Raw genomic sequence first — 69,463 nt, 5'->3', positions numbered from 1 at the left:
CGAAACGGGGACCCAGACTGGGCAGTTCCTGAACAAGTAGTTGAATTTGGGCAGTATTATCATCTTAAGTAGGCTAATGTGACCCAAGAGATTTAGAGGCAGGTTATCCCAGGCAGCACATTTTGTACGTAGGGTGTTTAGAACAGGGGCCAGGTTTTTTTCAATGAAATCAGACGGATTTCGTGTGATTACAACTCCCAGATATTTAAACTCCCTAACCCATTGTAATGGGGAGGAGAGGGGTCCAGAGTTAGCTCCGTCATCTATAGGGAATAAGACAGACTTGGTCCAATTTATTTTGATCCCCGAAAGTCCCCCAAAATAATCAAAAATTAGTAGGGCAGCCTGAAGAGAGGGCCCAGCATCATTTAAATACAGTAGCGCGTCGTCGGCATAGAGGGAAAGGCGCTCTTCCAACATACCCACCCGCAAGCCCAGGACGTCCGGTGCACTCCTAATGGCAATTGCCAGGGGCTCCAGCGCCAGGGCAAACAGGCTGGGGGAGAGCGGGCAACCCTGCCTCGTACCGCGAAACAGGTCGAAGGGGTCTGAGACCCAGTTGTTAGTGCGAACCCGAGCTTGGGATGAACGGTACAGCAATCGTACTCCGTGAATAAATTTGGGACCAAATCCGATTCTACGTAAAGCCTCCCATAAAAATTTCCATTCCACGGAGTCGAAAGCCTTCTCCGCGTCTAAAGAGGCAATAACTCTGGACCCCGTGTTGTCGTGTGATATAGCTAAATTAAGGAATAGACGTCTAATATTTATATCTGTGCCCTTGCCTGGCATAAATCCCGTCTGATCTATGCCCACCAGGTCTTCTATTACATGAGATAATCGGGTGGCCAAGACCTTAAAGTAAAGAGATGGGCCTGTACGATGCACAGTCAAGGGGGTCCTTACCGGGCTTAGGAACCAGTACAATAATTGCCTCGTTCATTGAGTCAGGTAGGGCCTGCAGTGTTGCAAATTTAGAGAGTAGTGAAGTCAACTTAGGAGCTAGGAGTTCAGAAAAATTGGAGTAGAATTCGGATGGTAACCCGTCTGCACCTGGGGCCTTCCCCCCCTTAAGGTGTCCCATGGCGACCTGTATCTCCTCAAGGGTAATATCAGCCTCCAGGCCCTCCCTCGCTTCCTCAGACAAAACAGGAATAGACAGGGAATCAAAAAAAGAAAGCATGGAGGAGTCTGATGCGGCGTCTCTAGAGGAGTAAACCTCTCAAAAGTATTCCCGAAAACGGTCATTGATATTACCAGGGGTAGTAAGGACCTGGCCAGTAGTGTCTCTAATGGAGCCTATGGGGGTTGAAGGTATGTTCCCTTTTGCCAGCCATGCAAGGAGCCTCCCATTCTTCCCACCATGTTCAAATACCCGTTGAGCGGAATACAGCAGGGCCTTGTTCGTCTGGGTCATCCTAGTGGTGGATAGGTCTTGTAGAGCCCTCTTCCACGCCCTATATCGGTCCTCCCCAGGAGCGGAAACATATTCAGCTTCTAGTCTGCCCGCCTGTGCCTCCAGTTCCTCTATGGAGCGGGGTTGAGTCACGCTTAAGTCGAGCGATACTATACCCATATTCCCCTCGCACCCAAGCTTTAAATGTATCCCATACAACAGTAGGGGCAGCCGACTCGGCATTATCCGTCCAGAAATTGCAGATGGAAGTTGTTAGGGGGTTCCAACAACCTCTCATCATTAGCCCAGAATCTGGATAGGCGCCACAGGCGAGTCCCTGGTGGAACAGACAGCGTCAGTGTCAGGCACAATGGTGCGTGGTCTGAAATTCCCCTGGGAAGCACAGATAGGTCATGTAGGGCCTGAGGCATAGACAAGATCTATTCTAGACAGCGTTTTGTGTGAGGCTGAATGGCAAGTGAAAACTTTCAATGTCGGGTACAGGTGCCTCCAGACGTCAGTGAGGGCAAAAGTTTCCGCCCACTGCCTGAGGTCCGGAGTGCCGAGGATTGCAACCGATCAAGTTCCACCAGTGGAACCATGTTAAAGTCCCCCAAGAGATATATCAAAGCGGTATCAAATTGCAGCACTATTTGGATAATTTCATGAAGAACCATGCCAGATGCTGGCGGGGGAACATAAAGTCCAACTAGTACCACTTTTTTATCATATATATCAGCATGTATAACAACAAATCTCCCTTCTTTGTCGGTTCTAACCTCAATAAGCCTAAACGGTAGTGTCTTGTGGACCAGGACGCTGACCCCCCGGGCATAATTGGAAAAGGTGGAGTGATAATTGAGGCCCACCCAGGCCTTCCTAAGGCATATCGTTTTGTTTTGCTGCAGATGTGTCTCCTGGAGGATACAGATCTGCGGGTTGTGGGAGCGAAGGAAGCGAAATACCAGGGAGCGCTTAACAGCGGTATTGAGCCCCCGGACATTCCATGAAATTACCTTTAACTCAGCCATTAGAAGTGAGGTATAGGGGGATTGCAGTTAAATACCATGCCAAGCAGGTAGCGTCCCAGTCCAGCCACAACCACAGTATTCTGTACAGCACTATGCCGAGGGGTCTGCTCACAAATGTGTCAACTCTAAAGCACCTGAAACAACAGAAAAAGGTTAACAAAAACAATCCCAACATTGCACCCCCCCACCCCAACCTAGGAATGCATTGTTCCCCAACCATCAAAAGGAAAAAAAAAAAAGTTTAAAACCCCAAGTTCAGGGAGCGTGCACCAGTGGGTGTAGACACTTAGTGGAGGTAGTTGTCCACCTAAGGTGACGAGTGACTCCGCAGCCAGTAGGAGTTAGGAGAGAGAAAAAAACAAGATTTTCAATCAAAAAGATTTGCTTTCGGACTGTCTCATGTCCGGGCTTAACGTGGGTAAGCAGAGGCTTAAATAAAACCAGCAACAAAAGAAAGGAGAAAATAAAGTAAATGTTTTCTATCTGGTAGAAATGAGGAAGTTCATCCTTTGTCTCAGGATAAGCAGGATACATCAGCATACAGGCACACATTCTGGCAAAGTGCTATCTTCATCAAGTATAAGAGGCAGTTGCTTGTCTTCAGGTGGAAGAAGAATTGAAAAATTGGTCCTGTAATACGTACTAGAGTCCGCCAGTGACCATCTTTCAGAAATTAGATACATCACTGAAAAATGTGCTTCTATAAAAGCCTATAGAATATTGCTGCAGTGAGTCAGTGTGGCATGAAATATCCTTCCATCTCTTAAATTCCATCCTCTCAGGAACCTTTTGCAGCAGGCAAAGGTTTATCCCACGGTAGATTCAAGAAGTGGCAGGCTTGGAAGTAGACTTCACCTGGCATAGCCAGGGGCACATTCCTTTTATTGTAATCCAACAGGGATTTACAGAGGGCACAACAGGTGCAAAGTTATTCATTTGTCAAGATTAATCAGCCAGCGGTCAATACTCAGAGCAGGTCTGTATTAGATCATTCTGCAGCGTTCAGCGGTTGGGGGGCAGTGATTCCAGCCATGCGTTAGCATCCCTGGGGGATGTAAAGAATCTGACAGCTTCCCCGTCCTGAACCCTTAACCGTGCTGGGAATAGGACACTGTATCGAATGCCCTTAAGACGCATGGCTGCCTTCACCCGGTCAAACGATCGTCTGAGCTTTTGAGTCTCAACAGAGTAGTCAGGGAAGATAAGTAGCTTGTTATTTTGATGATGCAGCTCTCCCTAAGCACTTCATCCCTGTCACGGAAGTTCAGGAACTTTAGGATAAAAGTGCGCGGCGGCGCTCCAGGGGGACCCGGCTTAGGGGGGATCCGGTGAGCCCGCTCCACCGCATAGAATGGTGAAAATTGAGCCCCAGGAAGGAGGGAACGTAGTAGGCCCTCAATAAATTCTGTAGGGCGTTTCCCCTCAGCTCCCTCCCCCAAACCTACAATGCGAAGGTTGTTTCTCCTATTACGGTTTTCCGCATCTTCGGATTTGTATTCAAGTGCTCTAATTTTGGTTTCCAGGGACCGGAGATCAGCACCATGAGACTCTACAGTGTCCTCCATGTGCCCCAGACGCTGTTCAGCAGAAGTCAGTCTGCCACGTATTTTGTCCATGTCCAGCCTTATTAGACCAACATCCAATTGTACAGCATCTACCTTGGATGTAAGGGTGGTAAGGGAGGCTTGGCAGTTTCCTATAGCAGCCAGTACATCAGCTAGGCCTGACTGTGCAGTGGAGGGCTGCTCAGGCTGCTCTGTCTGGGACGCTATGTTACTAAGAGCGCGCCTCCCGGGCCCCCACGCGGCCTGCACAGGCCTTCTCTGTCTCCACCGGCTCGGGGGGGAATTTAAGCTTCTTACCCCTTCCACTTGTAGGCCGGGATGACCGGCGGTGCATGTGGATGAGTTTCGCCGGCTCAGGGATCTGCTGATGCTGCTTTAAAGGCTGAGATGGTCCCGGATTGCAGCGGAGCTCTCAGACATGCGTCCGCTCACAGCGCCATCTTGGCCACGCCCCCCCTCATCGTCCCACTCTACTTCTCATCGTCCCACTCTACTTCTCATCGTCCTACTCTACTTCTCATCGCCCCACTCTACTTCTCATCGTCCCACTCTACTTCTCATCGCCCCACTCTACTTCTCATCGCCCCACTCTACTTCTCATCGTCCCACTCTACTTCTCATCGTCCCACTCTACTTCTCATCGCCCCACTCTACTTCTCATCGTCCCACTCTACTTCTCATCGCCCCACTCTACTTCTCATCGTCCCACTCTACTTCTCATCGTCCCACTCTACTTCTCATCGTCCCATTCTCATCGTCCCACTCTACTTCTCATCGTCCCACTCTACTTCTCATCGTCCCACTCTACTTCTCATCATCCCACTCTACTTCTCATCGTCCCACTCTACTTCTCATCGTCCCACTCTACTTCTCATCGCCCCACTCTACTTCTCATCATCCCACTCTACTTCTCATCGCCCCACTCTACTTCTCATCGTCCCACTCTACTTCTCATCGCCCCACTCTACTTCTCATCGTCCCACTCTACTTCTCATCGCCCCACTCTACTTCTCATCGTCCCACTCTACTTCTCATCGTCCCATTCTCATCGTCCCACTCTACTTCTCATCGTCCCACTCTACTTCTCATCGTCCCACTCTACTTCTCATCGTCCCACTCTACTTCTCATCGCCCCACTCTACTTCTCATCGTCCCACTCTACTTCTCATCGCCCCACTCTACTTCTCATCGTCCCACTCTACTTCTCATCATCCCATTCTCATCGTCCCACTCTACTTCTCATCGTCCCACTCTACTTCTCATCGCCCCACTCTACTTCTCATCGCCCCACTCTACTTCTCATCGCCCCACTCTACTTCTCATAGTCCCACTCTACTTCTCATAGTCCCACTCTACTTCTCATCGCCCCACTCTACTTCTCATCGACCCACTCTACTTCTCATCGACCCACTCTACTTCTCATCGCCCCACTCTACTTCTCATCGCCCCACTCTACTTCTCATCGTCCCACTCTACTTCTCATCGCCCCACTCTACTTCTCATCGCCCCACTCTACTTCTCATCGTCCCACTCTACTTCTCATCGTCCCACTCTACTTCTCATCGTCCCATTCTCATCGTCCCACTCTACTTCTCATCGTCCCACTCTACTTCTCATCGTCCCACTCTACTTCTCATCGTCCCACTCTACTTCTCATCGCCCCACTCTACTTCTCATCGCCCCACTCTACTTCTCATCGGCCCACTCTACTTCTCATCGCCCCACTCTACTTCTCATCGTCCCACTCTACTTCTCATCGCCCCACTCTACTTCTCATGGCCCCACTCTACTTCTCATCGTCCCACTCTACTTCTCATCGTCCCATTCTCATCGTCCCACTCTACTTCTCATCGTCCCACTCTACTTCTCATCGCCCCACTCTACTTCTCATCGTCCCACTCTACTTCTCATCGTCCCATTCTCATCGTCCCATTCTCATCGTCCCACTCTACTTCTCATCGTCCCACTCTACTTCTCATCGCCCCACTCTACTTCTCATCGTCCCACTCTACTTCTCATCGCCCCACTCTACTTCTCATCGTCCCACTCTACTTCTCATCGCCCCACTCTACTTCTCATCGCCCCACTCTACTTCTCATCGTCCCACTCTACTTCTCATCGTCCCACTCTACTTCTCATCGCCCCACTCTACTTCTCATCGCCCCACTCTACTTCTCATCGTCCCACTCTACTTCTCATCATCCCACTCTACTTCTCATCGCCCCACTCTACTTCTCATCGCCCCACTCTACTTCTCATTGTCCCACTCTACTTCTCATCACCCCACTCTACTTCTCATCGTCCCACTCTACTTCTCATTGTCCCACTCTACTTCTCACCGTCTCATTCTACTTCTGATCGTTCCACCCCACTTCTCATCATTTGTTCTACTTCTCAACCTTCTGCTCTGCTTCTCCTAGTCCACTCTGCATTTTATCGCCCCACTCTACTTCTCATCATTTGTTCAACTTCTCATTACCCTGCTCTGCTCCTTGTTGTCTGCTCCACTCCTCAATGTCCTGCTTGGACAGCCAGACTTCTGGCATCTGTTGCAATCCAAATAAATATAAAAGTAATGTTTGGTCTGTATCTGGTTAGGCACTGAATAAAGCAGCAAAACCAGCCTTTTCTATTTCCCTCTCCTTTGGATCTTTTCCACTTTTGTGTATAAAACATTTTCATTACTGTGATATACCTTTAGCTCTAGGAAATTGCATTCAAGGCCTCTGAACAGTCACCTCAGCTCCTGTGCAGTGCCATTCTCTTAATGGATCCTCAGCCTAAATTGGTTCAGAAAGGGCAATGGTTATCCTGCGGGTATTTTTTCTTTACTCATAACTTGAAATATTACACTGTCCACCTCAACCGCCTAGACTGGCTGGCCCAAAGCCTATTCCTTTTACTACAAATTACCCTTCTAGCTCAATACTCAGGACTGCATCAGCTGTGACCATCCAGGCTGATCGCTGGCCATAACACTACATACCAACCAGCTCAGCCCTCTGTAACACATGAGCAGAAGCTGGATGGAACCCAGTTATATCAAAACCTAGGGAAGCTTACAGGGAACACAATGACAGTCATGGGCCCCTAAACTGATTACAGCTTTACAGATTTACACAAAAGTACCTACCTACAATGCTACTGCCTGGGGTACATTCCCTACAACTGTTTATGTGCATCAATGTACTTATTTTTTATGTCTTTAAAAGATAAGTATACTTAGCTTTTTTGCCCCTTCCCCTGACCTAACCGATTCCATTCTCCCCCTCCAGTGCTGCAAGTCTTCACTGCCCTGGCCATTCTTGCGTATTACAGCCCCCTAGACTTTTTTGGGACCGTCTCAGATTTTCACCGGCTTTGGGACACAACACCATAGAACACGTGTCATTCCATGTGGTCCTTGTCCCCAGGGGGATGGGTGGAGGTGAGATATAGACAGTCTGTGAAAGAGCTGAACACTGCACACTGCATAGCACACCCCTAAACCCTACAGGGTTTAGCTCACTCATCAACACTGCACTCTGTACACAGCGCACCCCTGAACTCTGCCCCTCTGTACATAGGCAACCCTGATCTCTGCACTCAGGACGTAGCCTAATCCTGAATTCTGCATTCTGTACATAGCACACCCCTGAACTCTGTACACAACGAACCCCTGAGTTCTGCACACAGCGCACTCCTGAACTCTGCACTCTGTACATAGCGTATTCCTGAACTCTGCACTTTGTACACAGCGCACCCCTGAATGCTGCCCTCTGTACATAAGCACTCCTGAACGCTGCACTCTGTACATAGGCACCCCTGAACTCTGTACATAGGACACCCCTGAACACTCGGTACGTAGCCTAACTCTGCACTCTGTACACAGCTCATCTCTGAACTCTACACTCTGTACACAGGGCACCCCTGAACGCTGCACTCTGTACATAGGCAACCCTGAACTCTGCACTTGGTACATAGTCTAATCCTGAATTCTGAACTCTGCACACAGCACATCCCTGAACTCTGCACACAGCGCACCCCTGAACTCTGCACACAGTGCACCTCTGGACTCTATACATAGGCACCCCTGAATTCTGCACACAGCGCAACCCTGAACTCTGCACACAGCACACTCCTGAACTCTGCACACAGCGCACCCCTGAACTCTGCACACAGCGCACCCACTGAACTCTGCACACAGCGCATCCCCTGAACTCTGCACACAGCGCACCCCCTGAACTCTGCACTCTCTACACAGTGCACCCCTGAACTCTGTACACAACACACCCCTGAACTCTGTACACAATGGACCCCTGAACTTTGCACTCTGTACATAGCGCACCCCTGAACGCTGCACTTGGTACGTAGCCTAATCCTGAACTCTGCACTCGGTAGGTAGCATACCTAGAACTATATATAGTCTTACAAATACAAATGGCCCTTTGAGGACAACCATAATGCCGTAGCTGTACGGCAGTCCATGCATGGGAGATAGCGGGCAACCTGTGATCTCGGTGTACAGAGTAGGGTTGCCACCTGTTCGGGATTCACCCGGACAGTTCAGGTTTGGAATCATGTGTCCGGGTTTCAGACTGTCTGAGACCCGGACACATTATTCAGACCAGACTATGGCTTCCCAGCAGGGTTGCTGGCTGCAGTTGTCTAAGCTGAGAGTGTCTGTTACATTCTCTTTCACACTGCCCAAAGTGCACTAACAGCCCCCCCCACACACACACACACACAGACGGGAGAGGAGAGAGGGTTCAATCTGCACCTCTTTCTCCCGCCCCTACCCTTCTTTGTCTGACCACACTCCAATCCCTGGGGCTGTACCTCAGAAAAGGAAAGTGGGGATGGGAAGTTTGAAGCCCAGCAGCCTCAGTTACATCTGCTTGAGAGGTGCTGACTGCCAAGGGGTGAGTGAGCTCACCATCCATCCCTGTCTGTGACTGAAGTCTCCCCCCCCTTCTCTCTCCTGCCTCTGAGTGAGTATGTTAAGGCAAATCAGGGTTCTCAGAGCACCCCTTACATCAGAGTTTCCCTTTACACCAGAGGCCACAGTGTTCCCCCTTACACCAGAGTCCTATCCGTACACCAAAGCATCCCTTATGTTTGATTCCCCAGATTTCTCCCTTACATCAGAGTCTGCAGAGTCCTCCCTTACAGTGAAAGGGAACTCTGCGACTTCAGATGCAAAAGGGTAACTCTGCAATTTCTGATGTAAAGGGGGAACTCTGTGGACTCTGATGTAAAGGAGGACTCTTGTGATTAACTTCATATGATTAGAAATGTTATTTAATAGTAAAATCTATGTATAGTTTATCTATGCATACTATGAAAAAAAATTGCTGTGCGACTCTCAAGTGTTCGGGTTTGACTTGAAGAAAAGGTGGCAACCCTAGTATAGAGAGAGGATGGGGATCTGCCAGTGTAAACAAGGCGGATCCCCGTTCTGCCAGATGACATGTGAGAGATCTTCTGTTCCCAGTGATCGGGAACAGCGATCTCTGTCATGTCCCTGGCAGCCCATCCCCCTCCTACAGTTAGAACACACCCAGGGAACACACTTAACCCCTTGATTGCCCCCTAGTGTTAACCCCTTCCCTACCAGTGTCATTTATACATTGATCAGTGCATTTTCATAGCACTGGTCACTGGTCCCCAAAAAATGTCATTTGGGGTCAAATTTGTCTGCCACAATGTCGCAGTCCTACTAAAAATCACAGATCGCCGCCGTTACCAGTAAAAGCAATTTTAAAAAATCTATCCCGTAGATTCTAGACGTGATAACTTTTGCGCAAACCATTCAATATACGCCTATTGCGAATTTTTTTTACCAAAAATATGTAAAAGAATATATATCGGCCTAAACTGATGAATACATTTTTTTTTGGGGGGGGGGGGGGGGGGGAATATTTATTATAGCAGAAAGTAAAAAAAAAAATGATTTATTTTTTTTTTTCAAAATTGTTGTTTTTTTTTTTTGTTTATAGCACAAAAAAAATAAAAGCCGCAGAGGTGATCACATACCACCGAAAGAAAAGCTCTATTTGCGGGGAAAAAAAGGACGTTGATTTTGTTTGGGTACAACGTTGCAGGACCGCGCAAATTTAAAGTGACAGTGCCGTATCGCAGAAAAAATGGCCTGGTCATTAAGGGGGTAAATCCTTTCCGGGGCTGAAGTGGTTAACGTGAAAAAACATGAGATTTTACAACCCCTTTAAGCATCGTCGGGCAGTGCTTCCTCTTTTGCTAAACCTTTGTTACTTTCTGTACCATGGTCAACCTCCATCATCTTGTACAAATTAGGAGGGTTTTATTTTGCCATGGAGCCCGTTCTCTTGTGAAAAATGATGATGCATCTTCTAATGCTCCTGTCCTGTTGGGGATTCAGCGCTCACGTAGCACCCATGAGACGCACTCTGCTGGCTGATCTCCAGAAAAAAATGGACGACTTTCTATCTACGGGTCTCAAACTGACGGCCCTCCAGCTGTTGCGGAACTCCAAGTCCCATCATGCCTCTGCCTGTGGGGAGTCGTGCTTGTAACTGCGAGCCTTGCAATGCCTCATGGGACTTGTAGTTTTGCAACAGCTGGAGGGCCACCAGTTTGAGACCCTCGGCTGCATTGAGTGTACAAAGAGCTGCAGTACCTCCACCCGCCACAAGGTGGAGATCTCATGTATAAAAGGTGGAACGCACATAGAGGAAGTGGTGTGGAACAAAGACCTAAAGCTCGTGATGGAGCAGACAGGAAGTTCCGGGTGAGAGGTGAGTCGGGAGGAAGTAGAGAGGAGACATTGCTGAAACTGGCAGCAGAGGAGGTAATAAGATATTATTTTATATTTACACCCAGTAATCCTCCCGTCATGTCCGTCCTCTTCCTCCACAGTCACTGTGATGTCTTTTATCTCCAGCAGATGATGATACACACATATATAGTACAAAAAATATATAGATTTATTATATAATTCTTTATATAGCTCTGACATATACCGCAGTGCTGTACAGAGATCAGTGAGCCAGTCACATCAGTCTCTGTACCAGAGGAGCTTACACTCTAATGTCCCCTCCCCCCCACAGTCACATCAGTCTCTGTACCAGAAGAGCTTACACTCTAATGTCCCCTCCCCCACAGTCACATCAGTCTCTGTACCAGAGGAGCTTACACTCTAATGTCCCCTCCCCCACAGTCACATCAGTCTCTGTACTAGAGGAGCTTACACTCTAATGTCTCCCCACAGTCACATCAGTCTCTGTACCAGAGGAGCTTACACTCTAATGTCCCCTCCCCCCACAGTCACATCAGTCTCTGTACCAGAAGAGCTTACACTCTAATGTCCCCTCCCCCACAGTCACATCAGTCTCTGTACTAGAGGAGCTTACACTCTAATGTCTCCCCACAGTCACATCAGTCTCTGTACCAGAGGAGCTTACACTCTAATGTCCCCTCCCCCACAGTCACATCAATCTCTGTACCAGAGGAGCTTACACTCTAATGTCCCCTCCCCCCACAGTCACTATAGTCTCTATACCAGAGGAGCTTACACTCTAATGTCCCCTCCCCCCACAGTCACTATAGTCTCTATACCAGAGGAGCTTACACTCTAATGTCCCCTCCCCCCCACAGTCACATCAGTCTCTGTACAGAGGAGCTTACACTCTAATGTCCCCTCCCCCACAGTCACATCAGTCTCTGTACCAGAGGAGCTTACACTCTAATGTCCCCTCCCCCCCACAGTCACATCAGTCTCTGTACAGAGGAGCTTACACTCTAATGTCCCCTCCCCCACAGTCACATCAGTCTCTGTACAGAGGAGCTTACGCTCTAATGTCACCCCACAGTCACATCAGTCTCTGTACCAGAGGAGCTTACATTCTAATGTCCCCTCCCCCACAGTCACATCAGTCTCTGTACAGAGGAGCTTACACTCTAATGTCCCCTCCCTCACAGTCACATCAGTCTCTGTACCAGAGGAGCTTACACTCTAATGTCCCCTCCCCCACAGTCACATCAGTCTCTGTACAGAGGAGCTTACACTCTAATGTCCCCTCCCCCACAGTCACATCAGTCTCTGTACCAGAGGAGCTTACACTCTAATGTCCCCTCCCCCACATCACATCAGTCTCTGTACCAGAGGAGCTTACACTCTAATGTCCCCTCCCCCACAGTCACATCAGTCTCTGTACAGAGGAGCTTACACTCTAATGTCCCCTCCCCCCACAGTCACATCAGTCTCTGTACCAGAGGAGCTTACACTCTAATGTCCCCTCCCCCACAGTCACATCAGTCTCTGTACCAGAGGAGCTTACACTCTAATGTCCCCTCCCCCCACAGTCACATCAGTCTCTGTACCAGAGGAGCTTACACTCTAATGTCCCCTCCCCCCACAGTCACATCAGTCTCTGTACCAGAGGAGCTTACACTCTAATGTCCCCTCCCCCCACAGTCACATCAGTCTCTGTACCAGAGGAGCTTACACTCTAATGTCCCCCCCCCCCACAGTCACATCAGTCTCTGTACCAGAGGAGCTTACACTCTAATGTCCCCTCCCCCACAGTCACACACTATTATTATTATTATACATTGATCTGCGCAATACTCAAAGGTGTATTTATAAAGCAGTGAAAAGGATTTTCACCAAACATTCTCTGGCGGTCCATGTGTTTTAAAATGACAACGATTGGTTCTCCACCTGATAAAAATGTTGGTGAAAGTCCCATTAGAGAGCTCAACACACCAAGTCCCGAAAGTTATCGATTTTTATTACCTTGTATGCACAGAGGTGACGCAATGAGGATGAAGAAGGGCCGAAGTCACATGACCAAGAGGATTCTGGATCTCACCCTGGAGATCATCTACCTGCTGACCGGAGAGGTGAGGAGGATTCTGAGAGGTCACATGACATCACTCTTATCTCTATTAATAAAACACAGACCTGACCGGAGAGGTGAGGAGGATTCTGGGAGGTCACATGACATCACTCTTATCTCTATTAATAAAACCCAGACCTGACCGGAGAGGTGAGGAGGATTCTGGGAGGTCACGTGACATCACTCTTATCTCTATTAATAAAACACAGACCTGACCGGAGAGGTGAGGAGGATTCTGGGAGGTCACATGACATCACTCTTATCTCTATTAATAAAACACAGACCTGACCGGAGAGGTGAGGAGGATTCTGGGAGGTCACGTGACATCACTCTTATCTCTATTAATAAAACACAGACCTGACCGGAGAGGTGAGGAGGATTCTGGGAGGTCACATGACATCACTCTTATCTCTATTAATAAAACACAGACCTGACCGGAGAGGTGAAGGGGATTCTGGGAGGTCACATGACATCACTCTTATCTCTATTAATAAAACACAGACCTGACCGGAGAGGTGAGGAGGATTCTGGGAGGTCACATGACATCACTCTTATCTCTATTAATAAAACACAGACCTGACCGGAGAGGTGAGGAGGATTTGGGTAACATGTTAAATCTTAGTACCTATTTTAATAGGACTATGAAATAGTGAAGAAGACATCTAATATGGTCTTGGCACCGAGCAGCCGTCCCCATATACCAACCCTACCTGACTCCTTGGTACCTGAAACATATAACAAGAAGATTCTAGAAGTCACCAAGAAGATGATGGAGCTGCTGACAGGAGAGGTGAGCGGTGCCGGGAATTCTGGGACATTATCCAGTAACAGACAAGGGATGTGTCTGGATGGTGACTGTATCATTGTGTGTGTCAGGTTCCTATAAGGTGTCAGGATGTCACTGTCTATTTCTCCATGGAGGAGTGGGAGTATTTAGAAGGACACAAGGATCTCTACAAGGACGTCATGATGGAGAATCAGCCGCCCCTCACATCACCGGGTAAGAGGAGACTTTATTGTAAAGGAGAGAGCAGTACGGAGGGTCCACCTAGATCCCCCATCATCTGATAAACACATAGAAACAATGTATTCAGTCAGTGTGTGTGTTTCCTACAGATGGATCCAGTAATGGGAACCCACCAGAGAGATGTCCCCGTCCTCTGTATTCCCGGGATTCCACACAGGAAGATCACACCATCCCCCACCATCATCAGGTAGGTGGGGCTGAGGGACTAGAACTATAGGAAGACACCCTTCTATGTAATCTCTTGCTACCTTTTACCTGTGTATGCTACTGTTTTTGGGGTTTAGGCTACAGAACTGAAAGACCTCAAAATTGAGATTAAAGAGGAGGAAGAAGAAGAGACGTTTGTGTGTGGAGAACAACAGTCTATGGAGGAGGGAGGTCCTCTGTATTCCCGGGATTCCACACAGGAAGATCACACCATCCCTCACCATCATCAGGTAGGTGGGACTGAGGGTCAAGAACCCAAAATACTGTAAATAAAAACTGTGAGATTATAGGCTGTTAATCAGGGCTCACCGTTTTAAATATATTTTTCTGCCATTTGTTGGCTTAGGATGAAGGACTGATTGATAGGAATGTTGAAATTAAAAGAGGAGAAGAAGAAGAGACAAATGTGATGGGTAATCGGCATTCTATTGAGGAGGTTGGGATGACTGACAGAATTAATATGGAATGTTCTATAGAAATTAGCACAGGTAAGTAATAAACACTACATGCAAAAATGGTCCACATTTTCATCTCATGTTTAAAGTTATGCAAAATTTTCCAAGATTGATGGAAATTCAGACAATCGTTTATATCATCTTTTCAACAAATGAGAATACCATATGAAAGGTCCATCTCCATTCCTCAATATAACGTCATGTTCCCAACAAATGAGGAGGAGATACTGTACACCATATGAAAGGTTCATCTCCATTCCTCAATATAATGTCATGTTCCCAACAAATGAGGAGGAGATACTGTACACCATATGAAAGGTCCATCTCCATTCCTCAATATAACGTCATGTTCCCAACAAATGAGGAGGAGATACTGTACACCATATGAAAGGTCCATCTCCATTCCTCAATATAACGTCATGTTCCCAATAAATGAGGTGGAGATACTGTACACCATATGAAAGGTCCATCTCCATTCCTCAATATAACGTCATGTTCCTAACAAATGAGGAGGAGATACTGTACACCATATGAAAGGTCCATCTCCATTCCTCAATATAACGTCATGTTCCCAATAAATGAGGAGGAGATACTGTACACCATATGAAAGGTCCATCTCCATTCCTCAATATAATGTCATGTTCTCAACAAATGAGGAGGAGATACTGTACACCATATGAAAGGTCCATCTCCATTCCTCAATATAACGTCATGTTTCCAACAAATGAGGAGGAGATACTGTACACCATATAAAAGATCCATCTCCATTCCTCAATATAACATCATGTTCCCAACAAATGAGGAGGAGATACAGTACACCATATGAAAGGTCCATCTCCATTCCTCAATATAACGTCATGTTTCCAACAAATGAGGAGGAGATACTGTACACCATATGAAAGGTCCATCTCCATTCCTCAATATAACGTCATGTTCCTAACAAATGAGGAGGAGATACTGTACACCATATGAAAGGTCCATCTCCATTCCTCAATATAACGTCATGTTCCCAATAAATGAGGTGGAGATACTGTACACCATATGAAAGGTCCATCTCCATTCCTCAATATAACGTCGTGTTCCCAATAAATGAGGTGGAGATACTGTACACCATATGAAAGGTCCATCTCCATTCCTCAATATAATGTCATGTTCCCAACAAATGAGGAGGAGATACTGTACACCATATGAAAGGTCCATCTCCATTCCTCTATATAACGTCATGTTCCCAACAAATGACGTGGAGATACTGTACACCATATGAAAGGTCCATCTCCATTCCTCAATATAACGTCATGTTCCCAACAAATGAGGAGGAGATACTGTACACCATATGAAAGGTCCATCTCCATTCCTCAATATAACGTCATGTTTCCAACAAATGAGGAGGAGATACTGTACACCATATGAAAGGTCCATCTCCATTCCTCAATATAACGTCATGTTTCCAACAAATGAGGAGGAGATACTGTACACCATGTGAATCACACCAAGATCCTGGGTTCCACTATTGTTTTGATTGTATTATGTGCTTTTATTTCTATTGGTATATTGGTGTTTAAATACTATCTAACATTTATGCCTGTGCTATGTGTAATTGCTGACTATTATTCTAGCATACATGACTCCTGAGTGGAAACATGTTAAAAAAATACTCATGTCCTTTAATTCTATCCAATAGGTGGGACTAAGGTCCGGAACACATTTGAAGAGTGTCCTACAATACCTCAGAATTATTATCCCGCACACAAGGACATCACACAATCCTCTAAGATGCCTACTCCCCAGAGATCCTCTTTTGTTAATCTGGGTTTTGAATTAAAAAAATGCTTTTCATCAAAATTATCCGTTCACGCCGATCAAAGGACTCACACGCAGCTTCCATTTCAATGCGCAGAGTGCGGGAAACGTTTCGCTCAGAAAGGCGATCTCCTTGCACACCACAGGATCCACACAGACGTGCGGCGATTTGCATGCACCGAGTGCGGAAAGAGCTTCGTGCGGATGGGCCACCTTCTAGCACACCAGAGGATTCACACCGGCGAGCGTCCTTATTCGTGTTCGGAGTGCGGGAAATGTTTCATACAGAAACCGCACCTTCTTACGCACCTGAGAAGCCACACGGGCGAGCGTCCCTACTCGTGCGCAGAATGCAGGAAGAGCTTCACTCGTAAAAGACTGCTTACTGCTCACCAGAAAAGCCACACGCACCACTATTCCTATTCTTGTTCGGAGTGCGGCAAACGCTTTGCTCAAAAGCTACATCTTGTTGAACACTACAGGAGCCACGCGGGCGAGCTACCATTGCCCTCGACGTAGTGCGGGAATTGTTTTCACCCAGTAAGAGCGCCTTATGACACGCCGGAGGATTCACACCGGCAAGAGTCCCTTTTTCTTGCTTAGAGTGTGGGAAATGTTTCTTGCAGAAGGGTCACCAGGAAAAGCACTACGGAGAGTGCGTTTGTCATGTTTAGAGTGCAGGAAATCTTTTAGGCTACATTCACACCTGAGTGGAGCAATTTTCCTGCGGGTTTTTCTTTTGAGAGTTGTTGCGTGTTTTCAGACGTGCATTACAGGGGTTTTACAGCATTAGGTGGTGTTGTTTAGCCAATAGAGAGCACTCGTGGGGGGAGAGGTGTAGGGGTTTGACCCCTTGGCGCCGGCCGTGCGCTTAGTCCTTAGCACCGAGGGGCCGCATCATTGCGTGAATTGCTGCCAATACACCTGTGCTGAGAGCGCGTGCGCCGCGCACTCCTGGCACAGTTATCGTCGCCGATCGCTCCTTGCGTTCGGGATTCTTCAGAGCATGTGACCGCCGTGATTGGCTGTCAAGTGCTCAGAAGACTCCCTAGAGCAGTGGTTTTCAACCTGGGGGTCGGGACCCCCCCCCCCCGGGGGTCAAATGATGATTTGCCAGGGGTCACCAAATCCTGGGCTGTCCCTGGAGCCTGTGGCCGCCCAGCGGGGCTGTTCCCGGAGCCCGCGGCCACCCACTCGGCTTCTTCGCAGCCGCCCATTCAGTTCACGGCATGGCTGGGGGGGCGGAGACTAGAGGTCAGCTGACTGGTGAGGAATGTGAAGTGGGAGGGGCTGGAGGAGACCATATCTCCTGATTTCGGCATAGGTGTCACTGCTACGAGACACCACAAAGTCAGAGACACAGTGAAGCCGGAGACACAGTGAGTAACGCTAACTGTGATTAGAGTTGCCATTAAAAGTCCCCACTACAGTTCTCAGATCAGCAGATGACCTTGATCAAGAGCACCTAAGTTGGCTGATCAGAACTCCCCCCAGCACTGCCACTCATCCCATTCCCCCCACCCCCCAACCAAGGAGGAAGGAATGAAAATAGAAAATACATGGAAGGGAGAGGAAAAGAGGGGGGAGGAACAAAGAAAAAGGGAGAGAAAGAACAAGAAAGGCGGCTAGAGAGAGGGATGGGGAAAAAAAACCCAAGAAATTAGGATAGAGAGAGATAAGAGGGAATGAAAGGAGAACAAAGATAAAGAGTGGTACATCCTAAAATGTACCATAAGGGGTTTAATACTATATGTGTGGAAGGGACTCAGGGAGCGCTTAATGTCCGCGGGTTAGGGGCGCAAACTACTTGTCTTGCCTTGGGTGCAAGACCCACGCTACGAAAATAATTTTATCAAGGGGTCACGACACTAGGGTGGTTGAGAACCACTGCCCTAGAGGAAGGAGCGGTCGAGAGCTTTTAGTTAGGTGATGGTTACTGTGCCGGGAGCGCGCAGCGCACACGTTCTCAGCACAGGTCTATTGGCAGCGTTGTCATGTGATCTTAAGTCGGGCCCCCCGCCTCCCGGCGTCATAAACCTCTTAAAGGGCCGGCAGGCGCTAAGAGGTTAAAGGGGTTGTTAAGGTCAATTTATTATTTGTGACAGCCCCTCTGCAATAAGAAGATAAGCTATACATTTTTTTTTTTCAGCAGCTAAATACCTTTTTTCATATCGCCGATGTGCAATCACGTGACCATCCGCCGCTCTGCCTCCACCGATGTACGAACTACAGTGGGAGGGGCTGAGTTTGCCCTGTAACATCAGCTAAGCGGTCATGTGACCGCACATTGGCGATGTGAACAAAGGCATGAGGGGAGGGGCAGGGAGGAGAAGAGAGGGGCTGGGAGTGGAGGAGATTGTGTTCTCACTGCTGACTATGAAACTGATAGGGAGGGGGAGATGCAGACACACACAGGGAAGAGTTGTTATTACAGAGGCACATAAGCTGACCACGCTTTCATGGCTCAGCAGCCATGATAAACGTGGTCAGCTCACAGAGGGGAGGGGAAGTCAGGATCAACCCGGTGCTGTAGAAGATAGAAGGGGACAATTGGAAAGGCAAAAGCACTATGCTACAGCTTGTATTTTAAAGGGACAGGATCATAATTATTATTTTTTTTTTTGGGGGGGGGGGGGGAGTTGCGTTAATCACTTTCAGGCCTGAGCGACACTGCTGCGCGCTTTTGGAGCGACACCATTCATTGTGAATGGGCCTCCCTCCGTTCCAAAAATACGCCCATGTACCAAATTTTGACACTGAGCCAGGCGCATTTGGCGTTGCGTGTTTTGCCGCGATTTTAATGTGTTTTGTACGACAAATGGCGGCAAAATCGCACCACATTTCGGGTGCCATTAAGAAGTAATTGCACAGCATGCGCGTCGCATGTTTTGCTGCGTTTCTGAAATCGCAGGCAGAATCTGCCCGCGATTCCAATGTGCGAAAGTGTGAACGGGTACCCAAGGGTGGAGAGCTGCTGTTCTGAGCAGAAAACGCACTACGAAACGCTTGTAAAATGCTCATGTTGCGTGTTTTAAGGTGTTTCCAATGAAATGTATGAGGCTTAATCTGACAAAAAAAAGAAGCTTGTGTGCTTTTTTGAGCGACAGGCGTTTTGCTCCAGGCGACAGAATGCTCAGGCGTGAACAGGGGCCATTGAAATGTATGGGATTTTCCTTGTAGAGCGTTTTAGAGCTTCAAGCAGAAAATTTTATGGGGATTTTATGTGGAAGGGACGCCATCTTGTACACCATAGAAGTTACTCAGGGAAATATCCTTTTTTTTTTTCCAGCGTGCAAAAATATTAGGATTTTAGAAACGTGCATGTTAGGGTATGATAAACTTCCTAGATCATCCATGTGGAACACACCAACAGAAGCTGGTTGAAGCCCATCCACTGCGACCTTGTAAACTGGTGATGTGAGGTTTAAGCCGATGGGTGATTGTTTCCCCCAAATCCACTGACAGGTGGGGAGACGGCGTGTCCAAATACCACTCTACAAGGCCAATTCATGTCTTTAGAAAGGATCGGCACTCTCCCAATCAGCCGTGTAAACAAGACTGAAAGGTGGCCTCAGCCTGTGTGTCTCTGCCAAAATGAGGCCCTCCTCAACTCATTTCGTCACCCTGGACTGGGCGAAACGCATCGGGGTGGTTTTTGTCAGAGACACGCAGGCTGAGGCCGCCTTTCACTCTTGTTTACGCGGCTGATTGGGAGAGCGGTGGTCCTTTCTAAAGACATGAAGCTTATCAAGGTTCCTCCTGAGTGAGGTTTGCACGACATCTACAAGGACGTTATGGACAACCGGACTGACTACAGTTTTAAGTTTTACCCAAAAGTACAAAACCCTCACGTACTGTAATACATCTGCGTAGGACATGGTATCTACAGCTGTCAAACATGGTTTATGTTTCAAACAATAACCACCGTTCTTCACCACTCTGTCTTCATTACCATGAAAGTTGTCATTAAAGTCTATTATATATTGTATCGTATTGCATGTTTATTGTAGTGGCTGTTGAGGACCCTTCTTAAAGAAATAAGTTATGTAAGTAGCCTAGGACAGAAATTTTACGATATTTGTTTGAGCGATACAAGACAGCTGTTCAGCAAACCTTAGCAATATCATGGAAGTTGGCTATTCCAACGGTACAAACGCGTCAAGTGGAAGATGTCTTGGTACTTGATTAGTGGGGATATTACAGAACTCTATGTCTAAATTTCGAAACGTCTGGACACCATGGAGAACACTTCCAAACGTTTGACCAAACATCTGACAGGCTCTTGAGTGTATACTTTGGCTATTCCAACGGTACAACGAGTCAACTGGAAGATGTCTTGGTACTTGATTAGAGGGGATATTATACAACTGTGTCTAAATTTCGAAATGTCTGGACACCATGGAGAAGACTTCCAAACTTTGACCAAACATCTGGCAGGCTCTGGAGTGTATACTTTGCACGACTACACCACCCCTGGCTATTCCAAAGGTACAACGAGTCAACTTGAAGATGTCTTGGTACTTGATTAGAGGGGATATTACAGAACTCTATGTCTAAATTTCGAAAACGCCTGGACACCATGGAGAACACTTCCAAACTTTGACCAAACATCTGACAGGTTCTGGAGCGTATACTTTGGCTATTCCAACAGTACAACGAGTCAACTTGAAGATGTCTTGGTACTTGATTAGAGGGGATATTACACAACTCTATGTCTAAATTTCGAAAACGCCTGGACACAATGGAGAACACTTCCAAACTTTGACCAAACATCTCACAGGCTCTGGAGCGTATACTTTTCAAGACTACATCACCAGGGTCTCCCCTCCCTTACCCCTTCCCTCACCCCCCCCCCCCTTCTTTCCTTTATCCACTCCTTCCCCCTCTATTCCAACTCCGTTCTTTCTCTTATTCCCCTACTTGTCTTTACTTTCGCCCTTTCCTCTCCTTGATCTTCCTTCCGCTCTCTCCTTTTTTCCATAACTCATCTTCTTCCGCTTCTATGTTGGCACCTACTGCATCTAATAGGCCAACAAGTCCTTCACCCCCAGGTTCATCACTCCGAGTAAACAAGGCATTGACTAAATGTTAGTGTACATTCATTACCGGTCCAGGATGGTATTTTCAGAGGTGTATTCTGTATATCCGGGTATCATTGTCTGCCGTGCGCACCATGGAAGGAAAAATGTAACCTGTAGACTGCAGTGCCTTGTTTAATTCTTGTGAAACTCAATAACATTTTATTGTCATAGACATATACCGGAAAGATCTTTTTTTTTTTTTTTTTCTTCGTACCAAGTGGCAATATTTAGTAACACGTCTATACTTCTCCTGATCCCATCTTCATAGTCACTGAGGGAATCCTCTGCAGCCCTGGGGCCCAACCTGCGGCTCAAGGACCACATGCGGCCCTATGGTATGTGATGTGTGGCCTTCGGAACCTCAGCAGTCTGTAGTGGGAACATTGATTAGGGTAATACCCTGTTTCCCCGAAAATAAGCCCTACCCTGAAAATAAGACCTACAAGGACTTTAACTAGGGCTTATTTGGGGGTAGGGCTTATATTGCAGCCATCACCGACAATCACGCTAGGTCTTATTTTCGGGGAAACAGGGTAGAATTGATCACCTACTAGATTCATGTAACGTCTTCCCAGGTTTGTATTGTCTTCTGCAGCATCTCTCCAGCCAACAATGTATCCTGTCCTCACTCTCTGACCCTCATTTCCTCTATTAGGTCTGCAGTCTCCGACAGTCCTCTCTGGAATTACCTATATTGATCATTAAAGGAGTTGTAAACCCTCATGTTTTTTTACCTTAATGCATCCTATGCATTAAGATGAAAAAACACCTTGCAGTCACCGGCCCCCTAGCACCCCGTTTTACTTACCTGAGCCCTGAGCCCCGCTGTCCCTCTCTCCACGGACTCCCGGGTCTTGATTGGATAGATTGATAGCAGCGCAGCCATTGGCTCCCTCTGCTGTCAATCAAATCCAATGACTGGGGGGGCGGGGCTAAATCCTACATTTGGCCTCTATGGATGCTGGACTCGGGAGCGCGCCCGCAAGGTAACCCCCTCGGAGAGAGCTCTTCTCAAAGAGGGTTATCTAATGCAGGGGAAGAGCCACAGAGGGACCCCAAAAATGGATGTTTGGGGGCCACTCTGTGCAAAACGAGCTGCACAGTGGAGGTAAGTATGACATGTTTGTTATTTAAAAAAAATAAATAAAAAACGATCCTTTAGTATCACTTTAATGTACAGCCCTTTGGTGATGTCAGGGGTCACATTTGATGCCCCCCCCCCCCCCCTTTAGCTCATACAGTGGCTTGAAAAAGTATTCATACCCCTTGAAATTTTCCACATTTTGTCATGTTACAGCCAAAAACGTAAATGTATTTTATTGGGATTTTATGTGATAGACCAACACAAAGTGGCTCATAATTGTGAAGTGGAAGGAAAATGATAAAATGGTTTTCAATATTTTTTACAAATAAATATGTGAAAAGTGTGGGGGGGCATTTGTATGGCGCCCCCCTGAGTCAATACTTTGTAGAACCTCTACAATTACAGCTGCAAGTCTTTTTGGGGATGTCTCTACCAGCTTTGCACATCTAGAGAGGGACATTTTTGCCCATTCTTCCTCACAAAATACCTCAAGCTCTGTCAGATTGGATGGAAAGCGTCTGTGAAGAGCAGTTTTCAAGTCTTGCCGCAGATTCTCTCCTTTTTTTTTTTTTTTTTTTCTTACAGTAACAAATTTTATTTCAACAAGGAAACTGCAGTATAATAAAACAAAACCCATATTAGATGATAAAACTATAGCATAATGTGCGTTTGTATTAAAAAAAATATATATAATATATTTATATATATATATATATATAAAAATCTGATCACGTAAGATATAACAGGCAAATGGGCAATTAAAAAAAAAAGCATTCCTTCATAAATATGCCTCAGTCTGAAGGGTTACTGTCTGTGTTCGGTTGTATTTAAGGAGAGTGAGTAAGACAGAACTTTTATCATTTCTTATTATTATTATCTGTGTCTTCCTGTCCCAAAGGCTATTTTATATAGCATTTTTATTTATTTATTTATTTGTTTGTTTTTATTAGTAACGGCGGCAATCTGCAATTTTTATCGCGACTGCGACATTATGGCAGACACATCGGACAATTTTGACACCATTTTGGGACCATTGAAATTTTCCACATTTTGTCATTTATACAGCGATCAGTGCTATGAAAATGCACTGATTACTGTGTAAATGACACTGGCAGGGGAGGGGTTAAACATGAGGGGCGATCAAGGGTTTAAGTGTGTCCTAAGGAGGTGTTCTAACTGTGGGGGGGAGGGGCTACCACTGACATGACAGCGATCACTGCTCCCGATGACAAGGAGCAGTAGATCTCTGTCATGTCACTAGGAAGAATTGATGGGCACAATGACTGCGTTTGATGGGCACAGTGACTGCATTTGATGACACAGTGACTGCATTTGATGACACAGTGGCGGCGTTTGATGGGCACAGTGGCTGCGTTTGATGGCACAGTGGCTGTGTTTGATGGGCACAGTGGCTGCGTTTGATGGCACAGTGGCTGTGTTTGATGGGCACAGTGGCTGCGTTTGGCACAGTGGCGGCGTTTGGCACAGTGGCTGCGTTTGATGGGCACAATGGCTGCGTTTGATGGCACAGTGGCTGCGTTTGATGGCACAGTGACTGCATTTGATGACACAGTGGTGGCATTTGATGGTCACAGTGGCTGCGTTTGATGGTCACAGTGGCTGCCTTTGATGGCACAGTGGCTGCCTTTGATGGCACAGTGGCTGCGTTTGATGGGCACAGTGGCTGCCTTTGATGGCACACTGACTGTGTTTGATGGCACAGTGGCGGCGTTTGATGGCACAGTGGTGGCAATTGATGTACAAAAATGCTTTTATTAATTAGTGTCTCTGACTTACCAAAGTCACTCAGGTGTTCCGTCAGAATCAGCAACCCGTCTAATGTGTTAACTGGAAGTGACGTTTCGTCGCCGTCATCTTGGTACACTCATCCGCAGTAAGGCTACAGTTAGAAGTCGGCAAGCGGACATCTTTTTACACCCACTGAAGTCTTGCATCTTACACGTATTGTTACCAGTAAACTGAGCTTATATACTATATAAGCCTTATATAGTATACAAGCTCAGTTTACTGGTAAAAATGTGTGTAAAATGCAAGACTTCAGTGGGGTGTAAAAAGATGTCCGCTTGCCGACTTCTAACTGTAGCCTTACTGCGGACGAGAGTACCAAGATGGCGGCGACGGAATGTCACTCCTACGTGGTCTCTCCTCTCCCAGAAGTGACGTCTCCCTGGCCGAGAAGGACAGACTCCGACGTACACACAGTAACTTTGGGTCCGCCCTGGCCAGCTCTCCAGATTGGACCAGCATTCGCGACCCCCTGACAAATCGGCAATCGATCCCCAGGTTGAGAACCGCTGCATTAAGAGATCTTTATCTGAGTTTATCACAGTAAATAAAGGAGGAACAGGTAGGCCTTTCCTTGATTTGTCTATAAAAAAGGGGCCCGACAAAATAGAGAATCACTTGGAATGGAGAATTGGACTTTCCAATAAGAATGCTTATTGTCCCAGACCACGGTGTATCTTTCATTGTGAGAGGCAAAAAACCAGGACTGGATTCCCACAGTCCCCTTTTTTTGGAGACCCCAGTCCGTAGGAGGGAGAATCAGAAGAGTAGGCCCAGTTTATACGTTCCCCATATCAACGTTATGGCCAGCTAGCTTCCTTATATGCTTCTACAACATCGATTTCCATCTTACACTGGATAAAACAAACACCTTCTTTAGCCAGAAACCTTTATCCTCAAGGGCAAACTATCCTTCCCAGCACGGTTCCGGTTGGATCTGGCGTCAGGGGGCGGGGCACACAGGCTTTCTCTCTGTCCATGGTTCCTTGCCACAGATTTTCAATTGGATTTAGGTCCAGACTTTGACTGGGCCATTCTAACACATGAATATGCTTTAATCTAAACCGTTCCAGTGTAGCTCTGGCTGGATGTTTCGGGTCGTTGTCCTGCTGGAAGGTGAACCTCCGCCCCAGTCTCAAGTCTTTTGCAGACTCTAACAGATTGCCCTGTATTTGGCTCCATCCATCTTCCCATCAACTCTGACCAGCTTCCCTGTCCCTGCTGAAGAAAAGCACCCCCACCACATGATGCTGCCACCACCATGTTTCACGGTGAGGATGGTGTGTTCAGGGTGATGTGCAGTGTTAGTTTTCCGCCACACATAGCATTTTGCTTTTAGGCCGAAAAGTTCAATTTTGGTCTCATCTGACCAGAGCACCTTCTTCCACATGTTTGCTGTGTCCCCCACATGACTTCTCACCAAATGGGACTTCTTATGGCTTTCTTTCACCAATGTCTTTCTTCTTGTCACTCTTCCATAAAGGGCAGATTTGTGGAGAACACGACTAATAGTTGTCCTGTGGACAGATTCTCCCACCTGAGCTGTGGATCTCTGCAGCTCCTCCAGAGTTACCTTGGCTGCTTCTCTGATGAAAGATGAATGCTCTCCTTGCCCGGCTGGTCAGTTTAGGTGGACGGCCATGTCTTGGTAGGTCTGCAGTTGTGCCATACTCTTTCCATTTTCGGATGATGGATTGAACAGAGCTCCGTGAGATGTTCAAAGCTTGGGAGATTTTTTTTATAACCCAACCCTGCTTTATACTTCTCCACAACTTTATTCCTGACCTGTCTGGTGTGTTCCTTGGCCTTCATGATGCTGTTTGTTCACTAAGGTTCTCTAACAAACCTCTGAGGGCTTCACAGAACAGCTGTATTTATACTGAGATTAAATGACACACAGGTGGACTCTATTTACTAATTAGGTGACTCCTGAAGGCAATTGGTTCCACTAGATTTTAGTTAGGGGGTATCAGAGTAAAGGGGGCTGAATACAAATGCACGCCACACTTTTCACATATTTATTTGTAAAGAAATTGGAAAACAATTTTATCATTTTCCTTCCACTTCACAATTATGCGCCACTTTGTTTGGGTCTATCACATAAAATACATTTATGTTTTTGGTTGTAACATGACAAAATATGGAAAATTTCAAGGGGTATGAATACTTTTTCAAGGCACTGTAGGTTGACAGCCACTGCTCTACGGTCCCATGTATGACGGACACACGGCCTTTGATCTTATCTTCTATTATCCATGGTGGGTTGCTGTACAGAAGGTGGTACAGCAGCAGTTGGTGGACCAGCGTGATGATGCCATGCTACGGAAACCTGCAGCTTCTCCATGTTCCACAAGGTGGAGATCTCATGTAGACAAGGTGGAACGCAAAGACTGCAAGTAGTGGAACAATGACCTAAAGCTAGTGATGGAGCAGACAGGAAGTGATGTCATGTACAGACAGGAAGTAGAGAGGAGACATTGCTGAAACTGGCAACAGAGGAGGTAATAAGATATTATTTTATATTTACACCCAGTAATCCCCCGTCATGTCCGTCCTCTTCCTCCATAGTCACTGGGATGTCTCCAACAGATGATAATACACACATATATAGAACAAAATAATTATTTTTATTTTATAGTTTTCTATGGCTCCAACATATACCACAGTGCTGTACAGAGAACACTGAGCCAGTCACATCAGTCTCTGTACCAGAGGAGCTTACACTCTAATGTCCCCCCACAGTCACACACTATTATTATTATACATGTATATAGCTCTGACATATACCGCAGAGCTGTACAGAGATCACTGAGCCAGTCATATCAGTTATTATCCTACAGAGAGGAGCGTTCTGCATGGATCACATGACCACCTCGATCAGGATGGATGAGGAGTGGAGTGAGATGACCAACAGGATATTAAAGCTCACCCTGGAGATCATCTACCTGCTGACCGGAGAGGTGAGGAGGATTCTGGGAGGTCACATGACATCACTCTTATCTCTATTAATAAAACACAGACCTGACCGCAGAGGTGAGGAGGATTCTGGGAGGTCACATGACATCACTCTTATCTCTATTAATAAAACACGGACCTGACCGGAGAGGTGAGGAGGATTCTGGGAGGTCACATGACATCACTCTTATCTCTATTAATAAAACACTGACCTGACCAGAGAGGTGAGGAGGATTCTGGGAGGTCACATGACATCACTCTTATCTCTATTAATAAAACACAGACCTGACCGGAGAGGTGAGGAGGATTCTGGGAGGTCACATGACATCACTCTTATCTCTATTAATAAAACAAAGAGACCTAACCGAAGAGGTGAGGAGGATTCTGGGAATAAACAGCTCATACTGTCTCTTTTCAACAGGAATATGAGGTAATAAAAAAGACATATAATAGGGAGATGACACCCAGCAGCTATTTCCATATACCATCCACATCCCATTCCGTTGGACCTAAGGGACATAACAAGAAGATTCTAGAAGTCACCAGGAAGATCATTGAGCTGCTGACAGGAGAGGTGAGCGGTGCCGGGAATTCTGGGACATTATCCAGTAACAGACAAGGGATGTGTCTGGATGGTGACTGTATCATTGTGTGTGTCAGGTTCCTATAAGGTGTCAGGATGTCACTGTCTATTTCTCCATGGAGGAGTGGGAGTATTTAGAAGGACACAAGGATCTCTACAAGGACGTCATGATGGAGAATCAGCCGCCCCTCACATCACCAGGTAAGAGGAGACTTTATTGTAAAGGAGAGAGCAGTACGGAGGTTCCACCTAGATCCCCCATCATCTGATAAACACATAGAAACAATGTATTCAGTCAGTGTGTGTGTTTCCTACAGATGGATCCAGTAATGGGAACCCACCAGAGAGATGTCCTAGTCCTCTGTACTCCCGGGATTCCACACAGGAAGGTCACACCATCCCTCACCATCATCAGGTAGGTGTATTTAGCGGCTATAGCTTGTATTCTTTTGTTAGTTTGTTATGATTCACATTTAAATAAAGTGTATTTTGCCATTCTATTATTTTCTGTGGTTCGGTTGGTTTAGGCTGAAAAGCTATTAGACTTAAAAGCTGAAGTTAAAGAAGAAAAAGAAGAGACTTGTGTGAAAATTGATCAGCAATCTACGGCCACAGTTGGTATGATGGTCACAATTAAAAAGGAGGAATCTTCTATAGATTTTAGCAAAGGTGAGTAATAAACACTAATGTGGAAACTGCCATGTTCCAATCCCAACAAATGAGGAGGAGATACTGTACACCATATGAAAGGTCCATCTCCATTCCTCAATATAATGTCATGTTCCCAACAAATGAGGAGGAGATACTGTACACCATATGAAAGGTCCATCTCCATTCCTCAATATAACGTCATGTTCCCAACAAATGAGGAGGAGATACTGTACACCATATGAAAGGTCCATCTCCATTCCTCAATATAACGTCATGTTCCCAACAAATGAGGAGATACTATACACCATATGAAATGTCCATCACCGTTTCTCAATATAAGGTAATGTTCACAACAAATGAGGAGGAGATACTGTACACCATATGAAAGTTCCATCTCCATTCCTCAATATAATGTCATGTTCCCAACAAATGAGGAGATACTTTACACCATATGAAATGTCCATCACCGTTTCTCAATATAATGTCATGTTCCCAACAAATGAGGAGGAGATACAGTACACCATATGAAAGGTCCATCTCCATTCCTCAATATAACGTCATGTTCCCAACAAATGAGGAGGAGATACAGTACACCAGGTGTAGGCAACCTTTCAGAGACAGAGATCAACCTGTACAACATGAAAGATCACAGATCATCAGAGTGCCGCCCCCTTTTTTAAGAGATTAACTAGCAAGGCCCCAATAAAAATGACAGCAGTAAGAAAACGTAATACTTAATAAAATATGATAAAATACATGTCACTGTAAGAATATAAATTTGGCCTACCTTAAAAGTTAGCTTCAATGAGAAATGTGGTATTCACTTTCATTCACAATTCTGAAGAGTAATTGGTCACCCTAAGTCTGATGCAGGAGTCCATCATGAAGGCAGAACAACTGGTTCTGCAGACTGAATTGTTCAGCTAACTTCAGGCCTGGCTGGGCTGAGTTCTGTCCTGGCTGACTAGCTTGAATTCTGACTTGGTTGCATGGGTTAAGTTCTGACCTGGTTGGCTGAGTTGAGTTCGGGCCTGGCTGACTGGCTTGAGTTCTGGCCTGGTTGGCTGGGTTGAGTTCTGACCTGGTGGCTGGGTTGAGTTCTGACCTGGTTGGCTGGGTTGAGTTCTGGCCTGGTTGGCTGGGTTGAGTTCTGACCTGGTTGACTGGGTTGAGTTCTGACCTGGTTGGCTGAGTTGAGTTCTGACCTGGTTGGCTGGCTTGAGTTTGGGCCTGGCTGACTGACTTAAGTTCTGGCCTGGCTGAATGCTTTGGGTCCTGGCCTGGCTGGACTGGATTGATTTCTGAACTGACTGCTTTGTGTTCTGTTTTGGCCTGGGTGACTGAGTTGAGTTCTGGCCTTCATGATTGCGTTGAGTTCTGCCTTGGCATGCTGCTTTGAAGTCTGGCCTGGCTGGTTGGCCCTAGTTCTGGTCCAACTGGCTGGTTTGAGCTCTGGCCTGGTCTGGTTTGCTGGGCTAGGTGTGTCCTGTAAAAGCAGTATACATTTTGGTTATTACAGTTTAAAGGACAGCAGTATGTATTGAAAAGTGAAGTGCAGGAGTTAGAAGTAGGTAATGCAGAGTGCAGGAATCAAGAGTAGGTAACACAGAGGTCAGTAGTTTGTATTGTGGAGCTCAAAGGTCAGGAGTAAGTAACGCAGAGTGCATAGGTCAGGAGTTGGTAAGGCAAAGTTTAGTGGCCAGTAGTTGAGTCAAGTCAAGAATAACACAGAGGTCAGTAATTTGTAATGCAGAGTTCAGAGGTCAGTAGTTTGTAACTCAGAGTTCAGAGGTCAGGAGTAAGTAATGCAGAGTTCAGGAGTAAGAAACAAGAATGCACAGGTCAAGAGTAGGTAAAACAGAATTTAGTGGTCAGTAGTTGGCTAATGCAGAGTGGAGAAGTCAAGAGTAAGTAACACAGAGGTCAGTAATTTTTAATGCAGAGTTTGGAGGTCAGTAGTTGGTAGTAGGCCTGGTATGATTCAAGAGGGCCCCCCCCCCCCCCCCCCATCCTGTCCTCCAGGCTGCATGCTCGGATAAGAGTCTGGTATGGATTTTGGGGGGGAACCCAAGCTTTTTTGTTTTATTTTTGGCGTGGAGTTCCCCTTAAAATCCATACCAGGCCCTTCGGTTCTGGTATGGACTGGGGGGGGGGGGAACCCATCTCATTTTATTCCTTTATTTTTTATCTATATTACGGGGAGCCAGCAATACATTACAGCCGCAAGCAATATTTTTTTCCTTTAGAAATGTCATTTTGCTGCGGCACCGTTCTACACATCAGACACTTTACAGGCAGACTAAGGGGACCCCCCAGGCACGATATTTAAAGGAATATTTCATTTTTATTATTTCACTTTAAGCATTATTAAAATCACTGCTCCTGAAAAAACGATCATTTTACAAACTTAAAGACATGGATGAGCGAGTTTGGGGTGGAGGAATTTGACTGGCCTGCACAGAGTCCTGACCTCAACCCGATAGAACACCTTTGGGATGAATTAGAGTTCAGGAGTGTGTCTATGGGAATGTTTGACGATTCTTCCAGAAGTGCATCCACCCCCAAACTCGCTCCTCCATGTCTTTGTGGACCTTGCTTTGTGCACTGGTCCAAACCGTTTGGTGGAGGGGGGGGTTATGGTGTAGGGGGTTGTTTTTCAGGGGTTGGGCTTGGCCCCTTAGTTCCAGTGAAGGGAACTCTTAAAGCGTCAGCATACCAAGACATTTTGGACAATTTAATGCTCCCAACTTTGTGGGAGCAGTTTGGGGACGGTCCCTTCCTGTTCCAACATGACTGCGGACCAGTACACATAGCAAGGTCCATAAAGACATGGATGAGCGAGTTTGGGGTGGAGGAACTTGACTGGCCTGCACAGAGTCCTGACCTCAACCCGATAGAACACCTTTGGGATGAATCAGAGTTCAGGAGTGTGTCTATGGGAATGTTTGACCATTCTTCAAGAAGTGCATCCACCCCCAAACTCGCTCATCCATGTCTTTGTGGACCTTGCTTTGTGCACTGGTCCAAACCATTTGGTGGAGGGGGAGATTATGGTGTGGGGTTGTTTTTCAGGGGTTGGGCTTGGCCCCTTAGTTCCAGTGAAGGGAACTCTTAAGGCATCAGCATACCAAGACATTTTGGACAATTTCATGCTCCCAACTTTGTGGGAACAGTTTGAGGATGGCCCCTTCCTGTTCCAACATGACTGCCCACCAGTGTACAAAGCAAGGTCCATAAAGACATGGATGAGCGAGTTTGGGGTGGAGGAACTTGACTGGGCTGCACAAATGAGTCATCCACAAACTGTTGCCACAAAGTTTGGAGCATGAAATTGTCCAAAATGTCTTGGTATGCTGATGCCTTAAGAGTTCCCTTCACTGGAACTAAGGAGCCAAGCCCAACCCCTGAAAAACAACCCCACACCAGAATCCCCCCTCCACCAAATGATTTGGACCAGTGCACAAAGCAAGATCCATAAAGACATGGATGAGCGAGTTAGGGGTGGAGGAACTTGACTGTCCTGCACCTCATCCTGATAGAACACCTTTGGGATAAATTAGAGCGCAGAATGTGAGCCAGGCCTTCTCACCCAACATCAGTGCCTGACCTCACAAATGCGCTTCTGGAAGAATGGTCAAACGTTCCCATAGACGCACTCCTAAACCTTGTGGACAGCCTTCCCCGAAGAGTTGAAGCTGTTATAGCTGTAAAGGGTGGGCCAACTCAGTATTGAACCCTACGGACTAAGACTGGGATGCCATTAAAGTTCACGTGCGTGTAAGGGCAGGCATCCCAAAACTTTTGATAATATGATGTATGTCATGTGCAGAACTGATTCATCTCAACATACAGAGCATAATCGATCAAGTGGGATCCCAGAATAGGACAGAAGTCATCTGTCTATTCAAGATAGTACACAGAATTGAGATCAGATACTGTTACAGTCAAATACAAATACTTCAATCTTAATCGTCATATTTCCAACGCATTTTGCTGGTACTGGCCTTTGTCCATTCTTCAACATAACAATGTCATCTGTGTACGTACGCTGAGGCCTAGTGTGCCATTGTTGGTTGGGTTGCATTGTGTGTTGTATTCCTTTTTTTGTTGTTGTTGGTGTTACATTAGTTCCCAAAAGTTAACCCGAGATTTGTGAAACTGCTGCCCACAAGACAAACCTAGATGATCCCTCGCTACAAAAAAGTTAAAAAAAAAATGTCCTTTTAATATTTCCATCAGGTGGACCTAAGATCCAGAATACCTTGGAGGAACATCTTGTGGTATCTTCAGAGAAGAATACACAACACACCAGTTCTCCTAGATCGATGGACACCTCTGTTTTAAAAAAACTTCACAAAAAGTCACAAACTATCACCAAAAACTTCCATCCAAGCTTAGACAGTGGGCGGTGTTTGTCTGATCTGCCAAGTCCTCAGAGGTCCTCTTCTGGTCATTTAGGTTCTAAAGGTCTAAAATCTTTCCCGTTGAAATCATCTGTTGACGAAGATCCAAGAACTCTCACACGAGAACATTCATTTTCGTGTTCAGAGTGCGGGAAATGTTTTAATCAGAAAGGAGACTTCCTTACACACCAGAGGATCCACACCGGTGAGCGCCCCTTCTCGTGTTCAGAGTGCGGGAAGTGTTTCGCACAGAGTGGAAACCTCAATGCTCACCAGAGAATTCACACGGGCGAACGTCCTTTTTCCTGCTCAGAGTGCGGGAGGTGTTTCCTACGTAAAGGACACCTTCTTATACACCGGAAAAGTCACACGGGTGAGCGTCCATTTCCATGTTCAGAGTGCGGGAAAAGTTTCACTCACAAGGGAGACCTTCTTACTCACCAGAGAAGACACACTGGCGAACGTCCTTTTTCATGTTCGGAGTGCGGAAAATGTTTTTCTCGTAAAAGAGTACTTATTGCTCACCAGAAGGGCCACAGTGGAAATGATACTTTTTCCTGTTCAGAGTGCGGGAAATGTTTCACTCAGAAAGCACACCTTCTTACACACCAGAGGAGCCACACAGGCGAGCTTCCGTTTTCCTGTATGGAGTGCGGGAAAGGTTTCACTCAGAAGGGACTCCTTCTTATACATCAGAGAAATCACACGGGCGAGCGTCCTTTTTCATGTAAAGAGTGTGGGAAATGTTTCATGCGAAAAGGACACCTTCTTACACACCAGGAAAGTCACACGGGGACCCGTCCTTTTTCGTGTACGGAGTGCGGGAAGAGTTTCGTACGGAAGGGACATCTTTTTACGCATCAAAAATGTCACACCGGGGAGCGGCCTTTTTCATGTTCAGAGTGCGGGAAATGTTTCGCACAAAAGGCAAACCTTCTTACGCACCAGAGAATCCACACAGGAGAACGGCCCTTTTCATGCACAGAGTGTGGGAAATGTTTTGTTCAGAAAGGATACCTTCTTATACACCAGAAAAGACACACTGCTAAAAATTCACAGCCTGGTCCATCCACAGAACAATCCTAAGATAAGAAGAGTTAAATGTTTGTGGTTTTATTTATTCTTTTGCACTTTTGCATTATAGGATGTAAATAAAATGAATAAATTTTTTTGCAAATCTCTTGTCTGGCCACATCTACTGTATGGTGCGCACAGTTCCGGGCTCCTATGTATTATTATTATTTATATCAAGCAATAAAAACTTGACACAAACCTGGTGGGGTGAAGAGTTGTTTATTTTACTGGGTAGACACTTTACTCGTTATCAGATTAGTTATTTAAACTAGGGGGTGTTTTGTTTAGATGAAGGATGAATTAGAATACGAAATAGCAACTGCTTTATCGTACTGGGAAATGGCACGGTGGGAAGATGGGAGTTGGGTTGCATGAGATAGAAGGAGATGAGGAAGGTAAACGGAAGTGTGGTTGCCAAGCACGGAAAGGAGAAGGATGGGAAATGGCCAGATGAGTACATGGCGTTTGAAGAGTTTTGGGAAACTCCCGACTAGTGCCCAACATCCACAAACAATGTTCAAAGAAAATCTCCACAAAACGAAGAAAAAAAGCAGAAGAAGATGGACTCTGGTGGTATAGCATGTTTCGGAGATCAGGTAAAAATGGTTGATGATTTTATATACCAGGAAAGGATGGTTGATGATTTCGTAGATCAGGTAAAGATGGGTAATGATTTCGTAGATCTGGTAAAGAAGGTTGATGATTTCGTAGATCAGGTAAAGAAGGTTGATGATTTTGTAGATCTGGTAAAGAAGGTTGATAATTTCGTAGATCAGGCAAAGAAGATTGATGATTTCATAGATCAGGTAAAGAAGGTTGATGATTTCATAGATCAGGTAAAGATGGTGGTTGATTTGGGAGATCAGGGAAAAGTGGTTAATGATTTCAAAGACCAGGTATAGATGGTTTATGATTCTGGAGACCAGGTAAAGATGGTTGATGATTTCAGTAACCGGGTAAAGATGGTTGATGATTTTGTAGATCAGGTAAAGATGGGTAATGATTTCGTAGATCAGGTAAAGAAGGTTGATGATTTCGTAGATCAGGCAAAGAAGGTTGATGATTTCTTAGATCAGGTAAGATGGTTGATGATTTCGTAGATCTGGTAAAGAAGGTTGATAATTTCGTAGATCAGGCAAAGAAGGTTGATGATTTCGTAGATCAGGTAAAGATGGTTGATGATTTCGTAGATCAGGTAAAGAAGGTTGATGATTTCATAGATCAGGTAAAGATGGTTGATGATTTGGGAGATCAGGGAAAAGTGGTTGATGATTTCAAAGACCAGGTATAGATGGTTTATGATTCTGGAGACCAGGTAAAGATGGTTGATGATTTCAGTGACCGGGTAAAGATGGTTGATGATTTTGTAGATCAGGTAAAGATGGTTGATGATTTTGAAGTTTGGGTAAAGATGGTTGATGATTCTGGAGACCTGGTAAAGATAGTTGATGATTCTGGAGACCTGGTAAAGATAGTTGATGATTCTGGAGACCAGGTAAAGATGGTTGATGATTTGGGAGATCATGACATGACATGGTGGGAAGATGGGAGTATGATTCCATGAGATAGAAGGAGATAAAGAAGGTAAATGGAAGTGTAGTTGCCAAGCACGGGAAGGAGAAGGGTGGGAAATTGCCAGATGAGTACATGGCGTTTGAAGAGTTTTGGGAAACTCCCGTCTAGTGCCCAACATCCACAAACAATGTTCAAAGAAAATCTCCACAAAACGAAGAAAAAAAGCAGAAGAAGATGGACTCTAGTGGTATAGCATGTTTCAGAGATCAGATAAAAATGGTTGATGATTTTATATACCAGGAAAGGATGGTTGATGATTTCGTAGATCAGGTAAAGATGGGTAACGATTTCTTAGATCAAGTAAAGATGGTTGATGATTTCGTAGATCAGGTAAAGATGATTGATGATTTTTTAGATCAAGTAAAGAAGGTTGATACTTTCGTAGATCAGGTAAAGAAGGTTGATGATTTCGTAGATCAGGTAAAGATGATTGATGATTTCGTAGATCAGGTAAAGAAGGTTTATGATTTCGTAGATCAGGTAAAGATGGTTGATGATTTCATAGATCAGGTAAAGAAGGTTGATGATTTTGTAGATCAGGTAAAGAAGGTTGATGATTTCATAGATCAGGTAAAGAAGGTTGATGATTTCGTAGATCAGATAAAGATGGTTGATGATTTCGTAGATTAGGTAAAGATGGTTGATGAATTTGTAGATCAGGCAAAGAAGATTGGTGATTTCGTAGATCAGGTAAAGATGGTTGATAATTTCGTAGATCAGGTAAAGATGGTTGATGATTTTGTAGATCAGGTAAAGATGGTTGATGATTTTGTAGATCAGGTAAAGATGGTTGATGGAGTAAATATATTCTGATTGGCCAGCACATCACAGTGAATTGACCTGGTCCATCCTAGAAGTGCTGCACAGAGAAGAGGAAGAGTAGGAATTTCAAATCTCTGTGGGGTAACCCCAGAATTAGGTACAGTGGGGACCAAGGGGATGGGGAACATGCCCAGGTCAATAACCGATCCTCTCAATTTTCCTCCTGCAACCACTGAAAGCCAGCTTCTCCTCCTCTTTCAGCAGCTCCAGGAGGAAAATGTTCATGCGATTCATAATAAAATAATTCGAAAATTCTGAACCATTTCATTTAATTGTGGCCCACGACCGGCTACCAAATCACTTCTACCAAGTTCCAGTTCAAAAAAAGCCATCTCTTTTTTTAAAGTATTGGTGTTCCTGTACCTAACTTCATGCCTGGGGTAAAAGACTGTTGAATACTACACTAGAAAACATGAAAAAAATTCTAAAAATCACGCTCTTTGAATATTTCCAACAGGTGGGCCAGATGTCCCAAATACATTGGATGGGCATCTAATATCTTCAGATTAGAGTGCTGAATGTAAGAGCATCACACAATCTTCTCCAAGAGAACAGAACTTCTCAGAGAGAACTCCCAGAAACATACATTGTGGAGTTTCCTGTTCTGATAAAGTAACAAATCCATCTAATCTTGAAAAGTCAGAGAACGTTACCCAAGTATTCCATTCAAGGTGTCACCATAAACCCTCTGATCTACCCAAACCCCAGAGGTCATCTTTCAAAAATTTAGATTCCAAATTTAGAAAACGTTCTTCATCCAAACCATCTGTTGATGATGATCAAAGAACTCACACACAGGAGCATCCAAAATCCAACTCGTAATTTTTGCATTGAAGTCAGAGACACGATTTTGCATTGAAGTCAATGGGACGCAATTTTGCATTAAAGTCAATAGGGGGCGTTTTTTTTTTTTTTATATTGAAGTCAATGGGACGTGATTTTGCATTGAAGTCAATGGGATATGATTTTGCATTGAAGTCAATAGGGGCCATTTTTGCATTGAAGTCAATTGGACACAGTATACCATTATCGGCACCTTTTTTTTTTTTTTTTCTATTGGCACACTATTTTCGCCCAATAATTTATGGTGTCCAATATATCGGTGCACTACTAGTTACAACTGCTGACCATGTTTCCGGTGACAGCCCCTCCCCGTGTTTTGTCTACGGGTGTCACGGGGACAGGACGTGAGGGGAAATCTCCTCAGTGGGGGTCACAGTGAAATAAAGAGCGGGAGGAATTGTATTTCCCCCGATATTACCTGAGGAGAATGTAGAGAGACTGTAGGGTGCAATGAGGGATAATACACTCACTTTGAAGGAGATAATGTACACTCACTATAGGAGACAGTGAGGGGTTCATATTTCTACTCACCATGAGGGGTTAATGTACACAGACTAGGGAAGGCAATGAAGGGGTTAATACACACTATGGAGTTCTTGTAGAGTGAATTCACACACTTATTTCTCTCAGACAGCTCCTCCCATAGAGGACCGGCCCCGCACTGTGCTCTCCTCACAAAAGTGTCTCCACTTCAGTTATATCTCTGGGTGCTGGCGGCCATTTTGCTGAAGACAGCTTTCTATTTCTAGCAATAGGCCTGACCCCGGAAACATGGCTCCACTCCTAGGATACATTGGGTTTGCTGTAGTGATGACAGCTAATGCCTCGTACACACGTTCCGACTATCGGATGATAAAAATCGCTTTCGGATTGATCGTTCGATAACCCGATCGTTAATACGCAGCTTTCGACAGCCGATCACGACAGTCCCTCCAACAAAATCCGAAGGGACAAACACGAAAACTTTGCTCGGACAACAGCCCATCGTATGACAATCGTTTTAATCAGTACAGTAATGGATCCGCTGAAAATCGATAGACGAACGCCACGCATGATCGGAAACACGAAAATAAACCAGAAGGACACAGGGGGTCACACGTAGTTGACATGATTTCAGATACGTAGCTACGCACACCGGAAGGTTTTTCCAGAATCGTACGACAAAAATCGTACTTTTCGTAGAGCACATTTTGCACTGTTGTAATCGATATTAGTTTTATTATTATTATTTTATGCAACAAAATGCGAACGATACGTCGTACGATAACATGTGTACGAGGCATAAGGGCAGTGTTTCATCAGATATAGCGACCCATCAGAATTGGTAACGGAAGTGACGTTCCGTCGCCGCCATCTTGCTACACCCCGCGCTTCTCCACAGTAAGGATACACCGAGAAGGGGGGCAAGCGGACATCTTGTTACACCCACCAGAGTTTTTGCATTCCAGTTATTTTTAACAGGAAACGGAGCATATAAGGTGAAATACAGGATTTGGAAATCCATCGGACTGTTTACATGTTGAATATATATATATATATATATATATATATATATATATATGTTATGAAAGCAGCGTTGTTCTGTCACATTAGCAAACCTGTGAGATCAGCAGGTTTGCCGCTGCTTTTATAATTCAACATCTAAACAGTCGGTCGGATTTCTATATACTGTATTTCACCTTATAAACTGCGTTTCCTGTTAACCACTTAAGGACCGAGCCTCTTTCTGAGATTTGGTGTTTACAAGTTAAAAACATTTTTTTTTGCTAGAAAATTACATAGAACCCCCAAACATTATACTTTTTTTTTCTAACACCCTAGAGAAAAAAATGGCGTCGTTGCAATACTTTCTGTCACACGTATTTGCGCAGCGGTCTTACAAGCACACTTTTTTTGGTAAAAATAAAATTTTTGATTTAAAAAATAAGGCAATCGTAAAGTTAACCCAATTTTTCTTTTAATATTGTGAAAGATAATGTTACACCGAGTAAATTGATACCCAACATGTCACGCTTTAAAATTGCGCCCGCTCGTGGAATGGCGACAAACTTTTACCCTTAAAAATCTCCATAGGCGACGATTAACCACTTGAGCCCCGGACCATTATGCTGCCTAAGGACCAGAGGTCTTTTTCCAATTTGGCACTGCGTCGCTTTAACTGCTAATTGCGCGGTCATGCAATGCTGTACCTAAACGAAATTTGCGTCCTTTTCTTCCCACAAATAGAGCTTTATTTTGATGGTATTTGATCACCTCTGCAGTTTTTATTTTTTGCGCTATAAACGGAAAAAGACCAAAAATTTTGAAAAAAAATGATATTTTCTACTTTTTGTTATAAAAAAAATCCAATAAACTAAATTTTAGTCATACATTTAGGCCAAAATGTATTCGGCCACATGTCTTTGGTAAAAAAAATGTCAATAAGCATATATTTATTGGTTTGCGCAAAAGTTATAGCGTCTACAAACTAGGGTACATTTTCTGTAATTTACACAGCCTTTAATTTATGACTGCCTATGTCATTTCTTGAGGTGCTAAAATGGCGGGGCAGTACAAAACCCCCCCAAATGACCCCATTTTGGAAAGTAGACACCCCAAGGAAATTGCTGAGAGGCATGTTGAACCCATTGAATATTTATTTTTTTTGTCCCAAGTGATTGAATAATGACAAAAAAAAAAAAAATATTTACAAAAAGTTGTCACTAAATGATATATTGCTCACACAGGCCATGGGCATATGTGGAATTGCACCCCAAAATACATTCAGCTGCTTCTCCTGAGTATGGGGATACCACATGTGTGGGACTTTTTGGGAGCTTAGCCGCGTACGGGGCCCCGAAAACCAAGCACCGCCTTCAGGATTTCTAAGGGTGTAAATTTTTGATTTCACTCTTCACTGCCTATCACAGTTTCAGAGGCCATGGAATGCCCAGGTGGCACAAACCCCCCCCCCAAATGACCCCATTTTGGAAAGTAGACACCCCAAGCTATTTGCTGAGAGGCATATTGAGTCCATGGAATATTTTATATTTTGACACAAGTTGCGGGAAAGTGACACTTTTTTTTTTTTTTGCACAAAGTTGTCACTAAATGATATATTGCTCACACAGGGCATGGGCATATGTGGAATTGCACCCCAAAATACATTTAGCTGCTTCTCCTGAGTATGGGGATACCACATGTGTGGGACTTTTTGGGAGCCTAGCCGCATACGGGGCCCCGAAAACCAAGCACTGCCTTCAGGATTTCCAAGGGTGAAAATTTTTGATTTCGCTCTTCACTGCCTATCACAGTTTCGGAGGCCATGGAATGCCCAGGTGGCACAAACCCCCCCCCAAATGACCCCATTTTGGAAAGTAGACACCCCAAGCTATTTGCTGAGAGGCATGGTGAGTATTTTGCAGCTCTCATTTGTTTTTGAAAATGAAGAAAGACAAGAAAAAACTTTTTTTTTTTTCTTTTTTCAATTTTCAAAACTTTGTGACAAAAAGTGAGGTCTGCAAAATACTCACTATACCTCTCAGCAAATAGCTTTGGGTGTCTACTTTCCAAAATTGGGTCATTTGGGGGGGTTTTGTGCCACCTGGGCTTTCCATGGCCTCCGAAACTGTGATAGGCAGTGAAGAGTGAAATCAAAAATTTACGCCCTTAGAAAGCCTGAAGGCGGTGCTTGGTTTTCGGGGTCCCGTACGCGGCTAGGCTCCCAAAAAGTCCCACACATGTGGTATCCCCATACTCAGGAGAAGCAGCAGAATGTATTTTGGGGTGTAATTTCACATATTCCCATGGCATGTTTGAGCAATATATCATTTAGTGACAACTTTGTGCAAAAAAAAAAAAAATTTGTCTCTTTCCCGCAACTTGTGTCGCAATATAAAATATTCCATGGACTCGACATGCCTCTCAGCAAATAGCTTGGGGTGTCTACTTTCCAAAATGGGGTCATTTGGGGGGGTTTTGAACTGTCCTGGCATTTTATGCACAACATTTAGAAGCTTATGTCACACATCACCAACTCTTCTAACCACTTGAAGACAAAGCCCTTTCTGACACTCATTGTTTACATGAAAAAGTTATTTTTTTTGCAAAAAAATTACTTTGAACCCCCAAACATTATATATTTTTTTAAAGCAAATGCCCTACAGATTAAAATGGTGGGTGTTTCATATTTTTTTTTTCACACAGTATTTGCGCAGCGATTTTTCAAACGCATTTTTTGGGGAAAAAACACACTTTTTTAAATTTTAATGCACTAAAACACACTATATTGCCCAAATGTTTGATGAAATAAAAAAGATGATCTTAGGCCGAGTACATGGATACCAAACATGACATGCTTTAAAATTGCGCTCAAACGTGCAGTGGCAACAAAATAAATGCATTTTTAAAAGCCTTTAAAAGCCTTTACAGGTTACCACTTTAGATTTACAGAGGAGGTCTACTGCAAAAATTACTGCCCTCGATCTGACCTTCGCGGCGATACCTCACATGCATGGTGCAATTGCTGTTTACGTTTGACGACAGACCGCCGTTTGCGTTCGCCTTAGCCGGAGAGCAGGGGGCGACAGGGGTGCTTTTTTTTTTTTTTTTTTTTTTCTTTATTATTTTTTTGCTTTTTTATCTTATTTTTAAACTGTTCCTTTCATTTTTTTTTTTTTTTTAATCATTTTTATTGTTATCTCGGGGAATGCAAATATCCCCTATGATAGCAATAGGTAGTGACAGGTACTCTTTTTTGAAAAAATTGGGGTCTATTAGACCCTAGATCTCTCCTCTGCCCTCAAAGCATCTGATGACACCAAGATCGGTGTGATAAAATGCTTCCCCAATTTCCCAATGGCGCCATTTACATCCGGCGAAATCTAAGTCATAAAATGATCGTAGCTTCCGGTTTCTTAGGCCATAGAGATGTTTGGAGCCACTCTGGTCTCTGATCAGCTCTATGGTCAGCTGGCTGAATCACCGGCTGCATTCTCAGGTTCCCTGTTGAGACAGGAGAGCCAGAGAAAAACACGGAAGACGGTGTGGGGGGGGGGCATTCCCTCCCACGGCTTGTAAAAGCAGTCTAGAGGCTAATTAGCCACTAGGATTGCTTTTACATGAAAGCCGACCGCTGGCTGAAAAGAATGATACCAAGATGATACCTAAACCTGCAGGCATCATTCTGGTATAACCATTCAAAGTCGTGAATGGCGTACCTGAAGACAAAAAAATGGTTAACAATGGTTAACAATAAAGCACAGTAAACAGTAAAGTATAAATAATTACATACCTGAAAAACAAACATGATAAAACATAATAACAATAACAATAAAACATTGCAGAATAGAATACAGTAAAAAAAGAGCATAACAATAGAGAGAGAGAATAGAGAGAGAGAACAATAAAACGACAACTATTTTTTTTTATTTTATATATATATATTTTTTTTTACACTTTTTTTGTAACTAACTTTTATAACTGTAACCGGTTCCAGGTTCGGGTCTCTCAAAATGCGATGGCATCTTGGGAGACCCTGTGAAAGTGTGCCTAGTCTGTGCAATGCTGTACCCTACGCTAATACTCAACTAGTGTATGGTAGCGTTCAAAACATTCACCAATGCAAAGACCAGGATTGTCAGGACAGGAGGGACAATAATAGCGGGTGTCACGCCTATATCCGCGCTTGTTGCAGACACAACATCTTTTTTGGGGGGTTCGTTGGGTAGGGGTACTCGGGAGGACATAAAAATGCCTCTCATGCAGCCGACTGCATTTGGTTGGGGATGTGAATGGGGGAAGTACGGGCGCTGCAGAAGCGGTGTGTTCCCAATTAGGATTGGCGAATGCAGCAGGAAGGGCACTATGGGCACGACGGGCCAGTGTTTGTCTTTTTGGTGGCAGCGGGACACTACTTGTGCTTGCCACCTCACCAGCTTGAACTGCACTTATGGGACTCGCCACGTCACCAAGTGTTACTGCAGCGCTGGTTTGACTACGACCGGGGTGTACTAGGCCGCTGGCGCTTGCCAGTTCAATAAAAAGCTTCCAAAAAAACTGTTAGTGATCGCAGGGATCAGGCCTGACTCTGCAAACGCTGCAGTTATGCGTTTAGTGTTTTGTAAGTGACAGTGATCGATCGATACTGCACTTGGGTGGGCTGGGCTGGGCCGGGCGGAGGGGCAAAACGCAGGTGCTAGCAGGTATCTGGGCTGATCCCGCTAACACTGCGTTTTTGGGAACCCTAAACTGCTGGGGACGCTAGTATAGATCTGATCGGATCAGATATTGATCCGTTCAGATACTATACCACTAAAGGAGGCGTATGCTGCGTGCGTGGGTGTTAGCGGTACTGGCGCTAACCTGACGCTGCCTGGGGCCGGTGCTTGCTAGTTCACCAAAATGCTACCAAAAAAACTGTTAGCGATCGCAGGGATCAGGCCTGACTCTGCGAACGCTGCAGTTATGCGTTTAGTGTTCTGTAAGTGACAGTGATCGATCGATACTGCACTTGGGTGGGCCGGGCGGAGGGACAAAACGCAGGTGCTAGCAGGTATCTGGGCTGATCCCACTAACACTGCGTTTTTGGGAACCCTAAACTGCTGGGGACGCTAGTATAGATCTGATCAGATCAGATATTGATCCGTTCAGATACTATACCACTAAGGGAGGCGTATGCTGCGTGCGTGGGTTTTTAGTGGTACTGGCGCTAATCTGACGCTGCCTGGGGCGACGCATATCACCGCCGGGCGACCGGGGGGCTAAACCTTTATTCGGTAATAAACGGCGGGTGCCCTGACACTATAAAAAATAAACAAACTAACCAGCGTCACCCGTAACAGTTATACGGTGATCAGTGGTGAAAGGGTTAACTAGGGGGCAATCAAGGGGTTAAAACATTTATTAGATAGTATATGGGGATCCCTGTCGCTATAAAACGCTGATGGCGAACCTAAATATTTAGGTCCCTAACTAGCGTCACCAGCGACACTAATACAGCGATCAGAAAAATTATCGCTTAGTGATACTGGTGACAGGGGGTGATCAAGGGGTTAAAACTTTATTAGGGGGGGTTAGGGGGGTATCCTAGACCTAAAGGGGGGTAATACTCACTGTCCCAACACTGTAACTGTCACAAACTGACACCAATACAGTAATCAGAAAAAAAAAAAAAAAACTGCTGGTGTCAGTTTGTGACAGGGGGGGGGGGTGATTGGGGGGGGATCGGGGGGCGATCGGGGGGGGGGGGATCGGGGTGTTTTGTGTGCCTGGCATGTTCTACTGTGTGTGTGTGTGTTGTGCACTCACTCACTTGTCTTCTCTCCTCGGGCCGGAACGGAAATTACCGAGCCGAGGAGAGATGACATCATTTCCTTTGCTGCTGTTTAGCATACAGCAGCAAAGGAATGTTCTCATTGGCCGGCGGCGATCGCGAGGGGGGGGCCACGAACGGATGGCCTCCCCCTCATCTCCGATCGCCGTGGGAGAAAAGACGACCGCCTCGGGCACCGGGGGGGGGTCCGATCGGACCCCCCACCCGCGGAAGGCAAATCACGTACATGGACGTGATTTTGCCTGTCCGTGCCACCTTGCCGACGTAAATCGGCGTGAGGCGGTCGTCAAGTGGTTAAAAATCCCTACAGTTTGCATGTTTTGAGTTGCAGAGGAGGTCTAGGGCTGGAATTATTGCTCTCGCTCTACCGATCACGGTGATACCTCACATGTGTGGTTTGAACACCGTCTTCATATGCGGGCGCTACTCACGTATGCGTTCGCTTCTGCATGCAAGTTCGGTGGGACGGGGCACATTTTAAAAAAAACATTTTTTTCTTATTTATTTTACCTTTTATTTTTTATTTTTACACTGTTCTTTTAAAAAACCAATAAAAAAATGTGTCACTTTTATTCCTATTACAAGGAATGTAAACATCCCTTGTAATAGAAAAAAAAGCATGACAGGACCTATTAAATATGAGATCTGGGGGTCAAAAAGACCTCAGATATCATATTTACACAAAAATGCAATTAAAAAAAAAAAAATTATATATATATATATATATATATATATACACACACACAGTCAGGTCCATAAATATTGGGACATCGACACAATTCTAATCTTTTTGGCTCTATACACCACCGCAATGGATCTGAAATGAAACAAACAAGATGTGCTTTAACTGCAGACTTTCAGCTTTAATTTGAGGGTATTTACATCCACGTCAGGTGAACAGTGTAGGAATTACAACAGTTTGTATATGTGCCTCCCACTTTTTAAGGGACCAAAAGTAATGGGACAGATTAACAATCATCCATCAAACTTTCACTTTTTAATATTTGCATAGTTGCCAACATTGTAAAAAAAAAAAGTGGGACACTTTTGTGGCTGTAGGCGGAGCCGTACAATAATTAGCGGTGGGGCATTCGTTTGTAGGCGTGGCTTAGGAAAAATATACAAGTGCGGCGCGCCGCAGTGAAAAATGGGCGTGGTTTACGGGACATAGTGGGCGTGGCTTAAATGGGCCTGGCTCAAGAGGGTGTGGTTAGAGTCTGAGATGAATGATGGAGAGGGAGAGGGGGGAGAGGGAAATGACGGGACAGCAGCTCCAGATCCTACACAATAAAAATATGTGTATTCTAGAAAGTTTAACAATCAGCAGATAAAGATACTCCAAACACCTGGTGTTAGCACTTCAATCATCCCGGCACCATGGTTGTTATGGTGTCAGGATGATTGAAGCGCATAATTTCTATTATTACATTGTAATATAAAATGAAATCATTCAACTCACCATAATGCAGAATCAGTGGGATCCCTGAGAGTGTCACTAGCCACGTCGCCTGCCACCAGCCGTCCGTCCTTGCGTCAGATGTCCCAGCAGAGTCCGTCCTTGCGTCAGATGTCCCAGCAGAGTCCGTCCTTGCATCAGATGTCCCAGCAGAGTCCGTCCTTGCATCAGGTGCCCCCAGCGGAGCCCCCCTTACATCAGATGTCCCCAGAGGACCCCCCCTCACACCAGGAGTCCCCGGTGGAGCCCCCCTCACATCAGGAGTCCTCGGCGGAGCCCCCCCCTCACATCAGGAGTCCCCGGAGGAGCTCCCCCTCACATCAGGAGTCCCTGGCGGAGCTCCCCCTCACATCAGGAGTCCCCGGCGGAGCTCCCCCTCACATCAGGAGTCCCCGGAGGAGCTCCCCCTCACATCAGGAGTCCCCGGCGGAGCTCCCCCTCACATCAGGAGTCCCCGGTGGAGCCCCCCCTCACATCAGGAGTCCTTGGCGGAGCCCCCCCTCACATTAGGTGTCCCCAGCAGAGCCCCCCTCACATCAGGTGTCCCCAGCGGAGCCCCTCCTCACATTAGGTGTCCCCAGCGGAGCCCCTCCTCACATTAGGTGTCCCCAGCGGAGCCCCTCCTCACATTAGGTGTCCCCAGTGGAGCCCCCCCTCACATCAGGAGTCCCCAGCGGAGCCCCCCTCACATCAGGAGTCCCCAGCGAAGCCCCCCTCACATCAGGAGTCCCCGGTGGAGCCCCCCCTCACATCAGGAGTCCCCGGCGGAGCCCCCCCTCACATCAAGTGTCCCCAGTGGAGCCCCCCTCACATCAGGTGTCCCCAGTGGAGCCCCCCCTCACATCAGGTGTCCCGGCGGAGCCCCCCCTCACATCAGGTGTCCCCGGCGGAGCCCCCCTTGCATCAGGTGTCCCCAGTGGAGCCTCCCTTACGATTCCCAGAGTGGTGCGCCCACCCACCTCAGAGGTGCCTGCCGGCCGCATGGCTAGGTCCCCGCCCCTTTCCATAACAGACTGGCAGGGGGGCGGGGGGTAGGCGGGACGAGGCGGAGGGTGGGCGGCGACGCAGGACTGGCAGCGGGGCGGGGGGTAGGCAGGGCGAGGCGGAGCGGGGCGGAGGGTGGGCGGCGACGCAGGACTGGCAGCGGGACGGGGGGGTAGGCGGGGCGGAGGATGGGCGGCGACGCAGGAGCTCCGTCTAGCCCCCCCCCCAGCCGTCTTCCTGATCTTCGTTAATATGGCGGCCGGCGGAGACATTGTCTCCGCCGGCCGCTGACCTCTAGCGGCGGTGGCGGCGAAAATCGTGAAGAACCGAATTTCTCGGGACATTTACCGGGACACCACAAATTCGGGAATGGCGTGTAAGTCCCGGAAATGTCCCGGGAAATCCGGGACAGTTGGCAACTATGTATTTGGTTGCAAATCCTTTGCAGTCAATTACAGCCTGAAGTCTGGAATGCATAGACATCACCAGACGCTGGGTTTCATCCCTGGTGATGCTCTGCCAGGCCTCTACTGCAACTGTCTTCAGTTCCTCCTTGTTCTTGGGGCATTTTCCCTTTAGTTTTGTCTTCAGCAAGTGAAATGCATGCTCAATCGGATTCAGGTCAGGTGATTGACTTGGCCATTGCATAACATTCCACTTCTTTCCCTTAAAAAACTCTTTGGTTGCTTTCGCGGTATGCTTCGGGTCATTGTCCATCTGCACTGTGAAGCGCCATCCAATGAGTTCTGAAGCATTTTGCTGAATATGAGCAGATAATATTGCCCGAAACACTTCAGAATTCATCCTGCTGATTTTATCAGTAGTCACATCATCAATAAATACAAGAGAACCAGTTCCATTGGCAGCCATACATGCCCAAGCCATGACACTACCACCACCATGCTTCACTGATGAGCAGTTCCTTTCCTTCTCCATACTCTTCTCTTCCCATCACTCTGGTACAAGTTGATCTTGGTCTCATCTGTCAATAGGATGTTGTTCTAGAACTGTGAAGACTTTTTTAGATGTTGTTTGGCAAACTCTAATCTGGCCTTCCTGTTTTTGAGGCTCACCAATGGTTTACATCTTGTGGTGAACCCTCTGTGTTCACTCTGGTGAAGTCTTCTCTTGATTGTTGACTTTGACACACATACACCTACCTCCTGGAGAGTCTTCTTGATCTGGCCAACTGTTGTGAAGGGTGTTTTCTTCACCAGGGAAAGAATTCTTCGGTCATCCACCACAGTTGTTTTCCGTGGTCTTCCGGGTCTTTTGGTGTTGCTGAGCGCACCGGTGCGTTCTTTCTTTTTAAGGATGTTCCAAACAGTTGATTTGGCCACACCTAATGTTTTTGCTATCTCTCTGATCAGTTTGTTTTGTTTTTTCAGCCTAATGATGGCTTGCTTCACTGATAGTGACAGCTTTTTGGATCTCATATTGAGAGTTGACAGCAACAGATTCCAAATGCAAATAACAGACTGGAAATTAACTCTGGACCTTTTATCTGCTCCTTGTAAATGGGATAATGAGGGAATAACACACACCTGGCCATGGAACAGCTGAGCAGCCAATTGTCCCATTACTTTTGGTCCCTTAAAAAGTGGGACGCACATGTACAAACTGTTGTAATTCCTACACCGTTCACCTGATTTGGATGTAAATACCCTCAAATTAAAGCTGAAAGTCTGCAGTTAAAGCACATCTTGTTCGTTTTATTTCAAATCCATTGTGGTGGTGTATAGAGCCAAAAAGATTAGAATTGTGTCGATGTCCCAATATTTATGGACCTGACTGTATATATATATATATATATATATATATATATATATATATATATATATATATATATATATATATATATAGTAATTAAAAAAAAATAATAATGTCCCTTTAAGAGCTATGGGCGGAAGTGACATTTTGATGTCGCTTCCGCCCTGCAATGGTATGGAGACGGGTGGGGGCCATCTTCCCCTCGCTCGTCTCAATACCCAGCATGAGAAAGGACCTGATCGCCTCCACCGCTGCCGACGGCTCCGGTAAGCAGCGGAGGGCACTGGAGCGCATCAGGAGGGGGGGCCCTCTCCCGCCAGCGATAAAAGTGATCTCGCAGCGAATCTGCCGCAGAGACCACCTTTATCGGAAAGCGGACCGCCGGGGCGAAGAAGAGGATGCCGGGGTAATGGCAGCTGGCTGCTGCCATAACAACGATATTCCTCTTCAAAGTTAGGACGTATATCGGCGTGCGGCGGTCCGGAAGTCCTGAACCTGTATAGCTGTCTGCCTATTACTATTTTTGGTCGGCGGAGTCTGCCAATTGCTATCGCATCTGCCTAAGGGTGTCCTGGCCCTAAACCCTCTCTCCACCAGTTCTTGTTAAGAGACATCAAATATCTTGTGTTGCATTCAAAAAAGTGACTGGCGCTCATGTTTCTAACTTGCATTACACCCACCATGCCCAGTGACCTGCACCCTGGGGAGCAATATCAGCTGCTCCTGACTCTGGAGATCACCTTCGGACCTTTGGAGGGCGGGGATGACCACTACATCTGTACAGCCCGCTACATAGTTGTACTAAGAAAGTTGTGCAAAGTGGTCATTGGAGATAACGATCGTAAGAGTGTGTGAAAATACCCTGTGCCTGGCTGTGGATTATTCAGTGGGAGACCCGGGCAAACAAGAATTCAAGTGGCTCCTGCGGGGGTAGCGCTACACTTATTATTACCAGCAGTAGCTGCCCGTCCATTAGGGGCGCACGGGTGCCGCCCCCGCCCGCCCCACCCATAGGTCTGGCCCCCTAATCTACATGCGTGGCGCCGGACACATGGATTCCAATCAGATTTTTTTTTTTTGAAGCACGTGATGAGAGCCTGAGGCTGTAATAGGCTTCAAGAAAGGATGGGCTCGGGGTGCAGAACACCGCGCCCAGAGCCCACCCAGTTGTGTGACAATAGCGAATTAATATTCGCTATTGTCTTCCTGATTCTGCTCCTGGCCAATCAGGAAGACCCGTTTACGTTTCCTGATTGGCGGAAAGGAGAAGCGATCCTATTGGCCAGGGAGGAGGAAGCACGGCGGAAGCTGAAGTTATGCCGAGGAGGAGACGCAGGGGAAAGCCGTTGCCCCCCCTGGAGGGAAGCGCTGGCCGCGCCATAGATGGGGTAAGTGCTGGGGGGGTGGCGGTGGCTGTGGGTGCACTGTTTGCCGCCTGCCCCCCCCCCAAAAAAATACCACCGACCGCCACTGATTGCCAGAATGTCACAGCAAGGATTGTTCAGGTCCAGGTCTGTATATTCGAAAGGAAAAGTATGAAAGCCAATAGAAGAGGCAGTACATTGTTCTCAGGTATGACGGTGATCTCCAATAAAGCAAATAACTTCCAGTCCGCCTTTCTATACTGTAAATCTGGAATGGAAGCTGAAGTTCCTATATTCACCACTAGGAGGGGACATCACTGAGTGGAATCTACAGACAGGCGACCGTGGAAGGGGGGGAGAGGAAATAGTCCTATGAACAAACAGGAAATTCCGGTTGAGCAGACGTAGAGAGGAGACATTGCTGGAACTGGCAGCAGAGGAGGTAATAAGATCTTATTTTATATTTACACCCAGTAACCCCCCCGTCATGTCCGTCCTCTTCCTCCATAGTCACTGTGATGTCTTTTATCTCCAGCAGACAACACACATAGAACAAAATATTACTTATTTTATTGCTTTCTATGGCTCCAACATATACCGCAGTGCTGTACAGAGATCACTGAGCCAGTCACATCAATCTCTGTACCAGAGGAGCTTACACTCTAATGTCCCCTCCCCCACGGTCACACACTATTATCCCCTTCCCGCCGACCGTACGCAGATATGCGTACTCGGCTTTCCGGGGTTATACCGGGATGATGCCCGCAGCTGCAGGCATCATCCCGGTACCGTTGTTTACAGCGGGCGATCGGCTACCCGAGTATAACAACCGATGCGGCTAAAAGCCGCTCGGTTGTTATACCGGAGGAGCGGGAGGGGACATCCCCCCCTCCCGCCGCCTCCCGACGCTGTTACCGGGCCTCCCGTGCGATCGGGAGGCCCGGTGTCCAATCGGGTACCTTCGGCGGCTGGGGGCGGGCTGGAACGAAGCTGTGGGCGGCTTCGTTCCAGCCTTCTCGTTGTAAACGCGGAAGCGACGTCATGACGTAACTTCCCGTTTACTCGGCTGCCAATGGCGCCGAATTTAAAAAAGCACACAGTGTTCAGAATCGCCGTTTTCGGCGATCTGAATACTTTGAAGTGTAAAGGAGGTATGGGGGGTCTTTTAGACCCCCCATCCCTCCATAAAGAGTACCTGTCACCACCTATTACTGTCACAAGGGATGTTTACATTCCTTGTGAGAGCAATAAAAGTAAAAAAAAAAAAAAATTTTAAATTTATAAAGTAAAAAAATAAATAAAATAAATAAAAAAATTTTTTAAAGTGCCCCAAGCTCGCGCAGCGAAGAAAACGCATATGGAAGTCGCGCCCGCATATGTAAACGGTGTTCAAATCACACATGTGAGGTATCGCCGCGATCGTCAGAGCGAGAGCAATAATTCTAGCCCTAGACCTCCTCTGTAACTCAAACCTGGTAACCGTAAAAAAATTTTAAAGCGTCACCTATGGAAATTCATAGGTACCGTAGTTTGTCGCCATTCCACGAGTGCGTGCAATTATAAAGGGTGACATGTTTGGTATCTATTTACTCTGCATACCATCATCTTTCACATTATACAAAAAAATTGGGGTAACTTTACTGTTTGGATTTTTTAAAATTCATGAAAGTGTCCCTTTTCCAAAAATTTGCGTTTAAAACACCGCTGCACAAATACCGTGTGATAAAAAATATTGCAACAATCGCCATTTTATTCTCTAGATTCTCTGCTAAAAAAATATATATAATGTTTGGGAACTCTAATGCCGCGTACACACGGTCGGACTTTTCGTCTACAAAAGTCCAACGGACGCCGACGGACTAAAGCTGGCTGGTAATCCGATCGTGTGTGGGCTTCTCCGGACTTTCAGCAGACTTTTTCAGCCTCAAATCCGACGGACTTTAGATTTGAAACATGCTTCAAATCTTTACGTCGTAACTACGACGGACCCCGAAATCCGCTCGTCTGTGTGCTAGTCCGACGGACAAAAACCCATGCTAGGGCAGCTATTGGCTACTGGCTATGAACTTCCTTATTTTAGTCCGGTGTACGTCATCACGTACGAATCCGTCGGACTTTTGTGTGGTCGTGTGTAGGCAAGTCCGTTCGTTAGAAAGTCTGCTGCAAGTCCGCCGAAAGTCCGCCGGAAGTCCGCCGGAAGTCTGTCGGACAGGCTGTCGGACTTTTGTAGACGAAAAGTCCGACCGTGTGTACGCGGCATAAGTAATTTTCTAGCAAAAAATACGGATTTTAACTTGTAAACACCAAATTTCAAAAATAGGCTTAGTCATGAAAGGGTTAAAATTATACATCCACATAGCTCTGACATATACCGTAGTGCTGTACAGAGAACACTGAGCCAGTCACATCAGTCTCTGTACCAGAGGAGCTTACACTCTAAAGTCCCCCCACATTCACAGACTGTTATACATTTATATAGCTCTGACATATACCGCAGTGTTGTGTGATTATCCCAATAAGATTATCACATGACATCCCTGTTCTTTATTTCTGAACTTCCTGAAGACGTCCAATCAGGGCGAAACCGGTCGAGGTGTGGTCTACGCATGATGTCATTTCCGGCGATGTTCTAACCTTAGAAGGAGGATTCTGGAAATGTTGCATGACATCCCTTTTATCTCCTGTGAATGAAGATCAAACAAGACCAAAGATGTGCAGAGAACCTTGGGAATGCAATTAGTAATATTTATTAGTGTCTCCTTTTTAATAGGACTAAAGTAGTGAAGAAGACATCTGATGAGTGACCTACACCCAGCAGCCATCCTAATATTCCATCCGTTCCTCACTCGCTGACACCTGATGGAAATAGCTAGAAGGTTCTAGAAGTCAACCACAAGACCACAGGACGTCATGATGGAGAATCAGCCGCCCCTCACATCACCGGGTAAGAGGAGACTTTATTGTAAAGAAGAGAGCAGTACGGAGGGTCCACCTAGATCCCCATCATCTGATAAACACATAGAAACAATGTATTCAGTCAGTGTGTGTGTTTCCTACAGATGGATCCAGTAATGGGAACCCACCAGAGAGATGTCCCCGTCCTCTGTATTCCCGGGATTCCATACAGGAAGATCACACCATCCCCCACCATCATCAGGTAGAAGAATGCTCAACATAACATTTGGGTCTGTGTTTCAATTGGTTTATAAACCTTAAAATCTTTTTATATTATTATAAACACAGAGCAGAGATCTGCAGTATTTAAAAATCCTTGTTAAAGAAGAGATAAAAGAGGAGTATGATGAGGTTGGTGTGATGGAAAAGTTTTCAGAAGGATACAAGGAGGTTATGATGGAGCCACTCAATACCAAGAGCCCACCAGAGAGATGTCCTCGTCCTCTGTATTCCCGGGATTCCACACAGGAAGATCACACCATCCCTCACCATCATCAGGTAGGTGGAACAAAGCGTCCGAAACTCCAAACTGCGTGAAATTATATTATTTATGTTATATTTAGCTTTAAGTGCTCAAGGATTAAAGATTTAATATCATTCTGTTGCTTTAGGTTGAGGTGGCAAGTGATGTTAAAGCTGAAGAGGAAGAGATGTGTGAGAGGGGTGACCAGCAGTCTGTGGAGGAGGTTGGAGTTAGGATAATTATTAAGAAGGAGGAAACAGCTCTAGATATTGGGTCAGGTAAGTCATATTGTGATGTGATACAAGAGATAATGCAGGCAATTATCACCAACATTTCCTCCAATTCAGAGAGTTGGCTCCTTGCAGTTGCTGGCTGCAAAGAATCCATCCATAAAAAAAAAAAAATCACGAAGGAGAGAGGAAGCTGCTGACTGTTTTAAAAGCCTTGTTCAAGTTGATTCAACTTGGCAACATACAGACTGTTCCACCTGAATCACAGTCACCCCAAGACGTTCCACTCTAACTAGAGCTTACTTATTCATGGTTGCTTTTTTGGGGGAAAACTAAAACCTAACCCTAAGGTGGGTAGACGGTGCTGCCCTGGGTGGTAGAGGGTCACCTGTTACCCACCAGGATTATTTGGCCAATGAGGGTACCGACCCTCTAGCAGGGCAGCAGTGTACTAATAAATGCCTCTACCTTTCAGGATTTGTACCTGGGCTTTTTCCTGAATTACTGACTTCACTTAGAATAAATTACTCCTGCTACAAGCTGCCTTGGTCATCTCTGTCTATTCTTAAACCTATTTGACAGAAAATACAGTGTATATATATATATATATATATATATATATATATATATATATTCTCATATAACAAAGAATTTCTCAAGGTGTGATGAAAGAAATATTGTACTGTACAAAGCAGTATATAAGAATAACATCAGCGTACCTATCCCCACCACTCAATGTGTCCGACAAACGAGGTGGAGGTATTGTACACGATACAGTAGATCATTCTTCAGTTCTTTGTGTCTACTGCACTACCCAATGTTGTCAACAAATGAAGTGGAGATACTGTACACCATATGAAAGGTCCATCTCCATTCTTCAATATAACGTCATGTTCCCAACAAATGAGGGGGAGATACTGTACACCATATGAAAGGTCCATCTCCATTCCTCAATATAATGTCATGTTCCCAACCAATGAGGAGGAGATACTGTACACCATATGAAAGGTCCATCTCCATTCCTCAATATATGGTCATATTTCCATGAATGAGATGAAGATACTGTACACTACATGAAAGGTCCATCTCCATTCCTCAATATAATGTCATGTTCCCAACAAATGAGGAGGAGATACTGTACACCATATGAAAGATCCATCTCCATTCCTCAATATAACGTCATGTTCCCAACAAATGAGGAGGAGATACTGTACACCATATGAAAGGTCCATCTCCATTCCTCAATATAACGTCATGTTCCCAACAAATGAGGTGGAGATACTGTACATCATATGAAAGGTCCATCTCCATTCCTCAATATAATGTCATGTTCCCAACAAATGAGGTGGAGATACTGTACATCATATGAAAGGTCCATCTCCATTCCTCAATATAACGTCATGTTCCCAACAAATGAGGAGGAGATACTGTACACCATATGAAAGGTCCATCTCCATTCCTCAATATAACGTCATGTTCCCAACAAATGAGGAGGAGATACTGTACACCATATGAAAGGTCCATCTTCATTCCTCAATATAATGTCATGTTCCCCACAAATGAGGAGGAGATACTGTACACCATATGAAAGGTCCATCTCCATTCCTCAATATATGGTCATATTTCCATGAATGAGATGAAGATACTGTACACTACATGAAAGGTCCATCTCCATTCCTCAATATAATGTCATGTTCCCAACCAATGAGGAGGAGATACTGTACACCATATGAAAGGTCCATCTCCATTCCTCAATATATGGTCATATTTCCATGAATGAGATGAAGATACTGTACACTACATGAAAGGTCCATCTCCATTCCTCAATATAATGTCATGTTCCCAACAAATGAGGAGGAGATACTGTACACCATATGAAAGATCCATCTCCATTCCTCAATATAACGTCATGTTCCCAACAAATGAGGAGGAGATACTGTACACCATATGAAAGGTCCATCTCCATTCCTCAATATAACGTCATGTTCCCAACAAATGAGGTGGAGATACTGTACATCATATGAAAGGTCCATCTCCATTCCTCAATATAATGTCATGTTCCCAACAAATGAGGTGGAGATACTGTACATCATATGAAAGGTCCATCTCCATTCCTCAATATAACGTCATGTTCCCAACAAATGAGGAGGAGATACTGTACACCATATGAAAGGTCCATCTCCATTCCTCAATATAACGTCATGTTCCCAACAAATGAGGAGGAGATACTGTACACCATATGAAAGGTCCATCTTCATTCCTCAATATAATGTCATGTTCCCCACAAATGAGGAGGAGATACTGTACACCATATGAAAGGTCCATCTCCATTCCTCAATATAATGTCATGTTCCCAACAAATGAGGAGGAGATACTGTACACCATATAAAAGGTCCATCTCCATTCCTCAATATAACGTCATGTTCCCAACAAATGAGGAGGAGATACTGTACACCATATGAAAGATCCATCTCCATTCCTCAATAAAACAACATGTTCCCTACAAATGAGGAGGAGATACTGTATACTAGGGTTGTCCCGATACCGATACCGAGCATTTGCCCAAGTACTTGTACTCGGGCAAATGCTCCCGATGCTTCCCCCGATACCTGGACTGTCAGCGGTGATCGGCGCGTGGGGGAGTTACAAGCTCCCCCCCCCCCGTGGCTTTCAGCTGCTTTAGTGACATACATCGGTGATCGGTGCTTGTAACTCCCCCACACGCGATCACCGCTGACTGTCACCGCATCCTCCTCCATGCACCCTCCGTTCTTCTGTCCCCCTCTCCTTCTCTGTCCCGCTCCATTCCGCCATTCCCCTCTCCTTCTCTGTCCCCCTCCGTTCTGCAGTCCTCCTCCTCCTTCCTTTGTGAATGGACAGAGTCAGCTGACTCTGTCCATTCACATAACTGAAACATTGTAATCTCCTGTGATTACGATGTGTCAGTTTATGAATGGAGAGGAGCCGCTGTCTTCTCTCCATTCATTCTCAGTGCAGCTCAGTGCTGCAGAGAAAGGGACTGGGGAATCTCTATCCTCGGTCTCTTTCTCTGTCTCATGGGGGAGATATCAGAGGTCTGTTAAGACCCCTGATATCTCACCAAACCCCCCCCCCCGAAAAAAAAGAAAGCATTGTTTAAAAAAAAAAAAAACACTGTCACGTGACATTAAAAAAAAAAGTATCGGTAATCGGTATCGGCGAGTACTTGAAAAAAAGTATCGGTACTCGGTCCTAAAAAAGTGGTATCGGGACAACCCTACTGTATACCATATGAAAGGTCCATCTCCATTCCTCAATATAATGTCATGTTCCCAACAAATGAGGAGGAGATACTGTACACCATATGAAAGGTCCATCTCCATTCCTCAATATAACGTCATGTTCCCAACAAATGAGGAGGAGATACTGTACACCATATGAAAGGTCCATCTCCATTCCTCAATATAATGTCATGTTCCCAACAAATGAGGAGATACTGTACACCATATGAAAGGTCCATCTCCATTCCTCAATATAACGTCATGTTCCCAACAAATGAGGAGGAGATACTGTACACCATATGAAAGGTCCATCTCCATTCCTCAATATAATGTCATGTTCCCAACAAATGAGGAGGAGATACTGTACACCATATGAAAGGTCCATCTCCATTCCTCAATATAACGTCATGTTCCCAACAAATGAGGAGGAGATACTGTACACCATATGAAAGGTCCATCTCCATTCCTCAATATAATGTCATGTTCCCAACAAATGAGGAGGAGATACTGTACACCATATGAAAGGTCCATCTCCATTCCTCAATATAATGTCATGTTCCCAACAAATGAGGAGGAGATACTGTACACCATATGAAAGGTCCATCTCCATTCCTCAATATAACGTCATGTTCCCAACAAATGAGGAGGAGATACTGTACACCATATGAAAGGTCCATCTCCATTCCTCAATATAACGTCATGTTCCCAACAAATGAGGAGGAGATACTGTACACCATATGAAAGGTCCATCTCCATTCTTCAATATAACATCATGTTCCCAACAAATGAGGAGGAGGTACTGTACACCATATGAAAGGTCCATCTCCATTCTTCAATATAACATCATGTTCCCAACAAATGAGGAGGAGATACTGTACACCATATGAAAGGTCAATCTCCATTCCAAACTATATGAACAATTAATGTGGTTTAGAAAATTAATAAAATACTTCTTTCCCACAGATGGACGCTATGTCTGGAATAACTCAGAAGAAAATCCTATCCAGTCCTCAGATTTTAACGCAGAAAATGACATTGCAAAATATTCCCTAGGAGCAATCCATAGTCTTCCAGATACACATCGCAGACCTTACTGTGCAACTAGACCATTGGCCTCCTCTAATCCTGAAGACTCCTTTGATAAACCACATAACGTTACCAGCAAAGTATGCTCCTTACTTGGCAGTGTGGATAGATCTTCTCATAAATCTAATCCTCAAAGAACTTCTAGATATTTAGATATGCACATAGATGATAAAGTATCCCTGCATTCTGAAGCTGTAGAACAAGAGACCCCAACACGTAAGCGCCCATTTCAATGTCCAGAGTGTGGGAAATGTTTCAGCGTGAAAGGAAACTTCATTGTGCACCAGAGAACCCACACCGGTGAGCGCCCTTTTTCATGTTCAGACTGCGGAAAAAGTTTCACTCGAAAAAGTGTACTTAACGAACACCGGAGAATTCACATGGGCGAGCGCCCTTTTTCATGTGCAGAGTGCGGGAAATGTTTCACGCAGAAAGGAGACCTTCTTACACACCAGAGGAGTCACACAGGAGAGCGTCCTTTTTCATGTGCAGAGTGCGGAAAATCTTTCACTCGGAAAGAAAGACTTCTCACGCACCAAAGAAGCCACACTGGTGAGCAACCATTTTCATGTTCAGAGTGTGGACAACGTTTCACTCAGAAGGAAAACCTTCTAACGCACCAGAGAAAACACACGGGCGAGCGTCCCTTTTCATGTTCGGAGTGCGGGAAAAGTTTCACTCGGAAAGAAAGGCTTCTCACACACCAGAGAAGTCACACGGGCGAGCGGCCTTTCTCCTGTTCGGAGTGCGGTAAATCTTTCACTCAGAAAGAAAACCTTCTTACGCACCAGAGAAGTCACAGGGGCGAGCGCCCGTTTTCATGTTCAGAGTGCGGGAAATCTTTTACTCGGAAAGAAACCCTCCTTGTACACCAGAAAAACCACACAGGAGAGTGTCCCTTTTAAAGTTCAGTATGAGGAGAATATTTTCACCCTGTAGGAAGGAGAAGCGTCCTTTTTTTCCACATTTTTCAGAATATGAGATGAGTTTCTCTAAAAAATAATTACTTCAGAGTGCGGGAAGTGTTTCACCCAAAAAGGAGATCTTCATCAGAGAAGTCACACAGGAGAGCGTCCTTTTTCATGTGCAGAGTGCGGGAAATGTTTCGTACGGAAAGTGCAGACATTTTTTTTTTTTTTTTGCAATATAAATAAAAAAAAAAAAGAACAGAAAAAAACAAAAACAATATTTTTTACTTTCTGCTATAAAACATATCCAATAAAAAAATAAACAAAAAGCTAATTTCTTCATAAATTTTGGCCAAAATGTATTTCGTCACATGTTTTTTTTATTTAAAACTATCCCAGTAAGTGGAGTCCATGTTGTCAACCCATGCTGGATAGCTTTATAGGAGATTCCTCTCCTTTTGCTGCGGTTATCTACCATTTAGCTCTACACATATATTTTGTGGCCTCTTACTCTTCCATTAGTGAATGCGAGCAAGCCGCCTCTTGTTGACTTCTCCTTGATAGCCATTGATCTTCTGTGGGGGCTTTGAGGTCTGGGTTGGGCTGAGACCCGCGTGGGTCTGCGCCACTAAGCCATTACCTGTCGGTCTCTGGACATCCAGTCACGTTCATATCTTTGATTGCTTCCACTTCCTTTACCCCCCTGATGAAGACTTTATATAAGTTGAAACGCGTTGGGTTGACTCGGTGGATATGCAATTTATTTTAATCATTTCACTTATATCCCTGCAGTATATGTATATTGCAGGAACGGTATAAGATCGGGACGTGAAGTGTCTAGACCAGCAAATTTTAAACCTGTTGTTCAATAAAAGTTTATTTTACTTTTTATACACCAGTTTGTAATTGTGTGATTTCTAGTGCTGCAACAATGTCCCATGGGAGATATCTTTTGTCTAATATACTGGAATTTCAATATTTTTATTTATTTCAGGTACTTATATAGCGCCGTCAATTTACGCAGCGCTTTACATATACATTGTACATTCACATCAGTTCCTCAAGGAGTTCACAACCTAAGGTCCCTAAACCACATTCATACATATACTAGGGCCAATTTAGACAGGAACCTATTAACCTACCGGCATGTCTTTAGAGTGTGGGAGGAAACCGGAGTAACCGGAGTAAACCCACACAGGCACAGGGAGAACATGCAAACTCCAGGCAGATGGTGTTGTGGTCGGGATTCGAACCAGAGACCCTTTTTACTACTAGGTGAAAGTGCTATCCACCACACCACTGTGCTGCCCATTTTTGTATACTACTAATGGGACTGCGATAGTGCGGCGGAAAATCTAACGCTAACTGACGCTAGGGGGGAACTGACAACTGACATCTCCAGTGATCAGTGATAATACTATACGCTGTCACTGTACCAATGACACTGGCTGGGAAGAGGTTAACATCTAGGGGCGATCAAAGGGGTTTAAATGTGTGCCTACCTATGTGTAATGTGTGCTGATTTTTACTACTAGATCTCTCAGTTTCTCATCTCTGCTTTGCAGGGTTGAGAAGCTGACAGATCGCTCCCTCTGTACGGAGCTCTGTGTTGTTTACCAATACAGAGCTCGGGGCTGTGATTGCACACAGCCGATCATTGGCCGGGGCTTGGGGACAGGCTCCCGCGGTGCACTTTCACCGTGGGTGCCAGGTAGGGGGGCGTGCGTGCGTGCGCGCTCCCTAAACCCGGAAGTGGGCAGTGATGTACAGGTATGCCGCTTTGCCTACAGCAGCCGCTCACCCACATTACATTGCATGTGGGTGGTTGCCAAGTGTTTAAAAAGTACACAGGACTCTCAAAAGAGTCAGTTTGGGAAGCACCAGCAGATGTTTTGTGGAGCAGAGAAAACTGTTTGTTTAGTTTTCTGCGGATTTGGCCAGCTTGGATCGGAGCTGGAAGCTTGAAGGTACCAAAGAGTATTGGGTGGGACGGAACCTTCAGTCCTGTGTCCGGGGCTTTGCTATTTGCATGCAGTCTGTGTGAGTGCACAGGTGTGCAGGATCATTATACACCAAAAAAATGTGGCTTAAGTTTTCTCTGGATTTGGTAGTTTCCGGATCGGGACCTGGAGCTTGAAGGTTCCAAAGAGTATTGGGTGGGACAGATATGAACAAGAAAAATCAGATGGCTGCACTCCCACACTATGCAATATCGGCTTTATTAAAGATTACACATGTCCGTAAAAACAACAAGCACTGACAGGCAGGGGGAAGACAAGAAGGTTGACGCGTTCCACACGAAGTACGCGCTTCATCATAACCAACAATTGGGTGGGGCAGAGCCTTCAGTCTTGTCTCTGGGCCTTGTTAGTTGCCCACAGCCTGTGTGAGGGCACAGGTGGTCAGGATTACTTCAAGCCAGATCTGAGCATAGTTTAGGGCCATTTGGAGAGGGACCCTTGTCAGGAGACCTGGTTGCAACTGTCAGGTCTCTGGTGAGGGGGACTGGGGTGGTCGGGTTGGCTATGCGGTCCTGGGAGACCAAGAGAGGGTCTGGGAGGCTGGGAAAGCCAAGGCAGCTATCAAGTCCAGGGAAGCTTAAGGAAGTCTCGGAAAGAGTGAGCAAACTCTAGAGAACCATATTTGGAGGCCAGGAATGGGGGCCCTAAGAGCCTAAGTGGCCCTATATTTTTCATTAGTTGTGTTTGCTGGAGAAGAACCCCTGCGTAGGAAACCTACTGTTGTAAGAACTTTCTTTCTGTTTCCTTTTAACCACTTGCTGACAAGTCACGTACCTGGTACATCACTGGACTTCAAGTGGTTGTACCGAGATGAGGCCTGCAGCAATGGTCGGCTCTCTTGTAAAAGAAATCTGAGTGGCTAATTAGCCACTCAAAATTGCTTTTACAAGCAACGGGAGGGGACATTCCCCCCAACCTCCCGCCACCTTCTACGGCTTCATCAGGATGTCCTGTCCCACCGCCTGATCATAGAGCCCAGAAAAAGCCGGATTGGCTTTGTTGGGCTCTATGATATAGTAAACTGAAAGCGATGACCTGATATCAATTCCGGGTCACTCTAATGTAAACAGCACCATTTTAAAAAGTCATAAACACCAAGATCAGTGTAATCGAATGCTTTTAAGGGCAGAGGAGAGATTTGGGGTCTTATAGACACCAGATCTTTCCATAAAGAGTACCTGCCTATTGCTGTCACAAGGGATGTGTATATTCCTTCTGACAGCAATAAAAAAGTGATAAAAAAAAAATGTAAAGCAACACTATAAAAAATAAATAAAAAATAAAAAGTGCCCCCCGTCCCTCCGTTCTCACTCGCAAAGGTGAACACGCGCTTCAGTCCCACACACACGCAAACAGCGATCGTCCCACACATGTGAGGTATCACCGTGAACATCAGATCATGGCCAGTAGTTCTAGGATCAGACCTCCTCTGTAAATCTAAAGTGGTAACCTGTAAAGGCTTTAAACCACTTCCGGACCGCCGCACGACGATGTACGTCCTAACTTTGAAGGGGGATATCGTTGTTATGGCAGCAGCTAGCTAGGGGATTCTGCCGGCTGGGATATACTGCATATGAGCGCAAGCTCTTCCCTTCCACTTCAGTAGAAACCATCACTCAGGCTTATCACCAACACAAGCATTTCACACTTTTTTCCTGTATCAGCACACCTGTCCACCTAATACCATCAGTCCTATATAAGCCAGAAGTGAATGCCCAACCTCCATCATATGCAGTACATCCCAGCCGGCAGAATCCCGTCTGGATCCACCTCGAACACCCATCCGATGACCCTGTGAAGTCCTTATTTGTGAGGTCTGACGGTCTGGATATCGTTCTACACGCCCTGGGTGGCACAATGTCTTCATGACTCCATGTCGCTGACAGGGGAGTCCACTGGATCCGGTAAGAGTTTATGCCTACCATTCCCTGACTTGATGCCGTTGTTGGTTGATGTGGGTTCCATGTACTGACTTACCCAGTCTTCTGTTTACATTTGGAACATTCTTCACTGCCAGTGACTCTTTATGTGCATTATCATTTGGAGATTTTTGTTTTTCTTCATTTTTTCTTATGACACATGGACTCCTTAATAATATTTGCTGTATTCACCCCACCCGGTCGATAGACCTGTGGTGTTTGTGACCACATTTTATCACTGTTTTCTTATGCGCTACATTTTTTATAGAGAACAGAGTAGGGTTGCCACCTCATCCCTTTAAACCCCAACACACTCTGAGGCTAAATTCATGCAGATAAGGCACCAAGTGAGTTTAATTTAATTAATATGTGTTTGGTTTTAAAGGGATGAGGTGGCAACTCTAGGTTTAACTCTCCAGCATCCACCAAAAATTGAAATGTTTATTGTTTGGGTGGACTAATTATATCATGGTGATGATGATCACTAGGACAATGCATAATTGTCCCCTAAATACTTCAGATGTAAAGCTGCAATTCTTTTGTTCCACACAAGGTGGAACTTTCAGCCATACGGAATGGCCGACACAGACAGGAAGTGATTTCAGAAGCAGAGAGGAAGTGATTGCACAGATAAACAGGAAGTTTCGGGTTAGAGGTGAGTTTAGGAGGAAGTAGAGAGGAGACATTGCTGGAACTGGCAGAAGAGGAGGTAATAAGATCTTATTTTATATTTACACCCAGCAACCCCCCGTCATGTCCGTCCTCTTCCTCCATAGTCACTGCTATGTTTTACAAAATATGTAAGTAATAAGGTCTAGCAACATATGTATATAGTAATATTTAGACACATATAATAACATAAAGTATATATAATAATATCTAGCTAGAGGCACAACAGGTGATAGCAATCACCGCCATCGGTAGATTTGGAGATCCGTGACAGTCATTCACAGCACAATCAGTGATAATAGGCTAAAAACAATGATTAACTGATGTGGTCTGTATAGTCCAGAGCCCTAAAGTTCAAATATTTCTCAGATTATTACCCGTCCTACAGAGAGGAGAGTCCTGTATAGATCACATGACCACCTCAATGAAGGTGGACGAAGAAAACTTGACTGGGAGGATATTGGACCTCACCCTGGAGATCATCTACCTACTGACCGCAGAGGAGAGGAGGATTCTGGGAGGTCACATGACATCTTTTTTTTCTGTTTCAATACAGAGTTTCCCTCCTGTCAAGAAGTCTGGTGACCATATAACCATCAGAGTGACTTCACTTCACACCTTGACTCTTAAGAGGCACCACAAGTGGGCTATTCTAGAAGTAACCAAGAGCATCACTGATCTGCTGACAGGAGAGGTGAGCGGTGCCGGGAATTCTGGGACATTATCCAGTAACAGACAAGGGATGTGTCTGGATGGTGACTGTATCATTGTGTGTGTCAGGTTCCTATAAGGTGTCAGGATGTCACTGTCTATTTCTCCATGGAGGAGTGGGAGTATTTGAAGGACACAAGGATCTCTACAAGGACGTCATGATGGAGAATCAGCCGCCCCTCACATCACCTGGTAAGAGGAGACTTTATTGTAAAGGAGAGAGCAGTACGGAGGGTCCACCTAGATCCCCCATCATCTGATAAACACATAGAAACAATGTATTCAGTCAGTGTGTGTGTTTCCTACAGATGGATCCAGTAATGGGAACCCACCAGAGAGATGTCCCCATCCTCTGTATTCCCGGGATTCCACACAGGAAGATCACACCATCCCTCACCATCATCAGGTAGAAGAATGCTCAAAATAATATTTGGGTCTGTGTTTTTATTGGTTTATAAACATTGAGGTTATTTTTTATCGTTAAACACAGAGCGCAGATCAGCAATGTTGTAAAATCTTTGCTAAAGAAGAGATAAAAGAGGAGTATGATGAGGGCGGTGTGATGGAGGAGTTTTCAGGAGGGTACAAGGAGGTTATGATGGAGCAATGCAGTGATAGAAAGCCACCAGAGAAATGTCAATGTCCTCTGTATTCCCAGGATTCCACACAGGAAGGTCACACCATCCCTCACCATCGTCAGGTAGGTGGAACAAAGCGTCTGAAACTCCAAATTGCGTGAAATTATATTGTTTATGTTATTTTTAGCTTTATATGCTCAGGGTTTGAAGATTTTAAATCATTCTGTTGCTCTAGGGTGAGGGGGCAAGTGATATTAAAGCTGAAGAGGAAGAGATGTGCGAGAGAGGTGACCAGCAGTCTGTGGAGGAGGTTGGAGTGAAGATGAATAATAGAAAGGAGAAAAGCTCTCTCGATATTGGCTCAGGTAAGTCATACTGTGATGTGATACAGGAGATAATGTTCCAGTGTAAGCAATTACCACCACAAATCATCAGAGAGTCAAAAAAAAGCTGTGTTCGAGTCTGTTTAACTCTGCAACATACATACCGTTCCACCTGGATCACAGGCACCCCAAGACATTCCAATCTAGCTAGAGCTTTCTCATATGGAACATACGTGGTTACTTTTTTGGGGGAAACCTAAAACCTAACTCTAAGGTGGGTGAGTGGTGCTGCTCTGGGTGGTAGAGGGGCATCTATTCTCCACCAGGATTATCTGGTCAATGAGGGTATAGACCCTCTAGCATGACAGCAGTGTACTAGTAGATGCCTCTACCTTTAGGATTTCTACCTGGGCTTTGTCCTGAATTACAGACTTCACTTCAATAAATTATTGCTGCTACAGGCTGCCTTTGGCACCTCTGTCTATTCTTAAACTTATTTGACAGAAAAATATATATTCTTATCTAACAAAGAATTTCTCAGTAAAAAAATGTGTAATGTTGTATATAAAAATATCGTCAATGTACCTATCCCCACCACCCAATGTGCCCAATAAACAAGGTGGAGGTATTGTACACCATACAGTAGATCATTCTTCAGTTCTGTAGCTACTGCACTACCATATGTTCTCAACAAATGAGGAAGAGATGCTCTACACCATATTCCTCAATATAACGTCATGTCCCCAATGAGGAGGAGATACTGTACACCATATGGAAGGTCCATCTCCATTCCTCAATATAATGTCATGTTCCCAATAAATGAGGTGGAGATACTGTACACCATATGAAAGGTCCATCTCCATTCCTCAATATAATGTCATGTTCCCAACAAATGAGGTGGAGATACTGTACACCATATGAAAGGTCCATCTCCATTCCTCAATATAACGTCATGTTCCCAACAAATGAAGAGGAGACACTGTACACCATATGAAGGGTCCATCTCCATTCCTTTAAAATAATTTCATGTTCCCAACAAATGAAAGGTCCTTCTCCATCCTCAATATAATGTCATGTTTCCAACAAATGAGGAGGAGATACTGTACACCATATGAAAGGTCCATCTGCCTCCCCAAAAAAAAAATTGCTCGTATTGTGAAGCGCTCGTTAACTGCGCTACTCACAATCCGAGGTTCCACTGTATAACATCATGTTCCCAACAAATGAGGCGGAGATACTGTACACCATATGAAAGGTCCATCTCCATTCCTCAATATAATGTCATGTTCCCAACAAATGAGGAGGAGATACTGTACACCATATGAAAGGTCCATCTCCATTCCTCAATATAACGTCATGTTCCCAACAAATGAGGAGGAGATACTGTACACCATATGAAAGGTCCATCTCCATTCCTCAATATAACGTCATGTTCCCAACAAATGAGGTGGAGAAAGGTCTTGAATTTCTTTTCCATAGCATACCATCACCAGTGTGTTGTAGCTGTTTTAGTTTCTAATTGATATTGCTGTAATGAAGCTTCTGTGAAACTGCTGACCACTTGACCAACAGAAGACACATGAAACATGACCAATAATGTGGTTTTATAATGAATAAAAAACTTCTTTCACACAGATGGACGCTATGTCCGGAATACCTCAGAAGAAAATCCTATTCAGTCTTTGGATTGTAACACAGAATATGGAATTGTAAAATATTCCCTAGGTGCAATCCATAGTCCTCCAGATACACATCGCAGACCTTACTGTGCAACTAGACCATTGGCCTCCTCTAATCCTGAAGACTCCTTTGATAAATCACATAACGTTACCAGCAAAGCATGTCCCTTACTTGGCAGTGTGGATAGATCGCCTGATAAATCTAATCCCCAAAGAACTTCTAGATATTTAGATATGCACATGGACAATAAAGTATCCCCGCGTCCTAAAGCTGCAGAACAAGAGACCCCAATGCGTGAGCCTCCATTTCAGTGTCCAGAGTGCGGGAAATGTTTCAGTGTGAAAGGAAACTTCATTGTGCACCAGAGAACCCACACGAGTGAGCGCCCATTTTCATGTTCAGAGTGTGGGAAATGTTTCCCTCAGAAAGGAGACCTTTTTACACACCAGAGAAGTCATATAGGAGAGCGTCCTTTTTCGTGTGCAGAGTGTGGGAAATGTTTCAAACGCAAACAAAGGCTTCTTACACACCAGAGAAGTCACACTGGTGAGCAACCGTTTTCATGCTCAGAGTGTGGAAAACGCTTCGCTCAGAAAGAAAACCTTCTAACGCATCAGAGAAAACACACGGGCGAGCGTCCTTTTTCATGTCCAGAGTGCGGGAAAAGTTTCGCTCGGAAAGAAAGGCTTCTCACACATCAGAGAAGTCACACGGGCGAGCGTCCTTTTTCATGTTCAGAGTGTGGGAAATGTTTCAGTGTGAAAGGAAACTTCACTGTGCACCAGAGAAGCCACACCGGTGAGCGTCCTTTTTCATGTGCAGACTGTGGAAAAAGTTTCACTCGAAAAAGCATACTTACCGAACACCGGAGAATTCACATGGGCGATCGCCCTTTTTCATGTGCAGAGTGCGGGAAATGTTTCACTCAGAAAGGAGACCTTCTTACACACCAGAAAATTCACACAGGAGAGCGTCCTTTTTTGTGTGCAGAGTGCGGGAAATGTTTCACACGGAAAGAAAGGCTTCTCACACACCTGAAAAGCCACACTGGGTGAGCAACCGTTTTCATGTTGAGAATGTGAAAAAGGTTTCTCTCAGAAAGAAAACCTTCTAACACGTCAGAGAAAACAAACAGGTTTGGGTCCTTTTTCATGCAGCCCAAAAACTTGCAAGGAACCTCCACCATGCTTCACAGTTGGTCGCAGACACTAATTTTTGTACCACACTCCTACCCCTCCCCCCCAAATCAAATCTCCTCTGAGGTGTCTTTCTTACACATCAGAGAAGTCACACGGGAGTGCATCCTTTTTCATGTTCAGGGTGCGGGAAATCTTTCACTCTAAAAGAAAGGCTTCGTACACATCAAGAGAAGCCACATAGATGAGCATCCTCAAGGTTTTGCTTGGAAAGGAGACCTTATTTCACTCCAGAGAAGTCGCACAGTTGACCATCCTTTTGCCTTGCTCAAAACATTGACTCAGAAAGCAGCAATTGTTGAACACCAGAAATGTTCGAACGGTTGAGCTTTTTCGTGATCAGAGTGCGGGAAAGGTTTCACTCAGCAGATCTTCTTCCACAGCAAAGAAGTCCCATAGTTGAGTTGCTTAGCCTTGTTTCCATGCCCTATGCACCAAAACATAGGGACTGGGGTGCAGAAAAATAACAGCAGGTGCTCTGGACTGATGAGTTAAAAGCGTGAAATATTTGGCTGTAGCAGTTTGTTGGGGGAAGAGCTGGAGAGCGGTACAATAATGAGTGTCTGCAGCCAACTGTGAAGCATGGTGGAGGTTCCTTGCAAGTGTGGGGCTGCATTTCTGCAAATGAAGTTGGAGATTTGGTCAGGATCAATGATGTCCTCAATGCTGAGAAATACAGTCAGATAACCATTGATCCTGACCAAATCTCTAACTTCATTTGCAGCAATGCAGCCCCAAACTTGCAAGGAACCCCCACCATGCTTCACACTTTGCCTCCATGATGGTATGGCATCATGGATAAGTATGCCATACCATCATGGAGGCGTGTGATTGTTTTCAAGTTTATTCTGCAGCAGGATAACAAACCCCAAACGTACAGCCAATGTCATTAAGAACTGTCTTCGGTGTAAAGAAGAACAAGGAGTCCTGGAAGTGATGGTTTGGCCCCAACAGAGCCCTGGTCTCAACATCATCAAATCTGGGATTGCATGAGGAGACAGACTGATTTGAGACAGCCTACATCCAAAAAAGATCTGTGGTTAGTTCTCCAAGATGTTTGGAACTACCTACCTGCCGAGTTCCTTCAAAACCTGTGTGCAAGTCTACCTAGAAGAAGGCAAAGGGCGGTCACACCAAATCCATGATTGGATTTGGATTTCTCTTCTGTTCATTTACTTTCCATTTTTGTTAATTGATAAAAAAATAAACTAATAACATTTCTACTTCTCAAAGCATTTTTCATTTTCAGCATTTCTTCACACCTGCCTAAAAAATTTTGCACAGTAGCATTTAAAATTTGGAGGTATGGTCCCTTTTTTGACCACATATAAAATACTCTGCACATTATCAGTCCTCTGTCTA

At 45.3% G+C, this 69,463-nt stretch overlaps 1 protein-coding gene across 1 annotated transcript; it reads left to right on the top strand.

Annotated features, from left to right (window-relative positions):
• Nucleotides 1-10,689: 10,689 nt before the first annotated feature.
• LOC141106884 (uncharacterized) lies at nt 10,690-67,987 on the top strand. The gene is given in 26 exon segments (XM_073597812.1): nt 10,690-10,800; nt 12,761-12,854; nt 13,488-13,640; nt 13,727-13,850; nt 13,967-14,064; nt 14,162-14,314; nt 14,431-14,572; nt 16,221-16,857; nt 17,086-17,104; nt 27,091-27,270; nt 27,687-27,839; nt 27,926-28,049; nt 28,166-28,263; nt 28,376-28,517; nt 32,739-33,985; nt 34,603-34,812; nt 34,903-35,052; nt 35,292-35,471; nt 35,792-36,091; nt 36,182-36,331; nt 52,986-53,046; nt 53,162-53,259; nt 53,346-53,555; nt 53,669-53,798; nt 57,974-58,738; nt 67,371-67,987. Coding segments are annotated over 25 exon segments (6,225 nt in total). The 5' UTR covers nt 10,690-10,800; nt 12,761-12,770.
• Nucleotides 67,988-69,463: the final 1,476 nt, after the last annotated feature.

Source organism: Aquarana catesbeiana, linkage group LG08 (genome assembly GCF_042186555.1).
Source record: "Aquarana catesbeiana isolate 2022-GZ linkage group LG08, ASM4218655v1, whole genome shotgun sequence".
Lineage (NCBI taxonomy): Eukaryota > Metazoa > Chordata > Amphibia > Anura > Ranidae > Aquarana > Aquarana catesbeiana.
The sequence above is the reverse complement of the archived record's forward strand: the minus strand, read 5'-3'. Positions and strand labels throughout refer to the sequence as shown.